Source organism: Elaeis guineensis, chromosome 1, assembly GCF_000442705.2.
Source record: "Elaeis guineensis isolate ETL-2024a chromosome 1, EG11, whole genome shotgun sequence".
In the NCBI taxonomy this organism is placed as follows: Eukaryota; Viridiplantae; Streptophyta; class Magnoliopsida; order Arecales; family Arecaceae; genus Elaeis; species Elaeis guineensis.
The window spans coordinates 116,497,126-116,549,022 of record NC_025993.2 but is presented as its reverse complement, the minus strand read 5'-3'; the positions used below and the strand labels follow the sequence as shown (position 1 = coordinate 116,549,022).

At 36.3% G+C, this 51,897-nt stretch overlaps 1 protein-coding gene across 1 annotated transcript; it reads right to left on the bottom strand.

The window, feature by feature from the left end:
• Positions 1 to 32,087: 32,087 nt before the first annotated feature.
• Positions 32,088 to 33,454, bottom strand: LOC105038761 (sufE-like protein 2, chloroplastic). Its single transcript, XM_010914648.4, has one exon. It carries the CDS (start codon positions 33,032 to 33,034, stop codon positions 32,360 to 32,362), a length of 675 nt encoding a protein of 224 aa, XP_010912950.1. The 5' UTR covers positions 33,035 to 33,454; the 3' UTR covers positions 32,088 to 32,359.
• Between the last annotated feature and the right edge of the window lie 18,443 nt (positions 33,455 to 51,897).

Sequence of the window (51,897 nt, the reverse complement as noted above, 5' to 3'; positions counted from 1 at the left end):
TAGAAACTTTTTTTTGATGAAAATTATTAATGATGAAAATAAAATTTTTATTGCTAATAAATTTATTAATGATAATTTTTTTCATCATCAATAAATTTTTTAGAGAAAAATATTTTAGTAAGAAATTTTTTTAACAAAAATTTTGATGATAAAAATTAAATTTCTGTTTCTAATAGTTTTATTAATGATGAAATTTTATTTTTTCATAGCAAATAATTTTTTTTAGAGAAAAATTTTTTAGTGAAAATTTATTTAATGGAAATTATTAATGATGAAAATAAAATTTTTATTGTTAATAATTTTATTAATGATGAAATTTTTTTTATCATCAATATTTTTTTAGGTGAAATTTTTTTGGAGGAAAAAATTTTTTTAGTGGAGAAAAAAATTTTTTTAGTGAAAATTATTGATGATAAAAATAAAATTTATGTTGCTAATAGCATTATTAATGATGAAATTTTATTTTTTCATCATAAATAATTTTTTTTTAGAAAAAAAATTTAGTGAAGAAATTTTTTTGGCGAAAATTATTGGCGGCGAAAAAAATTTTCATCGCTAATAACTATGTTAGCGACGAAAATTTTCGTCGCTAATAGTTCTACATTCAATGCACGTCAACTTAACGTTCCTTCGTACGAAACCCTCTTCTCTCCCTCTCCCCTTCTCCCTCTCCTCTCTTCCTCTCCCCTCTTCTCTCTCCTTGCTCTCCTGAGCTCTCTCCTGTCCCCTCTCCTCTCTCCCTCTCCCTTCTCCCTCTCCATGCTCTCCCCCCTCTCTTCTCACCGACGAGCCCATCTCCACCATCTTCGCAACCATCTGTCGTCCGCTGTCCGTCGTTGCCGTCGCCGTCCGTCGAAGGTAAGGTATTCCAACCCTTTTTTTTGTGTTGATCAGGCCACTGGAGGGTGGAGGGGATTGGGGGGGGTGTGGTGTGCGTTCGGCAGTGCCACGAGGCTGGGAGGAGGTCGGCCAGCAGAGACGGGGTCGGTTGGTGGAGACGAGGTCGGGGGGTGGTCGGGTGCAAAACGGGGGCAAGAATGGGTTCGGGGGGCGGTCGAGGGCGAGACGGGGGCGGGGAGGGAGCTGTGGGCGGCCGGCGGCACCATGGGGCTGGGGAGGGGGTCGACCGGTGGAGACGGGGTCGGGGGACGACCGGGGGTGAAACAGGAGAGGGGATGGGGTCGAGGGGGGCCAGGGGTGAGACGGAGGTGGGGATGGGGCTGTGGGCTGCCAGTGGCGCGATGAGGCCGAGGAGGGGGTCGGTCGATGGAGACGGGGTTAGGCGGGCGGTCGGGAATGAAACAGGGCAGGGAGGGGGTCGGCTGTGACACGATGATGCCACGGGGCTGCAGAGTGGGTCAGTCGGGGAGGGGGTCCGTCGGGAGGGATGGGTGACGGTGGGGAGGGGGTCGACTATGGAGGGGGTCGGTCGAGGAGGAGTGGGTGACGGCTGGGAGGGGGTCGGTCGGGGAGGGGTGGGTGACGGTGGGGAGGGAGGAAGGAAAGAGAGAAATGAGGAGAAAAAAAGAAAAAAATAATAAAATAATAAAATAATAAAATATTAGTCAAATATTTTATTATTTGATTAATAAAAATAAAATTTGAATCATGATCCGAATTGGATCGAGGTCAGAATTTGGATCAAGATCTCGATTCGGATTAGGATCCAGATCGGGATCTGATCCCAATCCGAATTGAGATTCGGGTCGCGAGGGTTGGAGAGGCGGTGGCACCGTGGGGGGTGGCTCGCGAGGGGTGGGTGATGGCGGTGGCCCTGCGGGAGCGGGGTCGTGGGGGTCGAGTCCGGGCAGCGCTGGGTGTGTGACGGTGCCATGGGAGCAGGGCCGTGGGAGGCCGAGTCCAAAGCTCGTTTAGGAGAAAAAATATTTTTAGATAAAAAATATTTTAAAAAAATAAAAAATTATTTATTATTTTTATATAAATAAATTTTAGAAAAAAATAAAAAACTATCAGGTCCTCAGGATTAGGTTTCATATTATTATTTTATATTAATATTATTTTATATGTTCAATTGCTTATAGTTTATTTTATATTTATTACAAAAAATTTTAACGTTACTGTTAAAATTTATAATTTTTTTTGTTTCACTAGCATAATGCATATTGCTGTTGTTTATTATAATTTAATTATTTTATATACTATTTTATATACTTTTGCTTATTATAATTAAATATAAAAAATATTTTTATTTTAGAGAAAACTCTACTGAAATTTTTGATGAGAAAATTTTAATGCAGAGTTACTTTTTTTGATAAATTAGAAATCCATCTTTGAATATATGTTCATAGATAGTAGTTAAATTGTATTAAGCCGTAGATTTCTGTTCAGGAATCAATCTTGATCGAGATCGACTCTTGGATGTCAAGATCGAGATCGACTCTTGGATGTTCCATATTCAGATTTTTTAAGAAAATAATAATCTTATTATTGTTAATACTTGATATTTTGTTTCATTATATGGTACTCAGTAGTTATTTGTCCGCTATTCTCCAAGTGTATGGTGGATAGAATGCGTAGGCACCATATTCATATCGTATACTTGGAGAACCATGGAAAGATATTGTCAAAATTTTTATAATAATGAAATAAAATATCGACTAATAATAATAGTAAAATTATTATTCTTCTGAAAGGGATAGGACCACACCTGTTAGTAATGATTTGAAATGGATAAGATCATGTATTTTTGCTTTATTAAATTAGTGGAAGGAGATTTTTTGTGTTACTATTCAGTCTGTGTTCTTTAATACGTGCTGTTTTGTATAGAATGATCCATGTTTGGATTCGAATTGGAATTTTGTCTGGAATTTGGATCACGATTCGATCCAAAATCTGGATCGAGATCCGATTCGGATGAATATCTCTGAAAATTTTTTTGTTGTTAATAGTTTTCGTGTTTGTTGTTAGATGGATATCAATAAAAATTAGATGAATACAAAAGATATTTTTTTGCCTGAATATCGAAAAAGAGTTCGAAATTTTATTAAGTTTGCACGGCATAAGACTGACAGTGCTAGTCGGATAAAATATCCATATAAGAGATGTGTCAATATAGTATATCATCATATAATACTTGTTGAGGAGCATCTGCTACATTATGGTATGGATAAGAAGTATACTTATTAGATATGACATGAAGTTGTGCGCGACGATGACGATATTGAAGATGATAGTCACTACAAGAAATAGCTGAAATTACAATAAAAATTAGAAACAAATTTTTTTGTTTCTAATCTGCAACGGATCTAAAATGGAAAAGAAACAAAATATGATAAAAGTATTAGAAATGATTTAGAAATAGATTTGTAACAAAATTTAGAAACGAAAAACTTTCTGTTTCTAAATTAAGCGCCAACATTTGGCAAAAAATTCTGAAACAGATTAGAAATGAAAATGCAAGAAAATTAGAAACAGAAAGTTTCTATTGCTAAATTTAGAAATGGATAATAATTCTGTTTCTAATTCTGAAACGAACAAAGTTTTCATTTTAAATTAAAAAAATGAAGTACCAATTGTTGCTAAATTTAGAAACAAAACCATCAATGGTTGTTAAATTAGGAATGAAAATTTTTTTTATTACTAATTTTAGCAATGGATAGTGTTTCTATTTCTATTTTAGTAAAAGAAAAGCCATCAGTTTCTAAATTTAGAAATGGAATAAAATTCCGTTGCTAATGTTAGCAACAAAAATGTTTCTGTTTCTAATTTCAGAAACAGAATGAGGTTTTATTTCTAATTTATCAACAAATAGTTAATATTCATTTCTAATATTAAGAACAAAAAATTTTTCATTTGTAATGTATTTTATGATTAAAAATTATTTTAATATTATTTTATATTTTATAATAAATTAAAATAAAATCTTTAAGTATTGCATAAATTAACTTAATATATTATTAATTAGTAGATATATAACCAATTCAGTTATTTTAACTATTAAAATATTTGATGACCACCTTTCAATTATTCTCACATCAATAATTTCACCTAGTTAGCTCATGTCTTCCTCTCTTGGTCTCTCCAACTTAAAGAGCAGCCACTGCCCCTAGCACCTTCTTCAACCTTATGATTAGCCACCACATTCGGCTCTAACCCGATCACTTTCTAACTGTTCTATCAAGAAATAACTGCTCTATCAAGAAATATCCTTATATAATTATGCAAGTAAATAACTGCTCAATCAAGAAATTCATCAATGTATCCATCAAAATTAATTTAGCAATTTTTTTATTTACACCCAAATATAAAAATAGAATGAATTTTTTGCTTTTTAAATTAGACACAGAATGATATTTTTGTTTCTATTTTAGCAATAGAATTATTTCTATTTCTAATTTAGAAATAGAATCATAATTTCATTGCTAAATTAGAAATGGAAACATATTTCGTTTCTAAGATTTAAAACAGCACTTTGATTTTATTTATAAAATTTGAAATAAGATTTTTATTTTATTTTTAAAATTTACAATGAATTATATTTTTTGTTGCAAATGTAGAAACAGAATAACTTTTTATTTATAAATTTTGAAACAGAATTTATTTCTATTTCTATTTTTTTTGTAAATATTATGAATACATCCTTATTTCCTCAATTTTCAAATATACACCTAAAAATAAAATGAGGTACAAAAGGTTCATGATTGAGCAAACAGAGAATTTTTATCTAAATTTTATAAAATTTTTATATACATCATGAACAAAAATATCAAAAGCCAAAAATAATTTAATTTTAATTTTTTAGAAATTCTATATTATTGTTCTAAAATATCCTTGCCATCAAAAAATTAATTAATATAACTATTTAGGCTAAGATAATATATAATTTTTTTATGATAAAATTTAGTATAACTAATAATTAAAAATTCTGAATCCAATCCGTATCCATCTCAAGTCGATGTTGGGATAGTGAGCCCGATCCATCCCCCTTGACTTGAGTCTTATATGTGCGCTATGACTGATAGTCGCGGGTCCTGCTTGTTCGAGGGGTTGGGGGTGGAACCCCATCAAAAAAATGATAGAGTATATGCCATGGATGGCTGTGATTTTCTTTTGTTGTCCCATTGGAATAGAAATAAGGTTTGAATAATGATTGAAGTCCTATTAAGTTAAGATGTAGTTAGCTTTTTTTGATCTAGATTTGACTCAGACTCGAATCAAATCCAAAATTTTTAAGTTGGGGCCTAGTTAGATATAGATCGATCCAGCACAAATAATCTATTGAGTCAAAAATTTTGATTATGGATCGAATCTAATCTGATCTAATCTTCTATTAGGTTGGGTTTGAATCCGACATTAGGATCCGATCAAGAAATAGGTTACTCATGACCAGATCTAATCATTGGACTTAAAATCTTCCATCTAAAAACCCTTCTCACTGAGAATTTTTGCATGCACCTGGTTCAAGTGGACCAAGACAAATCCCAGAGCACATGAATGGTGGAGAACGCATAATCAAGAATTGGTGAAACACAAGGGGTGGTGTGGCATGTTATCCACCATGGGATGGACTGATGGGTTCCCATCACCTAAGCAAATAAAACATCCGACCCGCGCCTTCTTGCATACCATGATACGTCTTCTCGCCTTCTTCTTCTCTTCTTCTGGGCGATGGCGTTTAGGGTTAGGGATTGGCCGATTGGGGCGACCACGTCCGGTGAGGTGACTGGCATCCAAGCGATAGAGGAGGAGAGAAATAGTGGCTTCGGAGTCGAGACAACACCAGTGTGTGGTGAGCCAGTGATAGCAAGCTTCAAGGCTTGTGAGTCTCTCCTTCTCGATTTTTTTTTTTGATTTTTCTCTCTAAGACAGAGATAGGGGTTGGAGGGGAGAGGCACAAAGGAGGCAGGATAGTCAGGGGGGAGGAGGAGGGCACGGAGGAGGTGGGACCGCATGGAGGGTTAGGTCGTAGAGGAGGCCATAGTCACAGGAGTGAGGAGTCCTCCTTCACCATTGCATGTCCTGCCATCTTGAGAGTTCTCTGACTCTGAGGGGTCGGAGGGAGGAGGCGCAGAGGAGGTAGGACGGTCGGGGGGAGGGGGAGGGTACGGAGGAGGCAGGACTACGTGGGGGGTTAGGGCGTAGAGGAGGCACGAAGGGGGAGGGCACGGAGGAGGCAGGGAGGAGGTAGGACACAGAGGAGGCAGGGACCGCGTGGGGGGAGGGGAGGGGGAGGCAAGACACGGAGAAGGCAGGGGGGAGAGGGAGGGCACGGAGGATTATTTGATTATATATTTTATCATATATGTTGGTTATTTCATATGCTGGAAAAATAATATTTGAAATTTTTTGATAATGTTTGAAATTTTTATATTAATTTTTAAATTAAATACGGAGGGCACCTGGTTATTTGATAATGTTTGATTTTTATATTAATTTTTTGATGATGTTTGAAATTTTATGGGAAAAATCTATCAGATTTTCGGTAGAGTTTTTCTTAAACTTAGAAACCCGTTCAGTGTCGTACTCATGACTGATGTGAGAGGCATTGAATTGTCCAGTTGGATAGTTTGGAATTACCTACTGTACTTATCAATGGGATGGATTTAAATATTTATTCATATATTTGTATAATTTCAATATCATCTCTCCTTGTTCTCTAGGTGCATATTTCATATCGTGCACTTAGAGAACTAGAGGGAGATGCTGTCGAAATTTATATAAATATATGAACATATATTATCCATCTTTGTTGGAAGTGACGGTGCATTTTTGAATGGGCTAGGTCCTTGCCTTTCAATGTAAGATGGAGCTATAAAGGGTTTAGATATATGTTATATATTTAATAATTACATGAAAAACTAATATTCTCTGATAATAACGCAGATTGACTACATGAGTTTGGATCGGAGGTGGATGTATTTAGGCTTAAGGATGGCCTATTAAATCAAGATTTCTTGCAAGGTTTAGGAGAATTTATTGATTTTGCTAAAAGGCATCCAGAATATATGGATGGGGATAAACTCAAGTGTCCATGTAATTTTCGTAAGTGTCAGAATCGTAGCTTTGTTGACGAGAATACAGTTAGGTATCATTTGATAAAGTATGGCTTTGTACCGAATTATTATCAATGGATTCTACATGGAGAAACCAGAAGAGTGAATGTTGAAGTTAATCAAAACATGCAATTTAGGACAAAAGTGACTGTTCTAGATGTTGAGACTACATCATCCAATGCATACCAACAGATGGTAATAGATGCTGCTGATCCTGATTTCTTTTCGAATGATACGGAGGAACCTCCAAATCCATCAGCTCAGAAATTGTATGACATGTTAAGAGCTGCTGAATAGGAGGTATGGCGGGTTGTGAAAATTTTTCACAGTTATCAGCTGTCACGAGGATGTTGAACATAAAGACAGAATATTTTTTGTCTGAGAGATATTTTGATGACATCTGTCAATTTATGAAAGAGATATTACTGACTAATAATATAATGACAGACAACTTCTACAATACAAAGAAGTTGGTCCAAGCCTTGGGACTACCAGTAGAGAAGATTCATTGCTGTAATAATGGATGTATGATATATTGGAGTGAAGACAGTGAATTAACAAGTTGTAAATTCTGCGAGCATTCTAGGTACAAGCGACGAAGAGGAGGATCTTCTAAGCATAAAATCAATGTTCCATATAAGAACATGTATTACTTTCCTCTCATGTCAAGGTTGCAAAGATTATATGTGTCGAATGTAACGGCAAAGAAAATGAGATGGCACACTGAGCATGAGGCTAAAGAAGGGGTTATGCATCATTGTTCAAACGCGCCTGCGTGAAAGTATTTCAATAAAAAATATCATTATTTTGCATCAAAAATTCAAAATGTAAGATAAGGACTATGCACTGATGGATTTCAACCATTTGGATAGTCAGGTCAACAATATTCTTCTTGGCCTGTCATTGTCACTCCGTACAACTTGCCTTCTTGGTTGTGTATAAAGGAGGAGTATATGTTCCTAACTGTAATTATTCTTGGTCCTTGAAACCCAAAAGATAAGTTGGATGTGTACTTGCAGCCCCTAATTGCAGAGTTGAAACAGTTATGAATGTAGGGTTGAGACATGCGATGCTTCAAAGAAGAATAATTTTCAAATGTGTGTTGCACTTATATTAAGAAGAATAATTTTCAAATGTGTGTTGCACTTATATGGACGATAAGTGATTTTGCTGCATATTCAATGTTGTCAGGATGGAGTACTGCAGGTAGAACCGCTTGTCCATATTGCATGATAGAGTCAGATGCATTTACTCTAACAAACAGTCGTAAACAATCATGTTTTGACAATCACCGTAAGTTCTTACCTCCTGGTCATTCGTTCAAAAGGAAGAAAATAGCTTTTAGAAAGAACAAAACAGTAACAAAAATGGCTCCACCCATTCTATCTAGTGCTGAGATTTTGAAACAAATAGATGATTTGGGATTAATGAAGGTTTCTGATTTGGATGCAGATGAGACTAACTCCCACATTGCTAAGACTAGTGGTTGGAAGAAACCAAGTATTTTTTGGGATTTGTTTTATTGAAGTACGAATCTCATTCGGCACAACCTTGATGTCATGCACATCAAGAAAAATATGTTTGAAAATATTTTCAACACGGTAATGAATGTTGAAGGAACTAAGGACAATGCCAAATCAAGGGAAGATTTGAAGGAATTATGTCGTCAGCCTGAGTTGGAATGGAATGAGATGACAGAGAAATATCAAAAGGCATGTTACACTCTAAATAAACAATCAAAAGCAGTATTGTGCGAGTGGCTTAAAAATGTAAGATTCTTAGATGGATATGTGCCAAACATGAGCAGATGTGTAGACATATGGAAGTTGAAGCTGTTTGGGATTAAAAGTCATGATTGTCATATTTTTATGCAAAGATTACTCTCCATAGCATTTCGTGAACTACTGTCAGTAAATGTTTGGCAGGCATTGATAGAATTGAGCAATTTCTTCAGAGAGCTAACATCGACTGTAATCCAAGAGGGAGACATGTTACAAATAAATGAAGAGATTTCTTTTATCATCTGTAAGCTAGAGCATATATTCTTTTCAAGTTTCTTTGACTCTATGGAGCATCTTCCTGTGCATTTGGCTTATGAAGCATGGATTGCAGGTCCAGTACAATATCAATGAATGTATCCCTTTGAGAGATAAATAGTTTAATTTTTTTTTCTATATCCTCATTATGTAAATAATTATAAAATTTGTAAATATGAATTTTATCATTACAGATACCTTAGAAAGTTAAAAAATAATGTGAAAAATAAAGTCAAAGTTGAAGGTTCAATATGCAATGCTTACTTAGTTGAAGAAGCATCATCGTTCTGTGCTCATTATTTCGAACCACATATGAACACAAGGCATCGAAAGATGCCACGTAACAATAATGGTGGAGAAGTCGTAGAAGAACATGAAGAAAATCTATCAATTTTTACACATTTTGATAGGCCACTTGGTAAAGAAAAAGTTAGATATCTTATAGAAAATGAACATCAGACTGCTCAAATGTATATCCTATTGAATTATCCAGAAGTGAAACCATATATTGAGTAAGTATTTATAATATAAATTTATATCTTTTTATATTGAATTATTTATAACCATTAACAATAGAAGAAGATTATAATGTTTCTAAATATATATTAATTTATTCTTTTTATTGTTTGAAATATTTTTGTTGATGAGTTATGACATATACTTTCACAAATCACTGAGGCAAACATTGATAAGAAACTAGAGTGTGAATTTACGATGTGGTTTTATAAATATGCACATGATCCCTCCAAAAATATCTTGAACCAATTCTTAAAGGCTGTTGCAAAGGGTCTGTTAAAAAGTGTGATGACCTATAGCAGCTATGTAGTGAATGGTTATAAGTTTTACACTAAAAGTTATGGTTCGGATGAATAGTGGTGTGTGCATAAAGAGTGTTAATTACAGTATTGATGAGAGTGACTACTATGGACAGTTGATTGAAGTTATATTCCTGGAGTACTCGAGATTACCAATCAAAGAACTTTCTTATTTAAATGTGATTAGTTTGATCAGATACCAAATGTGGAAACAAAGGTTCATCAACAATATATTCTTGTTGAAGTTAATCATAAGCGATCCTTTAATAAATATGAACCATTTGTTCTTGCTATTCAAGCCGCTCAAGTCAATTATACGACATATCCTAATTTAAGGTGTGTGACAAGATTGATTGATGGGTAGTTTTCAAAATAAAAGCTAGGTCTGTTGTGGAGCTTCTTGAAATAAGGGAGATAACTGTCCTATCACAAGATGCACCTTTTCAACAAAATGAAATGGAAGTTCCATCAATACAAATAGATGTTGATGATGCACAACAGTCTTTGAATGATCCAAATGGGATATTAATTGAAATTGATGATGAGGAAGTTGAGGATGAAGAGGAGCCTCAGCTTGACACAGAAACCGATGATGAAGATTATGAAGAGAGTGAATAACGGTATTTGTGTGAATGAATGTTTAATTTTTTTTTATTTTTGTAAATGAAGTTAGAAAATAATGATGTTAAAAATTATATAATTTTTTTTTGAAGGATGAGAGGGATCAGTCGAAGAGGAGGGTCTAGAGCTGACAGAGGAAGGAGAATCGAGTCTTCTAGGCTAGTCCTTCATACAAAAGGTGATGGTGATATGCATGGAGAGCCATGTACGCCAGCTGAGGTTGATACTTCTTCACCTTCTACAGCATGATTATTGTTACCATATGCTCCTACAGTTGTCTCATCCACTCTCTGCTAGTGGAGCACCCACAGTGGATGCTGAAGGTCCATCTGCTACTCTAACATCATCTTCAGATACATTATCTCATGATCGTCAAAATAAAAAATCAATCATAATGTAATCAATAATAAGTATTAATATTTTTAATTAAATTTTATATGATATTTAATTATTTTTTATTGATGCTAATCATTTGTGCAATCTGTTGTTTTTTCTAACACATTAGAACCTCTGAGATATGTGCTCGAAAGATAACATCAATTTTCAAAAAAAAGCTGGATGAGGATGGACGTTGCTAGAAGATCATCTCTCAAGAAATAAAGAATTTCTATTGGAAGAAATTTCAGGTAATAAATAATTTAATCAAATATAAGATATTATGCTTGTCCGTAATTGGGTTAAAACAAGAGTTGAATTTTTTTAAATAAAAATTATAAATATATTTTATTAATAATTTGTATGAAATATATCTATAGTTTAGTTGATTTGATCTGATAGCATACATGAAATGTGTCAATCTATAACTTAGTTGATTTTATGGTCATTTTTCCATTACTTGTTCACCATTGGTTTATGGACAACCTATCTCTGCACAATAAATATTACTTAATGATTCTAATTGTTCATGTCTGATCTTGAACAATTGGATGAAAAATCAAACTCACTGTGTATAATTCTCTATGGTCGATTATCAACTTAAGCAATAACCCATCAACATGAACATGATGATGGACTTATATAGAAAGTGATCCAAAGCCATCAAATTTCACAGCCAAGCTTCTATTTATTTTATTTTTTTAAAAATTTTTGTGTTGAATATTCTTACATGGGATGTTATTGTTTTTTATTTGTTTGTTTTACTACAGAGACATTTTGAGTGGGATAAGATCATAACCTCAAAGATTTAGATAGACTGGAGATATAAAGCTGGAGAGCGATACAGTGCCCTCATGCATTTCATGAGGAAGTTGAAGGAGAAGCCTATACATGTCTTTGATACTGCATGGCAAAGATGGAAGGAGGAATGGACCAAAAAAGATTTCAAAGCTCGTAGCGATCAATTTAGAGCAAATCGCCTCAATGAGACCGGTGGACCAGGATCTGAGATATCTTGCCATACAAGGGGCTTTATTTCCCATACATGACATGCTCAGAGATTTGTGAGTTAATTTTTTTATGTTTATTCATGAGTCTATTGATTTTAATGCAAGTTATTTAAATTGATGAATTTTTTCAGCGAGAGAAGCATGGTAGAGAACCTCTCCCACATGAGCTATTCACGGTGACCCATACTAGGAAGGCCAATGGTGAACTTATTGATGGATGGACAAAGACTATTTATGTAAGTGAATAAGCATTTGAATTGACTATCTTTTAATATTTGCACTGTGAGATAAATTTTGAAGATAATATTTAATAATTGATATGATGCAGGATCGCTATAATATGCTTAAGGAGCAGATGTCTCAGCCACAAGAGGGATGCAGTGAGCCTCCTATTGTAGATGAGAGACAGCTTTGGTCTGAGGCCGTTGGGGAAGAGAAGAAGTGTAGAGTGTATAGAGTGGGTTCTCAGGATCTGCTTTTTATCTTCAGTCATCTTACAGATCATCCTCAGCTACGTCATCTCGCATGCATTCAGAGGCATTGGAGAATGAGCTTCAACAGCTGAGAGAGAAATTGATAAAGTAGAATCAGCAGCTTCAGGAGATCGTTGTTGCAAATCAGGAGTTTCAACAAACTGTTGCCACGTTGAAGGAGCAGAATGAAGAGCGAAATGAGAGAGAGCAGAGGTTGTAAGATCGGATGCGTCAAATGGAGGAGATAATGCAGCGGATGATTAGCTACTCAAAGTTTATATCCTCATATCCAGATACTCCACCAGATGATGTTGTTGAAGATGATGATGATGATAGTTAGATTTTAGATTTTTCTTTTATCAGACTATTTGATGTATTTAAATTTTAATGCAACATTAATCTATTATTTGTATTAATAAAATATATTTTTTATCATATTTAAATTTTTTAATTGAACATTGGACATAAAATACAGGATTAAGTAAAAAATTATAAATAAAAAATTTTATTTTTTTTATCTCTATAAATTTAGAAATAGAATAGAAATAGAATTTCATTTTTGATTAGAAATGGATTACAGTTCTGCTTCTAAAAAGTAATTTTTTTTTATTTTTATCTGATTTGAAATGAAATAAAAATAAAATTTTTATTTCTAATTAGCAACAAAAGTTATTTCTATTTCTAATTAGCAACAGAAACTACTTTCATTTCTAAATAGAAATCGAAAGATATTTCATTTCAAATTAGCAACAAAAATTATTTTCATTGCTAATTTGAAATAAAAAATATTTTCATTTCCATTTAGAAATAAAATTTTTATTTCTAATTAAAAAATAAAATATTTCATTTCTATTTAGCTACAAAAGTTTTTTTTCATTTGAAATTAGCAACAGAAATATTTTTATTTCAAATTAGCAATAGAAAAATATTTTGTTGCTTATTTAAAATGAAAATATTTCTGTTGCTATTTTAAAATGGATATATTTTAGTTGCTAATTTGAAATAAAAAGAGTTTCATTGCTAATCAATTTATAAATTTAAAAACAGACGCAAAATTTATTTCTGATAGATTTTGCGATGGGATAAATAGAAACATAATTTTTTTATTTCTATTCCATTGCTAAATAATTTAGCATGAAATTCTCTTATTTAGAAATAGATTTTTTTGTTTCTAATGTTGTTTTTTTCTTATAGTGAGTGATGCTGCTGAATCTGTCGAATATGGTGGTATAGGAGAACTATTGGATGATTTACATCAGGATGCTTGTTCAAATATACGTATGAGTACTAGTATATCTAAAGATAATTCTGATCATGAACACAATATCCATCCAGGGGTAGAAGGAACTTCTGAACAGTTTGCTAAGCTTAAAACGGATGCACGAGAGCTACTCTATCCAAATTGTACAAAGTTCTCCAAGTTAGAGTTTTTTATAAAATTACTTCATATTAAAATCATGAACTGATGGAGTCAGAAGTTATTTAACCAAAATTTGATATTGATTAAAGCAGCTCTTCCCGATGGGGAGAGACTTTTGAAATCATATTTTGAAGCAAAAATATACATGCAAAAATTAAACTTGACTATATTCTTATACATGCCTGTAAAAATGACTGTATATTATTTTATAAGGATAACGAATAGACAACTGAATATCCAAAATACGGTGAGCCTAGGTACAAAATCGATAACAAGAAAGAAAAGAAGATATCTTAAAAGATTTTGAGATATTTTTCATTGATTCTAAAACTTCAAAGGTTGTATATATTTACAAAGACAGCAAAAGAAATGAGATGGCATCATGAGCAGCAGATTTTGGAGGAGAACATACTTAGCCATCCGACCGACTTTGTAGTATAGAAAGACTTCAATGCAAAGCATCCATACTTTGTAAGTGACCCACACAATATCCGACTTGGTCTAGAGACAGATGAATTTAATTCTTTTGTAATTTGAGTACTTCCTACAACATATGGCCTGTGATGCTAGTTGTATATAATGTGTCACCTTGAAAGTATATGAAAGAACTATTTATTTTTATGTCACTGTTGATTTCGGATCTGAAAGCACTAGGTAATAAAATTGATGTATTTCTACGATCGTTAATCGATGATCTGAAGGAGCTATGTGAAAATAAAGTACAGGCATATGATTCTGTGAGTCGAAAGAATTTTAAGTTGCATGCTTTAATTTTATGGATCATAAATAATTTTTCTGCATATGAAAATATATCTGGATGGAGCATCAAAGGATATTTGGCATGTCTAATATGCAACAAGGATACATCCTTCTTATATTTAAAGCATTGATGGAAAATATGCTTCATGGGTCATCGATGGTTTGTACCTGGTAATCATTTTTGGAGGATCTGTTACAATCAATACTTTGATGGTAAGTCCGACCGACGTCCGTCGCCTAAGAATTTAAGTGGAGTAAAAATTTTAGAATAATTTGAAATCATTGAAAATGTTTAATTTGAGAAAACATCGGATACTCGCAAACGAAAGCATACTGAAGCTGAGCTGAATTGGACGAAGCGAAGCATCTTTTTCGAACTACTGTATTGGAAGCAGCTACTACTTCGTCATATTCTGGATGTAATACACATTGAGAAGAATATCTGTGATAATATCATCGATACTATATTGAACATTCTAGAAAAAATAAAAGATAGTACAAAAGCTCGTCTTGATTTGTAGAAAATGAGAATCCGACCGGAGTTGCATTTAGTTCGTCAAGGTGATAGATTTTTTATACCACCTGTATGTTATTCGCTGTTTGGTGAGGAAAAGAAGAGTTTCTGTGAATGGTTCAAAATTGTAAAGTTTCCTAACGCATACGCTTCAAACGTATCGCAGTATGTTGCGAAGAACGATGATAATATCTCTGGAATAAAAAGTCACGACTCCCATATGATGATGCAATGCTTGCTTCCTGTGATTATGCATGGCTATTTGGATGGTGATGTTCAAACTGCATTGATTGAGTTGGGAGTGTTCTTTCAAGAACTGTGTTACCAAAAATTGAAGATTAACTTACTTGAGAAGTTTGAGAAGGATATTGTACTCATTCTTTGTAAGTTAGAAAAAAAATTTTTACCATCATTTTTTATTGTTATGGTGCATCTGACTATTCATCTTCCAAAGAAAGTTCTTTTGATCGGATCGGTACATTATCGGAGGATGTATCATATTAAAAGGTAAAAAAATTATACGCACTTTATCATATCAGTTATAAGATGTAAATATATTTTTAAAATTTAAATTTATTTTTATTTATAAATTTTTATATATCCTAAAAATATATGTGTGCAATAAAGCACGGTCTGAAGGATCTATAGCAGAAGTATATGTAGCTACGGAGTGTGTCACGTTCTGCTCGATGTATCTTGACGATATCGAAATAAGATTCAATCATACAGATCGTAATGTAGATCATAAATTGGGTGATAATGAACCATACTGTCTATATTTAAACAAATGGTTCGATCCATTGGTGGAAGGAGATATGAATTTATGGATGTGAACAAGCTATCCAAGGCATATTTTTATATTCTAAATAATTATGAAGAAATTGAAGGTTTCATTGAGTAAGTACTATCTTAGCATACTATTTAATATTCTAAAAAATTTTTATATTGATATAAAATTAAAAATCATGACTTGTTGCAGTGAGCACAAGAGTATACTATACAGAGAGAATAATATAGATGCTAATGATCGATATAGGAGAAAATTTACAAAATGATTTGGTGATCTTGTAAGTTGTACTAGTAATATGTTATTTTTAATAATTATCAAAATAATTATTTGAACCAATATAATTTTTTATGTTATGGTGTAGATGAACTATAAGTATTTCAATAAAGAAGAAGGTGCGATCGATGAGTTGTATGATTTAGCATGTGATTCCGATCGAAAGGTTAACCATTATGCATCCTGTATCATTGGAGAAATGAGATTTCGCACAAGAAAGCTTGAGATGCAACAACAGACTCAGAATAGTGGGATTGCTACGATAGGATATGAAGAAGAAGAAAAGATTGAATATTATGGTGTACTGATAGATATTATAGAATTAAAGTATGGGTCCAGTAATTCTATATTCTTATTTCAGTATGAATAGTGAGATATTAGCAATAAAAATATCAGTATTCATATCTATCCACACTTTATCAGTGTAAATTTTACAATAACATGGTACCAGAATGAGTCATATATATTAGCAACTCAAGCAAAACAAGTAATATATTTGAAGGATCTAAAGTATCAAGGTAATTGGTATGTTGTACAAAAAATAATACCTAGAGATGTATATGACATACAACCCGATTAGAGATGGATGAAATTTTAGATTTATATGAAGAGAAAATTTTTCTGCAGGAAGAACAAATATTAATCGAGCTTCTTGTTGATGAAGAACTTGTAATGACTCCTTTGAATAGGATTGATCTGCCGTCCAACAAAATTGAAGCTAATTTTATATTTAATCTTGATAAGTCAGAGGGCGACGATCAGTTTATAAATGACGATGAGAAAGAAAATGATACATATATCAATTATTATGATTTAGAGGAGAATCTACACATCAAGGAAGATACAAATATTGATGAGTAGATCTATATTCATTGTTCAATCTTCTCTTGCCATAATAGTATGCGATATAATTCTATTCATGAGAATATAATTTATTTTTTATTATTATTGTTCAATATTATATTCATTTATATGTCAAAAATTATAAGTATGGCACCAGGAGACAAACGACGATGTTTGCATTTGTTGTCTAGTCCGAAGGCTGAGGCACCTTCATCGATTTCACTATCGCACCAGCTTCATCGTCAGAGGATCCTGCACTGACAGGTCTCAGTGAGACGGGTTCGAGTGAGGTGGGTCTGAGTGGTATTATTATATTTTTTATATAATAAAATTTAATTTTTTTATTTAGATAGCTATCATACTAATGATTTATTTATTATTGTTTCTGGTCAGTCTCCGCTAGTAGTGAGGCAAGGGCGAGGTCCATCGAAGAACCTCACTCTAGAGCATTGGAGATGCGAGCACATGGGATAGCATCTCTTATCGAAATACCATCCGACTACACCAGGCCTATTAGGGGATGGTGCGAGCCGTGGCAGATCGAGCTGAGCATCATATGCCGCAACTATGCCCGAATGACATTTTTCGATTGGTGTCACGTTGTACCGGCTCAGAGAGATATTTTCTACATCCAGTTATAGATAAAATAAATTATACTGTAAATATTTAATTAACATGATATTCTTCTAATATTTTTATTGGCAGAGTGTATTTGATATTATTGATTTTGAAAAGGATCGTGTGTAATGAGCTTTGGACACTTATTTATCTTTACGTTTCAAGGAGTATCGCCACCACATCCATCAGTACTGGTACCATATGATGCAGGATCATGGGATGGAGGTAGCACGGCAGCGGCTCTATGACAGTATCACTATGGATGATTGGACTATCATATATCGATATTATGAGGATCCGGCATATCAAGTTATATATCCAAACTTTTTTTTTAGAGTTTAATGATTGAATCATTTATTCTTAAATTCAGTTTGTTACCTACTAATTTGACTGCTAACTGTATAGAGAAGATGTGTCCAAAACGTCGCGAGTTGGACTAAACAGATGGTACCGCATTATGGAGATTCGAGGTCATTCGCTCTCACCTGAAGCAGATGGTAAGTAATTTCTAATTAGTATATAATTTTCTAGATATTTAAAAAAATTTTAATTAATTATTCTCAAATTACAGAGAGATACTGAGAGTGGCGAGCTTCCTGGTAGGATCGATATCTACCAGCGGATCCACCAGCGACGATCAAAAAAATGGACAATAAGGAGCCAGGAGCCCTTTGTAAGTTTTTTTAATTATTTTTTTCATTCACAGTTTAATTTTCAGCATGAAATTAAAATAGCTATAATTTTAATTTTTAAGACCGTATGTAGACATCAGATCCCACCTATCTCTGAGGACTCGACCGTACCACAGATGATGAGATCTGTGATCAGATGCTTGGTATGAGATCCTGTTATATTAGGAGTCTAAGGCAGGGATTACTGCTCCCTCATCCTCACGTTCGTCCAGGACTGACATTCATGCTACCTACAATGCTTGACTGATGGAGGTACAGAGACAGACTGAGCAGCGAGCTGATCAGTTAACTACACACATCAATGAGTACCAACAGCTTCAGATCCAGATGATGAAGTGAATGGCGCAGTGGAGTAGATGGTGCAGCTGATGAGACAGCAGTAGGCCGACCTGAGCTCATCCGAGCACTCTTCTTCTCCAACCCATTCTCCTTCTGTAGATACCAATACTTGATGACCTATTTATGTAGTTTCTTATTTTTATTTTAGACCTCTTATAATTTTAATTTAATATAATAAAATAATAAAATTTATTTATAAATTTTTTATATAAATTTTTTATTTTAATTTTTAATTTTTAATTTATAAAATATATTATAAATATAAATTAAATATATATATTCATAAATTATTTTTAAAAAAATATCTATAAATTATTAGCAATAAAATTATTTTTGATGAAATATTAGTCATCAAAAATATATTAACGATGAAAATTTTATCATAAATAATTTTTTTCATAAATTTAAAAATATTAAAATTTTATATTAAATTAATAGCGATAAAAATATATATCAAAATTTGAAATATTTATGACATAAAATTTATGTTGCTAATATTTTTTTAAATTTAATTTTTATAAAAATTTTAATTAAATTAATAGTGATGAAAATTTTTTTATCATAAATAATTATATTTATGATAAAAAATTTATGTTGTTAATATTTTTTTAAATTTAATTTTAATAAAAGTTTTTAATTAAATTAATAGCAATGAAAATATCTTCATCATAAATAACCATATTTATGATAAAAAATTTATGTCACTAATTTTTTTTAAATTTAATTTTTATAAAAATTTTTATTTAAATTAATAGTGATCAAAATATTTTTGTCATTATTAATTTAATATTTATTAGTGATAAAAATTTTTATCAAAAATTACTGTATTTGTGATGAAAAGTTTACATCGCTATACTTTTTTAAATTTAATTTTCATAAAAATTTTTAATTAAATTAATAGTGATAAATAAAATTCATCATAAATAATTAATTTTATCATAAATTATCTTTTTTATGATTAAAATTTTTTATCATAAATAGTTTTAAAAAAAATAATTTTTTAACGATGAAAATTTTTCATCGATAATATTTATTATTTACGATAAAAAATTTTACATCGTAAAAAATATTAACGATGGTATTATTGATGACTAAATATTAGCGATGAAATTTTCATGGCTAATAGCTATTAGCGATAAAAATTGGCTACTAGCGATGAATTTCTTTCATCGCTAATATCCTATTTTCTTGTAGTGAACTCATATACAAAGAGAAACTCAATCATGATTGATTTTAAGATATAATTCTTAATAGTCTTGATCAAATCAAAAATTAATCTTCCATACAATTGGGCTATCTCATAACTCAATCTAGCTGGATCCAATCAAATTCAATCGAAGTCAAACTGAATTCAATTTAATTAAACTTGATCCGAATCTCATTGCTCAATTAAATTGAACCAATTAGCAATCTAATTATTAATCAATCCTGCTATAATTTACTAACTCTTAATGAATTACTTAATTGCAACTCTTGCATAAGATTAATCATCAATCATATTGACGATTATATCTATCAACGATTCATAATCGTTGATCAACCATATGATCAGATAAGAACTTTTTTTGTGTGTGATCTCATAGGTTCTATTCTATCTGATAGTGAGATATAGTGTGATTCTCATTACAATATTATCGAAACTCATTTTGATAGATTGAAATAATATCAACTCTATCCTTCGAGAGTCATCGATCATCAAGATGATGCTCGATGAATCCCACAATCTACCAGTAACACAGCAGTATGTAGTGGTAACCCTACAGAATGGATGTATTAAACCTCTAGGTGCAGTTATCGTGTGATTCATTCTTTCTATTGTGAGTCCCAACTTAATGGAGGTTATGGAGAACTCGTTAAATTCTAACGTCAGTCATACGTCAGATTGGCTCGATTCAAGTTCACTTGTAAATCTTGTGAAAACTCTTTTCTAGTATTCATACTTGCTTTGGTTAAAAATTTTCTAAACTCAGTCTCGCGAATCGCAAAGACTTCTCCTTTTTATCAAGATTGATAGATTCTATCTAAATATATCCTACTCCTAACAGTAAATCTGAACCCACTAAAGTCAACAAACACCGTAAGGACTCAAATGGTTAAGAGTCTAAGTTTAGATGCAATCAAACTTAATGGCCCTACTATGAATATCCAATGCACAATAGGTCAAAGGATTACTCATACCACTGCAGCATCGAAAGATCACTGACGAGTGAGTAGACATCCAAGTAGTTTCTCGTGATGATCACGCTCAGTATAAGTTTTCTCTAACAACCATCTGTACTCTCATCCCAATGTCCCCATGCTACAGACTCGAGACTCATCTATCCAAAAGAGAGGTGATCTATACACCGATCTAACTAAATTGATCACTATCCTCCATCATGATTCTTCGATCGAAAGCATTCAGAAATTAACCACTAATAATTATGTCTCAAATTCTCAACATCTTGAGAATATACAAAATCATCTGATAATTTTAGAACAAGTCATGGACAAATAAAATATGATTGAAAATAAAAATTATCTTTATTCATAATAAATATTTTATAAGTATAAATTTATATTCTGAAATTATAAAATATGTCAGCCAATAATTGACTTTTAGGACACACATCAATATATATGATATTCTGAATAATATATATAACTTTTATAAATATATATGACATCTTAAACAATATATATGACTTTCTGATGTCATATAAGAGTTAGAAAGTCATATATATTATTCAGAAAGTCATATATGATATTAAAAATAATATATATTGTTTAAGATGTCATATATATTCACAGAAAGTCATATATATTATTCAAAAAATTATATATATTTATAGAAAGTCATACAAGGCATCAAAAAATTATATATATTATTCAAGATGTCATAAATATACAAAAAATCATATACATGTTCAGGACATCATATATATTCACAGAAAGTCATACAAGATATTAAAAAACTATTCTTTCTCTGTTCTATGACAGAAAGTGCATCTCGTCACTGAAAATTAGAGAAAGAAAAGCTTGGTGGCATTAAATATATGTCCAATCGTTCAGTTTGCTATGTGCTTTAAGGTAATTGGGCAGTGCGCTCCACGTCAAATTTATTGCACTGCATCGGTGCACAAAAACTTTCTCAAAAAAAAAGGTGATGTGGGCCAAGAAATATATGGGTTCGAGTTGTATCTTTCACGTGAAAATATGATTGCTATTTTTCACCATATATATCATTGGATTGCACGATAGCTACTACGAGATCTATGCTAATAGATGAAAAAGAGAGTTTGAAGTGCTTCAAGATCTACATGAGAAATGATCCAACAGTTGATGTCATGAAAATAGATAAGTTATTCTTTCATGCGAAACATATAATTGAAACCCTTCGCATTTTTGCATAGAGCTGAACTTGACTTGGGTAGGGCTGACTTTGGATCGGGCTTCGGGCTCGGTCCGAAATAATTCAGCCCGATCTTAGGCTTAAATATAGAGTCCATTTATCTTTCGAATTAGGCTCGGTATATCTTTGGCTCAGCCCGACTTGACTCAGGCCCGAGCCTGAATTTCAGTCCAATCAATAGTCTGAATATTCGATTCAAGCCCAATTCCTTTCTCAAATTGGTTTAGTCCGATTAGTTAGCTTGAGTTAGCCCGAGCCTAATTAATTAGCTAGTTAGTGTTTGCTAATTAGTTTAATCAATTAGTCCGAATATTTATATAAGTGTCCAAGAGTCCTTCTGGAGTTCATCTTCCCTACCTCCCCCATTGAAGAGCCCTAGCCCCTACCCCAGTTTGTGTCCATCCACCATTGCTGTCTTCTATCTTTTCCCATCATCGGCGTCAGTCTTTTATCTTCCCCCATCGGCCATCATCAGTCCAAACCGCCTTCCCCTACCACATCGGGTCTTGCCTCAATCCCCTTGAATGCAGGTGAGCCTCCATCCAACCACTAAGAACCACCACTGCCACCACCACATCCATCCAAACCCATCTTGTCAACCTCGATGCCTCCTTCAAAAGTAGTCCCCTTCTCCCATCTTCACCCCCAACCTAGGCAAAGACCCAGACCCCCTCACTCCACCTCAAGCAATGGCGGCAACCTCCTTAGCACCCTTAACCTGCCCTCCCTCTTCCCTTTCTTCTACAAGCAATCGAAGGAGATGTCCCCTTGAACCCCCACCCACCTCCATCACCCCACGGCCCTAACGCCTCCTGCTGGTGCCACTACCATGGCACTGTCGATTGGGCTAGCCTCCTTGACCCCCTCAACGAGAACCTCCACCATGAGCTCATCCATTATGATGACCTCATCTAGGTTGCCTACAATGCTTTCCACTCCCACCACGAAGCCCCACGTAATGCCCCCCCGCCACTTCACCCTCCCCGACCGCTCTTATCACATCATCTGTTCCCCTTTCGCCACCACCTCCATCGAGCTCCCCCACTGTCTTGACAACTTCATCACCCCCTGGATGACCCAGTGCTCCAGCCAGATCGACTACTTCTTCATCTGCGATGGCAACCGTGAAATCCACCACATGGGCAGTCATGACATCATCATCAACCTCCATGGCACCACTACCTACCTCAAGTGGGCTAAAAATTTCTATACCGACCTTGTCCCGGCGGATGACGGCAATGACTGTGAGGAGAGAGAAATAGAGGCAGAAGGAATCGAGCTCGGGATTGGGTTCGGGCTGGGTTAGAGCTTGGACTCGGGCCAGACTCAGACCTTAAATTTTAAAATATTTTTAAACCTAAATCTGGCCGAAGTCTGAAAAAAATTTCAGATCAAGCTCGGGTAGGGGTGTGGCCCAACTCAGCCACCCTGTTTTCGGTCCTATTTTTGCATAGATAAATTAATATGAGAGGATTTGTGTAAAAGAAGTCATTAGAATTTTATATAGAAATATTATTAGTCTTTTGTGCTGTCTTTTGGCTGAGCACGATGCTGTGGGAGCGGGTGATAGGCTTTCTTTTCGGTGACCATTATTTTATCTACCAAGCAGGGAGGATCTTGGATTTCCTTTGACGTTGTTTTAAATTATTGACACAAAAAAGCAAAAAAAAATATTTAAATTAATTTACTCCATTCATGATTGCCAATATAATAATGTTGGGATGATCCTAATTAATACTAAATTGCCCTAATGTATTGACCTTGACTACCATATAAGTTTAGAATCCACTTAACAAATGAAGCAGCGTTGGATTGCAATACTCAGAATATGCTAAGCAGGGAATCTTTAGAAAAATTTAATGGATCAACTAAAAATAATTTGGTTGGTGGAATCATATGCTGGCACCTGGTCTATTAAGAGATTCGGATCTGCAGTGCGACTTTTGCATGGCAGAGACTCGTACCAACCTAGATGGTTGCCACATCATATATTTTAATATCTCATGGTATCCTTCCAAGCTGGTAGCTACTAAATGGAATCTACTCCGTTGCTCCTCACAATGTTTTGATTTCAAAGGAAAGAATAGCTCCATCTACTCTTACAACCCTACCACCATCCTACCTACCTTTCCAATGGGAGGACAACGGAAAATTTATACATGTCATCCTCTACTATCATATCTCATTGCTTTGCCATCGCTGCCGTCACCAAATTTTGGTCTTTAAAGAAGCAAGGTTTTGATTTGGAACATAGCTTTTTAGAATATAGACTTAACCAGTGATGTGCTTGATTATTTGATGGAAAATTTAATTCAGAGAGATGGACCGCAATTTCCTAATGAACAGATTCCCATTGGCAAATAGAGAGTGATGAAGAGGATCTTGATGACAAGTCAAGGAGACATGGGAAGAGTAGAGTCATTTACTTTAGAATACCGAATATATGTTTGTAAGATTGGGAAGAAAAAAAAAAAAAGAAGAAAAAGATTGCAACAAAGTAGATTTAAGAAACTCACCTCGAATTAAAATCAAATCTTCACCAATCTAATTTCTCCACCGTCATCATAGAAGCTGAATTTTCAAAGGAGATTTTTGTTCAACATGATTCCACCCAATCTGAAGAAAATAGATGGATTAATAATATGACACTAGTTATCAAGAGAAGATAAAAAAAATAGAGAAAAATTAATAGAAACATGCTTTCCAAAAATAATGGAGCAATCTCGCCTGTTACCATCATGGAAGTACGAAGAAAAGAAGAGACATGAGATATGAAACTTACAATATGGCAATCATTGGATCGATATAGGACTTTGCGATGCAAAAATTGCACTGCATCCTTATAAGGATTGGTTTGGTTAATTTTTTTTAAAGATTCGCTTTTGTATGCAATTCTTCTCTGCATCCTTACAATTAGCAAGAGATAGACTTTCACATCTAATCTAATATATATAATATAAAATAGAGCAAATGCATTGGTGTGTCTCTGTCCGTCATGTGGCACCAATGCAGGACCTCTGTCATAGCCCAAGCCCAAGCTAGATTAACAGACCCAAGCCCAAAACGAAAGAAAAAAAAAAAAGAAAAACAGAGTAAAACCGGGAAGAAGACTTCCAGTAGAAGTCTTCTTCTCCGACGAAATTCAGGCAAAATCGGACTCCTAAGACCCCTCGGAGTCCTAGGATTTCCTATAAGAATACCCCCTCCCCCTTGAGATCGACCATCGGCCTCTTCTCCCTTTCTTTCTCTCCGATTTTTCCGAAGAAGAGCCGCGGGCACTGTTGGGTTTCTCGCCGTGATTGCCCGCCGACGAGGTCGCGGAGGCCGAGGTGAGTCTCCTTCTTCTTCCCCTCTTTCTTCTCCTTCCTTCCATGCTCCTGTGCGCGGCTGCCGGCGACGAAAGTCGCCGATTTTCCGTCGGGAAAGAGACCCTGTTTTTGGGTCTCTTTTCCTTGAATTTTCCAGTGCCGGCGATCGGAATTGATCGCCGGCCACGCTCCTCCGTGATCGGAGAAGTGGCCCCCGTCTGTCGTCAGCCTCCGCCGTGGCGGCCGCGGCCCGAACGGCCGATCAAGGCCGGAGGACCAAGGGTCCCCTGTTCCGGCACGGGAAGAACCAAGAAAAAGAAGAAAAGAAAAAAAAAAGAAGAAAAAGAAAAGAAAAGAAAAAAAAAAATAATATATATATATATATATTTATATATATATATATAATGTATGAACAAATAAATAAATAAATAAAAATTAAAATTGATGAGAGAGAGAGTTTCTCTCTCTCCTCTCTCTTCGTTCAGTCCGAACCCTGACTTTCTCTCTCTGAAATTGGACTTTCTCTCTCTACTTTCTCTCTCTATAATTTTCTCTCTCTAGATTATTTCTCTCTCTTGATGGATTTCTCTCTCTCTAAAGTTATTCCTCTAGGATTAGCGAAGTGGAAGGCTTCATCTGATAATTCTGATCGAGTTTAGAGACGAGTCTGATTTTAAGCGAGATTTTGATTTTGAGATTTGTTAGATTTAATTTTGAATTAAAATTAATATAAAAAATATAATTTTGGATAATAGGCACGGAAGAATCTCCTAGAAGTTAGTTGATCTGTTCATTCAGTGCTCCGTAAAAGGTAAGTAATGAATCATCTTCTCGAGATTTCCATATTTATTCTGAAAATAAATAATTATTCTCTGAAATTATGTATGATTTATGAAATTATGTTTTGAAAGAAAAGTGCCTTTGAAATATTATGGTATGTCGATTTATGCACATGTTCAGTGAAATATTTATGATATATTATGATACAAAGTGTTTTGATACAGATCGAATTTTTGCTCTCAGCCTAACTATGTTTTAGTGGGCCCTGCCAATGGGGATTATACGTTGGTACTTAGTGGACCCTGCCAGTGGGGGTTGTGCGCTGGTGTTTGTGGACCCTGCCAGTGGGGGTTGTGCGCTGGTATTTGTGGACCCTGCCAGTGGGGGTTGTGCGCTGGTATTCTGTGGACCCCGCCAATGGGGGTTAAACGTTGGTCATAGTCAAGGCTGTTGAGTTACGAGTGTTCTGAATCGAATCGGATTTATAATTATATTATATGTGAATATTTAAAAATATTTGATTTGTATTAAATCAGCATGAAATATACTCTTATGTTTATTTGCAGCATTATTCTTGAAAATTATATAATATCTGAAATATCTAGTAGAGATACTTGTTACTTACTGGGCTGTCTAGCTCATTATCTTTCTTTCTATTTTTCATATTCAGATAATTAATTTCGAGCGTGGGAAGAAATATTGGGACAGAGCTTTTAGAGGCGAGATTTAGCATTGTCAACTTCATTGAACTTAGATCTATTGTTTTTATTTTATTGTTAGTAAAAAATTTATTGGATGTAAGACATTTGATTTAATTACTTGAAGTACAGTTGAATAGTAATTATTTGAATTTATTCCGCTGTGATGCATTGATATCGTGATGAGATGCCTTGCATGCTTATGGAGAGAGTTCTTCATGAGTATGCGGCGGTTGCCGCGACCCTCGATTCACAATCTCGGGTCGGGGGCGTGACAATTAATATGGTATCAGAGCATAAGTGGATAAATTATGACACATAAAATTTGACATAGTATGAGTGTAGGTGGGTAAACATTAAGAATATTGGGACGTTAGAATATGAGCATCATAATAAACCCATCATAACAAATAGATAAATGAATCTAATAAGGTTTTACTACTACAAGGTTATCATGCCTTCCCGTAGAATGACAAGAGCAAGAGTTTATTTTTTTGAAGCAAAAGGGTATGAGTGTGACTGAATATGAAGCAAAATTTACAGAGTTAGCAAAATTTGCTCCGAGATTAGTGGATGGTGAGCAAGAACGTGTTCACAAGTTTGAGATGGGACTGAGAACTGAGATTCGAAAATAAGTGGTTCCATATGAATTGACAACTTATGCCGACGTGGTAAATAAAGCACTAATAATTGAAAGGGAAGTCAATGAAGAACGTATGGAAAGAGAAAGAAAGTAAAGAAAGAAAGCAAAATCAAATGATACACAAGGGCAGAATAATAAAAACATCAAAAGATCAGCTAAGGGAGCAGTAGACAATAAGACTCAACAGATTGATGGTGAGCCATGCTCCAGATGTGACAAAAATCATGCAGACAAGGATTGTTATTGGAATACCGGTGCTTGTTTCAAATGTGGTCAGAAGGATCATAAAATTGCTAGCTGCCCGCTAAATACTGAAAATCAAGTTGGTCAAAGAACTTATGAAGGACAACATAAGGGTGGTGGACAGATTTCTAAAAATCAGGGAAGAATGAATGAGCTTACTCTACAGAATGCACAAGCTTCCAATACAATGGTGACAGGTATGAAAAATTTCGAGGACGAAATTTTTTTTTAGGAGTGAAGAATGTCACAGCCCAAGCCCAAGCTAGATTAACAGACCCAAGCCCAAAACGAAAGAAAAAAAAAGAAAAACAGAGTAAAATCGGGAAGAAGACTCCCGGTAGGAGTCTTCTTCTCCGATGAAATTCAGGCAAAATCGGACTCCTAAGACCCCTCGGAGTCTTAGGATTTCCTATAAGAATACCCCCTCCCCCTTGAGATCGACCATCGGCCTCTTCTCCCTCTCTTTCTCTCCGATTTTCCCGAAGAAGAACCGCGGGCACTGTTGGGTTTCTCGTCGTGATTGCCCGTCGATGAGGTCGCCGGAGGCCGAGGTGAGTCTCCTTCTTCTTCCCCTCTTTCTTCTCCTTCCTCCCATGCTCCTGTGCGCGGCTGCCGGCGACGAGAGTCGCCGATTTTCCATTGGGAAAGAGACCCTGTTTTTGGGTCTCTTTTCCTTGAATTTTCCGGCGCCGGCGATCGGAATTGATCGCCGGCCATGCTCCTCCGTGATCGGGGAAGTGGCCCCCATCTGCCACCGGCCTTCGCCGTGGCGGCCGCGGCCCGAACGGCCAATCAAGGCCGGAGGACCAAGGGTCCCCTGTTCCGGCACGGGAAGAACCAAGAAAAAGAAGAAAAGAAGAAAAAAGAAGAAAAAGAAAAAGAAGAAAAAGAAAAGAGAAAGAAGGAAAAAGAGAAAAAAAAAGGAAAGAAAAAAAAGAAAAAAAAAAGAAGAAAAAGAAAAGAAGAAAAAGAAAAGAAAAGAAAAGAAAATAATAATAATAATAATAATAATATATATATATTTATATATATATATATGTATGAACAAATAAATAAATAAATAAATAAATAATTGAAATTGATGAGAGAGAGAGTTTCTCTCTCTCCTCTCTCTTCGTTCAGTCCGAACCCTGACTTTCTCTCTCTGGAATTGGACTTTCTCTCTCTACTTTCTCTCTCTCTAGAATTTTCTCTCTCTAGATTGTTTCTCTTTCTTGATGAATTTCTCTCTCTAAAGTTATTCCTCTAGGATTAGCGAAGTGGAAGGCTTCATCTGATGATTCTGATCGAGTTTAGAGACGAGTCTGATTTTAAGCGAGATTTTGATTTTGACATTTGTTAGATTTAATTTTGAATTAAAATTAATGTAAAAAATATAATTTTGGATAATAGGCACGGAAGAATCTTCTAGAAGTTAGTTGATCTGTTCATTCAGTGCTCTGTAAAAGGTAAGTAATGAATCATCTTCTCGAGATATTCCATATTTATTCTGAAATAAATAATTATTCTCTGAAATTATGTATGATTTATGAAATTATGTTTGAAAGAAAAGTGCCTTTGAAATATTATAGTACGTCGATTTATGCACATGTTCAGTGAAATATTTATGATATATTATGATACAAAGTGTTTTGATACAGATCGGATTTTTGCTCTCAGCCTAACTATGTTTCAGTGGGCCCTGCCAATGGGGATTATACGTTGGTACTCAGTGGACCCTGCCAGTGGAGATTGTGCGCTGGTGTTTGTGGACCCTGCCAGTGGGGATTGTGTGCTGGTATTTGTGGACCCTGCCAGTGGGGGTTGTGCGCTGGTATTCTGTGGACCCCGCCAATGGGGGTTAAACGTTGGTCATAGTCAAGGCTGTTGAGTTACGAGTATTTTGAATCGAATCAGATTTATTATATTATATGTGAATATTTAAAAATATTTGATTTGTATTAAATCAGCATGAAATATACTCTTATGTTTATTTGCAGCATTATTCTTGAAAATTATATAATATCTGAAATATCTGGTAGAGATACTTGTTACTTACTGGGCTGTCTAGCTCATTACTTTCTTTCTATTTTTCAGATTCAGATAATTAATTTCGAGCGTGGAAGAAATATTGGACAGAGCTTTTAGAGGCGAGATTTAGCATTGTCAACTTCATTGAACTTAGATCTATTATTTTTATTTTATTGTTAGTAAAATTTTATTGGATGTAAGACATTTGATTTAATTACTTGAAGTACAGTTGAATAGTAATTATTTGAATTTATTCCGCTGTGATGCATTGATATCGTGATGAGATGCCTTGCATGCTTATGGAGAGAGTTCTTCATGAGTATGCGGCGGTTGCCGCGACCTCGATTCACAATCTCGGGTCGGGGCGTGACAACCTCCATCTGCCACGTTAAAAAAAAAAAAAAGCGCTTGCTTAGGGAAGTGGATCAAAAGTCTCGTGGAAGTGGATCAGAAAGAAAGAGAGACTGCCATCCGTTTTGAAGCAGCATTGTTTTTTTTTTTTTTGATTCGAACCTTCATTTAGGGTTAGCCCTACTCCCATGAGAGAGATGGAGATGGGCTCGAAATCGGTGCATTTGCGCCGACCGTGGAAGACGTCGATGGCCCAAGGGAGGGGGTGGAGCTCCGGAAAGCCGAGTTTCTGGTATAGTGAGCCGCAGGCAACGGCGGAGGCGGCGGGCCCATCAACATGGACACAGGAGCTGACAAGGGTGCAAAAGTAGAGGAAATCGGAGGCAACAGGGGTGGAGAAGGAGTAGAGCTTGTGGCTGTCGGAGGCGGTGGAGTTTGGTGGGGGGGAGAGGCGGGCTTGAAATAGATGCACTTGCGCTGGCTGCGGAAGATACTGATGGCGTGAGGGAGGAAGGGGGTAAAGCTCTAGAAAGCTAAGTTTCTGGTACAACGAGCCATAGGCAGCGATGGGGGCGGCAGGCCCATCAGCACGGACACGGGAGTTGACGAGGGTACCCAGGTAGAGAAAATCAGAGGCGACAGGGGTGGAGGAGCAGTATAGTTTGCAGCCGTCGGAGGCAGAGTTGAGGTGGGGAAGAGGCGGAGATTTCGGAGCGGACGTCTTTGCCGATGGCATGGCGGCAGTGGCGATGGCAAAAGCGAGCTTGGCAAGAGAGCGGTGGCAGGAAGGGTAAAGTGGGAAGAAGGGGCGTTGATTATTTTGAAAAGAGGAGGAGAAAGAGGGGTATTTTAAGAAGGAAGGGGAAGGAGATTGGGCTAGGGAGGGAGAGGAGGTTAGGGGGAAGAAGGACTGGTGGAGGGCTCTCCTACTGTAGGTGGGAGCATAGGTGGAGGATAAGAGGAGTTGGATGAAGGTTAGGATGAGGAAGGAGATCAAAATGGTCTCCTTATCTTTTTTATCCGAAAAGGATGGATCTGAATAGTTCTATTCTGGAACATGTGAACTTATGCTAAAATCATTTCATTCAGATATTTTCGGTAAATTTTTTACCTGGCCCTTCTATTCCAAGGGATAAATCATCTCTTGGTTGTTCAGCATCGTCTGGAGTAGATGAGCTACCACTATTCATAGTCTCCATGCTAATGGTCCTAACTATATTAGGTTTCTGCAAAAAAGATGTCAATGTCAGTTGAGAGCTGGTACCATATCCATCCTTTTTCTTTAATTTCAGTTTGCAGTGAGATAGAGATCTTGCTGTCTCGGTATTCAGCCTAAGTGATGTATTTTGAGTACCATCAACAGTGATACCTAAATTTTGAGCTAGATTTGAGTTGAAAAAAAAGCTGGCCGGAGAAAGACTGGAGGGATGACATCGGGTAGCCACGTCGGGGACCAACATAGTGCTTTGCTTTCAGTTAGAATTTCTAGAACTAGAAGGGCTGCACCGAACTTTAACTCTGATGATGGTGTGAGATATATGGTAGTGATTGGAACCCATAATCCTCGCAGTTTTGATGATGAGACTGAAAATTCTATAAATTTTATGAATAAAATTATAGAATTATAGATTTAATTAGGTTTATATTCATATGCCTACTTTGCATCGATCCATTCTAAAATTATTTTTAGATATCAAATGATTTTAGATAAGTGAAATTTCTAATTAAAAAAAATAAGTTTGAAAAATCTTATTTTTATATAATTCTAAAAATGATATTTTTTTTCATGATGGATTTGATTTTCTATATATTTTAAAGATTTTTTTTTTGAAAATTTTTTGAAAAGAGTATAGATTTCTCTGTTCTACCTATTCAATAAACATAGGGATTATTATTGAAATTTCAGACATATCTTATGTAAATAAAATTATTTTGAGAATATTCTTGCATAAAGAATTTGGAAAGATTCGAAGTAAAAAAATAAAAAAAACATGTATCGTGTGGATTAATATGCTAGTTCCAATAAATATATATTTATTGACTATAGTCTTAACCATCAAGACTATAAATACTTAAATCCTAAAATTGATCTTATTTATTTATCTAAACATATAATTTTTTTGATCAGCAGCATTTCTCATTTTCTAAAATAGATATTCATGGCCATTCAACTGTGGCACATGATAAACAGGGTCCTTTCACATAAATTTGGACCTTCCAATAATACTTTTCTACATTCGTGACCACCATCTGGAGTCATCGCAATCCAAAGCCTTCCATTGGCTTCAACTAAGCCACCAGGCCTTCTCCTGCCATTCCGCCACCCATCTCTATTGCTCAAACTCTAGCGCGTTGGCCTCCCCTTCCCGCCGACGATCGACGCCTTTGTCCTCTTCTGCATACTGATCAGCACATTGTGCCACGTGTTCACCCTCGAGTTGGCCCTCCCAGGCATTCCGACCACATCCAAGTCCCCGAAATCCTCTGGCGTCACCTCCCGCACCTCCTCCGGCAGCGCGCCGTCGAGCACTGAGATGAGGCAGGAGCAGAACCCCTTGGTGATCTCCGAGTCGGAATCGGCGGCGAACCGCATGCGGCCGAGATCATCCAAGGTGGCCGTGATCCAGACCTGGGCGGTGCAGCCCACGACGCGGTTGGAGGATACCCGGGCGGCCTCGGGGAAGGGCCGGAGGGCGGAGCCGTAGGCGAGGAGGCGCTTCACGCGGTCGATCGGCTCGGGGAGGGAGCGGAACTCGTCGACGAGGCGGCGGAGGCGGAGGCGGGGGAGGTTGGCGGAGGGGGCCTCCTGGGCGGCGGCGGCGACGGCGGAGCAGGGGAGAAGGGAGCCGGGGGTTGGGGGAGGGGCGGGGGCGGGTGTGGGGTTGGGGGTCTGGAGGCAGCGCACGGAGAGGGAGAGCGGCCTCCGGGATGGTCGACACCTCGTGGAGAGGAACGGGGAAGAGGAATTAGGGTTAGGCATCGCGTTGAGAAGCCTTATCGCGAGAGCGGCGTGGTCCATTCTTTCTTTCCCTTTCTTTTCCCCTCTCGCTCTCTCGTACTTCTTTGATCGGCTGGGAGAAAAAAGTGGCGGGTTTGTTGAAAGTGAAAGGGAGGGTTGACGCTCAAAATTTATTATTTAGAATTTTACAGAGAACTGAAGGGTGGAAAGGGCACGTTACAGTGATGGGTAATGAACGATCAGGATCATCTACAGTGTAATCTAGCACAATAGAATACAGTACATCTCTGGATGACCCCCATCAGAAGATGGATGGGTATAATTGCATGATGTATGGCATGGCAAGCAAGATACATGTGGACTGCCTTGATTAATGGTCATTTGTTAATTCTTAGCAGCGTCCATCTACAAGACTACGACTGCATAGAAATCCATGCTCCATGACAAGAGGGCCAATAAAGAGAAGGGTGATTGCTTCTTCTGCTATTATTTTTCAGTTTTTTTACCTTCCAATACACCGGGAGGAAGGCAAATGGAAGTCTCTCTCCGTAGCCAAAAAGATTGACGAAGGAAGAAATATTATTATTTTTCCTTACACTATATTTTATATATTTGGACGAACAATTAAATATGATGGATTTTATGTGTGGGAGAGGTCATTAGAATTTTATACAAGGATATTGTTTGTGATCTTTTGTGGTGTCTCTCGGCTTGGCCAGAGGTCGTGATAGTGGGCGGCTAACTTTATTTTTAAAAAATCATTTGTTGCTGTCAATCTTTCTATCTTAGGTCGATCATCGAGATAGATATGGTCGAAGTAGATCCACCACTGAAACTTCACACGAACATCTACAAAATAAATCCATATTGGAGGATGGCTCTGGTATAGATCCTTTGACGTTCAAGTCAGAAAATGAAGAACGATGAGAGAAAAGAATTAAGAATTGATTGATTGCTTACTTTGGAGGGTCTTGGAGCTTTTAATTGATAGGAGAGGAGTTTGAGATGTATTCGACTTGGAGTCCTGATGATTTTCGAATTTGTTGTATAGATGGATTCGAAGAAGAACTTTTCTTTTACAGGAGATTTGATCATGAAAGAATTCTTCCTCATCTGAACTTTTTCAGTTTGGAGGAAGGACGAACTTGCTAGTAAAGGGACTAGCTCGGATACAGTTGACCTAGTTGGTTGTCTTCATCTATGGCTGATCTAGTAAGTCGTCCAGGCCGGAGAACTGAAGTTGGCGGAGCGGGTGCTTGTCGTCATGCTTGTTGAAGTAGGTTGGTGATATGAAATAGGTCACCCACATCTGCCCTTTAGTCCGATGAGCACCACCTCCAATAGCTCTGGTTGTGACTAGCTCGACGGTGATGAGGATCTTTTGGCCGAGGTCAAAGTACAAGTCTACAACAGATGCCCCCACTCTTGAGGTCGAGCTACTAATAGGTCGATCGAAGAGAGTATCTGATTCGAGGTCAAGGCTGAGATAGTCGAACTGTTCATTGGAACATGTGTCAAGAATCGAACAATTGAGGTGAAACATCTTTAAATCTGGAATGTAGGTTTCTCTGATCCGTGGGAGCCACATCCATCCAATCACCAGGGGGAGGTAAATCGTCAATAGATCGGAGCTATTCCAGACTTCTATAAATAGGGCCATAGTAATTTCCTTTTTACTGCTTCTACTATTCGGAGGGGGAACTTTGGCACTTGGTGATTCTGCATATTTGCTCAGGTAAAGCCGAGCTACCTCTGCACCTCGTTCCTTGTTTGTTCGGTCATTTTATTTTTAAGTCAGTTCTTTTCTTCTCAATTACGAGTGAGTCTAGCACATCCCTCGATACCTAGAGTACAGGTGACGATTTTAGGAGTGTAGATTTTGAGGCATTAAGCTCAGGCGATGATGTTAGAAGTGCTACCCTCGAGACATTGAGCTCGGGGAATGACATTAGGAGTGTAGACCCCGAATCCAATGTTGTTTGTTCCTCGAGAAGACCTGAGGTTCCGGACTTCGGTCCATATAAAGTAAATTTTGTCCTCACCTCTAAGGACTTGAAAATTATCAGATTGAAATTTCAAATTTTGATCAAATTTAGATTGGAGGTCGTCGTTCTGGATGAAAGAATAGCTCTTCCTCATCCAGGCCAAGTTGGCTTATACGAGGAAGCTCTGAAGATCGAAGTTCGGCTGCCTTTCCACTATCTCATAATGAAATTTCTTAAATTATATAGAGTAAGTTTTTGTAGTATCACACCGAATTTATGGTGTCAGATCGTAGATTTTTTTGTTCATTACCTTCTCCTCGAGGTCGAGCCAACCTCCCATCCTCTTCGAGCCTTCTTCACATTAAAGAAGTATCCCACAGAGAAAGGGTGGTGGTATGTTTCTCCTCGGTGGAGATGTCATCTCTTCGAGGTGCTCCTTCTTCAGTTCACAATTGGAAAAAGCATTTTTTTTTCATTTCAGTCGAGCAATCCTGAGACTTCTGCACATCATGGGATAGACCTTATAGGTCGGTGGTCAGGGCTCCAATTTTGTTTGATGCCGAGGAGGAGGTGTTGAAGCGGATCTTCAGTCAGACTCTCCATTCGCTAGCTGAATTTCTTACTGAGGATACTTTGTTCAGACTGGATTAAGTCTAGCCGACCCAAAGAGTGAGTTACTTTTCATACATCTTTTTTAGCTCATCATTTTTTACATATTTTACTAACCTCATATGCCATGTAGAAATGGACTCCCAGGAGGCCGAGGCTCTTCACTGGGTCATGAAGAGGAAAATGATGAGCACGGTCCCAGCTCCAAAACATGGCCGCATCGAAGCCATTCTTGCTCAGTCCGTTGCTGGGGGCTCCTTGAGGCCAAATGTGTTAGAAAATGTTACAATTTCGTACATGTAGTTCAAAATTTTTTCTAGACATCTATACAGTGAAAATAAATAAATAAAAATAATTTTAATTTATTCACAAACCAAATCAGATCTAAAAATCATAGTAAAGATCATAATACGAATATGTACCCACAATTTAATATCTAAAATAGAAAAACAAACTATTAGAAAAATAAAATGAAGATCGAATCTCCATACCTCGGATCCTACGGATGTTTCGGATTCTGATCATAGCTGCACACGCATCCGACCTTTGCTGGTATCCACATGAAACTATCTGATCGAAGCATCAAGATCTTCGGTGTGCTAGCACCTTGCAGGTCTTGCTCCTCATCCATGGATCTTGATCTCTTCTTTCAGATCTTGAAGAAGCAGATCGCTGTGTGAACTCTTTCGCGTAGATCTGACGGGATCTGAACCAGATCATCATGAAGAGAAGAAGAACCTATCTTCTTCTCTTCTTCTCTCTCTTTTTCTCTCTTAGATCTGATCTCTATCAGATCTGGGCATGGATATAAAGTGGAGAAGGAAGGAAGAGGTGTTGGGGAGGAGAGAAAGATGTAAGAAAGAAGCCTCTCGAATCTAACGCACGCCACCTCCCTTCACGCATCCTCTTTTAATTTTTTGTCGCACCACATCTCAAATCCTATGCACAACTCCTTCTTAACGCCCAAGAGATCTCATCTCTTTTAATCCAAGGTGTTCAAAAACAAATCAAAGGATAGATGTGCGTTGAGATAAGGGAAAAAAGAAACAGAGATGTCTCACGTCAATAATTAGCGCACGTCCTCTTTCTCTAATTTTTTTATCACACAAAAAAATACTTTCATATCCCAATCTGAGAGATTTCTATCCTATTTTAAATCAAATTTAAATAAAAAAAATTTGGATGAAAAAGACTTCCAGATAAGGGGGCGCCAACCTCTCTTTTCACGCGCGTGAAGAAAGAAGGATGAAAAAAATAATACCCCATTTCTCCTTTTGGCATAATTTCTGAAGAGAGAGTCACAACAAACTTGGACTCTTTGAGTTATAGTTCATCTGGTTCAAATAGGACCTCAATTGGGTTCAAATCGAGTCTGAAACGAACCTAATTCGAAAAGACTGTCAAGTCTGATCCAATCAGGCTTGAAATCTAAATCTGATTTGGATAATTGAATCTAATTAATATTAAATTAAATTAAATTAAATTAAATTAAATTTAAATTAATTAAAATTTAATTTATAATTTAATCAGCTTCAAAAAAATTACAACACTTGTAATTAAGTCGCTGCGCTAATAATTAGCAGCTGTCAAAACTGTAACGCTTACAAATTAGCAGTTTTTAAAATTTAAATTATCAATCCGATTGATAATTCGAATATGATCTAAATTATTGATCAGATCAAAATCATTGATCAGATCAAGCTCTTTTTGTATGTGACTTCTCAAATTTTATTCTATTTGATAGTGAGACATACCGTGATCTCCATCACAGTATCATCGAAACTCTTTTCGATGGACTGAAATGATTCCAGCTCATCTCAACAAAGATCGTTGATCCAAAAATGATCTTAATGAGTTCTCATGATCCACCAGTAACGTCTAGCAACATGTAGTGGCAACCTAGCAGAATAGAAAAGTGAATCCCTAGGTATAATTTGTTGGGAATAGTGTCCCAAAGCCAATCGTCAGCCTGTTGACGGTTGTGCTCCTTTTGTATTAGTACATGAATTATAAATAAATAAAAGTTATTTTGGTATTTTTTCATCACAAATATTTCATCTTCTAATGAACTCCTGTGTTGTGGTGAAGTCCTTAGGACTATTTAGACTCGACAAAGGAGGATTTGTCGTTTAGTCCTTAAACATGTTCGCGACCAAATGATACGTTGTTACCAAGGACGACAATATTTATCGAGCATAGGTCGTTGTGTGCCATATGGGTTGGTTGTCCTCATAACCAAAGAGTGTGGAGACACTGGTATGGCATACAGGTGAGATGTAATGGTACATCTGCACTGAACGTGACCAACTCCGGAGCTATTTCTGCTGTCAAGATTTGCTCCGATGGGATATGGGTATAAATTCCCTCCGACCTGAGACCGCCACGGTGACTTGCAAGCAACTCACTGCACTTAGGCACTGGACTACCTGAATTTCTAATTCAGTGACGGAAGGTTGCTGGGTGTAGTCAAGTACTTGACTTGTCGGTGCGTGTGTCAAGATGGGATTGACCACTCCAGTTTAGGAGCTGTGTACAGTCGTGTTTCAATTTAGCAAAACCTTGGCCAGGGTAGTCCTAGTGAGGAGTCACAGGACTAATTGAGTTGAGCACGATTCGGATGATATCATCAGGGTTGACAGTTTAACTCTGAGTCATCCTAAACACAGGGGTCAAAAGGGATGAATTATACGGTAACCATATTCACGTAGGTTCTGAATGTTGCGATTGCGATTATTCGACCTATCCGGTTGTCGGGTACCATTGCTAGATGGTCACTTCGATTAGTACAGAAATTGGTTCCTGTGCTACCGGCTTAGGTTCGAACCTGCGGGGTCACACACATTAGAGGTTCCTTTCTGATCTGATGGCTGATTATGAGTCTTATCTATCTGAGACTCTATGATTGAGAATTAGGATTCTCTAATCATGAGTTCCACACATTTTGGGTACCGGGGTCAAAATTTTGAATTTCGAATTTTGAATTTGAAATTTGAACTCTTTGATTAGGGTTTCATATCGATGGTCTCAGATGCCTGATTGCCCATCGGATTTGGACTCAACATTTATGAGAGGTTTAATTAGTGATTTAATCACTAATTAACTCAATTTAATTGAGTAATTATTTTTGGATCAAGTCCAATTGAATTGGATTCAGTTTGGATTGACCCGATTAGGTTAAATGTTGACCTAATCGCTAAGGTGGTTTAGTCCCTGATTTGATCAGGGGTTAGGTTTAGTTAATTTCTGATTTGATTAGGATTTTATTAAGCCTAATTAAGCCTAATTATGTTGGGTTTAATTTGGTCTAATTGTGCTCAACCTATTTTAAACTAGGTTGGCTCAATTTGAATCAAACCACCTTGTTTTAAATTCCCTGCGTCACCCAACTTCCTTGCACCCATTTGAATTCACGAGAAGAAACTTCTCGTGAAATTTTTCTCACGTAAAACCCTTCCCCACGTCCTCATTTGTGTGCCATATGGATGGATAAATTAATTAGTTAGCCATTCAAATTCAAAGCATGTTTGAATTTGAATGGATAACTTATCACTTGCCCTTTCATCCTTATCCATTTTGTGCGCCACATTACTTACACGAGAAAAGGTTTCTCGTGAAACTTTTTCACGCACAAAGAGCCACGCCCCTTCTCTTCTCACGCCCAAAAGGATAGGGATAAGTTAGTTTTCGTTTGAATTCAAATTTGATTTGAATTCAAATGTGTAACCTCTTGTCTTTATCCTCTCACGCGGATAAGACACGTTCGACGTTGTTTTAAAAAGAGGACAAAGGTGGGACGTGCGTAGAAAAATTAAGAGAGAAACTTTGGGGCATGAGGAAGGCTTCTGCGTAAGGTGAAGGTCCAAAACCTTCCAAGAGAAAAAGAAAGAAAAGAGAGAAAATTGGGCGCAGGGTTTTTGGTGTGTACCCTAGGGTTTCTACCTAGGGTTCGGGAAGTGAGATTGGTGTGCCACGAGTGTCGTGAGTCCACCAAATTTCAGAGAGAGATCCATCAGCCTCTTAAATAACTGTGTAGATGATCTGGAGCATCCAAGAAGTCGGCACACATCGATCGAAGGAGTTCGATCAACATCTGCCATCAAAAGGGTGAAATCACGAACTAGCATTCGTGAGGAGCTGATCAGACGGGAGCTTCGTGTGGACGATCCGCAGAGGCCAGACAGTTGGATGGCTGTGACGTGATGATCAGAGCCCTCCGACGGTGATCAGATTGCGGTGATCGACTACCCGCAAAAGGTGATGTGTTCTGAACACAATACTGTAAAACGTTTACTGATTCAAATTTGAATTTCAAATTTAAATGCATGCTGTTGTATCATATTTAGATCCTAGTGTAGGGTTAATTAGTATTAATTAATGAGATTAATTAATAATTCTGCTGTAAAATAGTAATTTTGAAAAAGTTTTAAAATTACCATTTTGCCCCTGCACTAAATTTTCGCTTCATAATTATCATGGAGAACTCGTCAAACCTCATCATCAGTCATATACTAGATTAACTCGACTCGAGTTCATTTGTGAATCTCATAAAAAAAATTTTCAGTATTCACACTTACTCTGGCCAGAGATTTTTTGAACTCAATCTTGTGAATCGCATAAGATTTCTCCTTTTCTACCAAGATCGATAGATTCCATCTAGGTGTATCTTACTCCAAATAACGAACCTGAACCTACATAGCCAACATACACAGCAAGGACCCATATGGTTAAGGATCAAGAAAACGTGCAATCAAACTATGTAGCCTCACTGCGAATAGTCAATACACCGTAGGTCAAAGGATCAGTCACACCACTGCAGTATCGAGAAGACTACTGACGAATGAGTAGACATCCAAGTGATTTTTCGTGTTGGTCACGCTCAGTGCAAGTTGTTCTCTAACAACCACCTGCACTCTCACCTCAGTGTCTCTACACCGCAGACTCGAGACTCATCTATCCTAAAGGGAGATAATCTATGCACCGATCTCGAATGGATTGATCATTGTCCTCCATAACGATCCTTCGATCATGAGCATTTAGAAATTAATCACTAATGATGTATATCTTAAATTCTCAATATCTTGAGAATATACAAAATCATCTTTATTAATTTCTAAGACAAATCATGGACACATAAACATGATTGATTATTAAGACTGCCCAACAAGAACAAAAATATGTCCTAGAAAAAAGTATGTGCCAGTCAAGATTAGCTTCTAGGACACACATCCAACAAACTTTTACTTGCACTAAAGTCAATCTGCCATATACCTAAGCCCCATCTTCTGAATACAGGCTTTAGTGTTTAGCTGGCTAAGTGACTTGGACCTACCATATTCTATGTGGAGTTTAGTCTCCTTACCTCCATGTATTTCTACTTGAGGTAATCACGTATATCCCTGCTCTATGTGCATAGACTTCTGGTGAGATTTTGGCTCCTTAGCAAAGGCTATAGACCATTATCTTTGCAGTACAATGTCATAGCATCTAATGATATGACATATAGTTCCGCAACTATCATAAGAACCAGAACGTATCCTGCATATCTTAGCATATTCAGCTTCCATTGGTCGATTGCCTGGAACCCTTCCATCATATCGAACCAACATAACTTAAGAATATATGCTGATGTAGATATTCCATCATCAGCATCAGTGTATCCTCCCACTCTTAGCTCTAATCTTTCTTCAAATATGAAGAATAATCTCTTAGTGCTTCTCAAGTACTTAGGGACATCTTCACAGTAATCCAATGCTCCTAGCCTAGATTCGATTAATATCTGCTCGTGACTTTCACAGCAAGATATATCAAATCAAGTACATAGCATGGCATATACCTATGCCCAGGAAGATAATGGATCTCTTTTGAAGGTTTCAATGCGGAACCCTTTCAGCATCTCTTCTATGTACTTATCTGTGAAAACCAAACATCTTTTTAGGATCTATCTCTATAAACCTTTTATTTTCAAAATATTTGATCTAGATTTTGAAAAGAAAATTTTATATGTAACCACATCATAACCGATGTCAGCATGGAACCCTTCCACTGATCTTCATGTAACTATATGATTCCTCATATCATATCGTTGTAGATTTTGGGATTATCCCTATGTTCTCAAACTCACTCGAGAAACACTTTCTCTAAATTCTTTATAAGAATACCAAGTATTTTTTTAAAGAATAGGAGATCCTACTAGATTGACGAGGTGGAGAAAGTACTACATATACTGGCTCATCTTAAATAGATTGTATAGGTCTTGTGACTCGTTGTTCTTTGGAGACTTTCTCTTTGAGTTCATCCTCTCACTATTTTCAAGAAAATAGTATAATTGCTCACAATCACATTGTGAACCACTAGGAATATAAAGTGATATCTCAAACACCTTTTGGGATATCTTATAAATGAGTTTTCACAGACCTATCCTCTAACTTGTCCACCATATCATATCTCATATGGTGTGGTGAAACCAACTTTAGAGAAAATCTAATTTAGATTCCAGAAATTAAATCTTGTTCTTAAAGAAACAATAATTGAACTAGTGATATTCATGATGGATTGGACCATATCTCATATAGTGCCATCGCTTCTCACAGATACACCGTTGAGCTGAGGTGTACAAAAAGAATTCCATCATGAAACTATGTCATTCTTTTTAGATAATCAACAAATTTTCTAATTGGTATTGCATCTTCGATCCAATCAAAGTACCTTTAAAAATTTTTTGATTTATCTTTTCTACTTCACATTTGAATTCTTTGAATATTTCAAAGACTTTCACATTTATATCTCACATATATACCTATATCATGACTGTTCATCGGTAAAGGTGATGAAGTAGTGATAATCTCCTAGTCTGGCTCATCAAATGGGCCATGCACATCGTATGTATATTAGGATAAATATTTCAATGATCCTATTCCTTTAACCCATAAAGGATATCTTGATCATTAATCCTCAAAGAGATGATTCACAGACTAGATATGACTTAATAGTCAATGAGCCCAAAGGCCCATTTTCTCCAATCGACAAGTTATTTCTTTTCATACATGACATAACCAAAAGAATCATCTATATACTTCAGGTTATCTGATTCTAAATCTCTTAGACCCAATGGCATTCATTATTTTACTCCAATAATTTTTACAAATGCATCATACCATGCAAATAACAAAAATTAAATCCAAACAGTAATCACCGAGATTAGGTGCTCATAGCCCAGTGCAATTTTTGCATAATTGCCGACTCAAAAGAGTCACTTCATCTTTCCTCAGTCCTCTTCCTTCCTTAGACCTTATATTAAAGTGTGTAATATGCACTAAAGTCTAATAAAAAAGAAAAAACTGTGAGATCAATTTTGAACAATTCGACATACCTTCCGAAGGTATGCAAATATTTCTTTTAGGTTCTTCAGGTATGTACCTTTGAACTTTTCAAGATTTTTTAATTATCAACATATCGACCAATTCAGTTAAGGTGCTATAATATTTATTCATATAATAGTTTCATAAACTATCCATATGAATCAAAAATTATAGGATCAAATCTATTAGCAATTTTTTATGCATAGTTATGTCGAGCTTTTCAAGTTCTTTAATATCTTTGATCATCGATCATGGACAAACTGCCCATCACGCATCTCATGCATTATGCAACTCTGATCATCTACAACTATTACAGATGAGTCAACATGTCATTGACAGTCTACATATCCTTATGCATATATTGGATTTCATCGACTATGGAATCTAATTTATAGTATCTAACTTAATTGTCAATATCCAACTATTTGTCAAGTATAGCTCGTTGACTATGGATTGAACAAGCTGATGACATTAGGTTAACCTGATAAAAAATATGGCTTAATTTCTAAAAGCTAAGAACTATTCTTAGATTTTTGAGCTAGAATATGTAATCGTTTCAGTTAAGTGGTAGATATTTAGGATTCGAGCTAGAGTGTTGGAAGCTGAAAACTTAATCATAGAGAGTAAAGTTTTAATTAGATGATTGTACTTATAATAGTTTATTTTAGAGACCTTAAAAATAAATAAAAAGTTTCACTAATTTTTTAAGTCACTCACACTCCTCGGATGAAGAAACAAAAATCCTAACGTGATAATAGGTTCTAGTAGATGCTGCAGTCCCATCGATATACGGTACCTCATCTAACAGTTATTGATAACACGTATATCAATGCATAGATAATTTTTTATCCAGATGCTTCTCTAAACATGTTGCAGCGACTTGGTCTTTAAGTTCTGTGGCCTCACCTAACAGTTATTGGCACATTCCTTAGTTAAGTCTGACCCACCGTTCACCAGCGAGTGTAAAGCCATCATTGAGTCCCTCACCTAACAGTTATTAGACCCAACTCCATCTTTCCTTTGGGGCATCTAATGCCAATAGAGTAGTTGTGCCTTTTCGATGCAACCGAACCACTATAACCAGTCGAGAACGATCAATGCCAGAAAAGGCACCCGCATCTCTACAACGGTGGAAAATCAGTAGACTTAATATTCAGTGAGGAGATTTGGGTTCATGTCTCTTCTAATTAGTCATATACATCTGATATAATAACTAATCTGATTTAGGTCAGCATATTTCATATCTGACCAACCTAGTCGGCATGGGTGAACTCGAGTCAACAAGTAACCTAATACAAAATATAATCTCCCAAGATGGCTAGATAAGTAAAGATGAGTGGAGGTCCCTCAATTGCTTTCTTTAGACATCAATGAATTGGTCAGATTAGACAATGGAACCAATTAAATAACCACCATCTAATACTTATCTTAGATACCAAATTGGTTGATTAGAATTAATTAGGTTAATCTATAGATCCGGACTCGAACCACTAAGCTAAATTCGGTCTTGACTTAATCAATTCACATCACATGGAATCAATTTAATCAACTACAACTAAATTCAATTTTGAGCTTCTTTGACTTAATCCTAATCAATTCTTGATTAGGTTCGATCAACTGCTCAAAATCAAAATGGATTCTAATCTGATCTAATCAATGACCCTAGTTGTAGTTTAGTCTCTAAGCCTAATTTATTCAACTCATACCCGAAGCCCATATTTTATGTATTAAAATTTAGATCTTAAATTTATAATTTTAGATCTTATAATTTCAAATCTTAATTCTTAATTAAGTGCATTATGTATATGGATTTGGGTTTAGATCTCAAAATATTTTCTAATCTAAATTATTTATATTGTATCCCATATAATATGATTGTTCACATAGTCGAATCGATCCATCCTAGTACACGAATCGATTTGTCATAGTGAGTCGGCACATACTGAGACAAATAAAAATCTATAGACCTAAAATGCACAATTGAGTCGGTTCATCAACAAATGAGCCGACCTACCAAGGTCTTGAGTCGACTCCAATAAAAATAAGTCAACCCACCAAGCACTCGAGTCGATCCAATTAAAAATCGAGTCAACTCCAAAGGCATACTAGTCACAGTTTCATGCTCTCATGCAAACAAAGCCTAGGGTTTTGGATCTAAGATTTTACAGAAATTAAGTTTTAGATCGTGTGTCAAACAATATATCAAATATAATATTTTAACGATCTAAAATATATAAAAATACATACATAATATGATTTAAATTAAAAAATATAATAATTATAATTTTTTATTCACTGTTCATGTATATAGTAAACATCACAGTCGGCATCCCTACACGTCATAAGAGAGACCCATTGAATGGACAAGAGAGGGACTTTAATCCCTTTATCATCTTATGACCAGACGGCCATGGTGACTATCCCAATTTGATTACTAAGCTACTAAAAATTTAATCTAACATATTACATATGTAATCAATTTAAAATCAGATCAATATATCTTTCACATGTCCAACATATGAATCATAACTTTGATTCTATGCATATAAGAAAAATTTCAGCAAACCATACTAGATCCAAACTATATCCTAATTAATATATTCAGATCTAAAACTAATTTTAGATCTGAATAACACATAATTTATTTCAGATCTAAAATAATTTTATATCTAAAATAATCCTGTAATCATATAACAGCATGCATAAAAATAGATCTAACTTTAATCGATGTTCTACATCGTTTTAAGACAACCGTTCAGCATAACAGGGGTTATGCCAGGGCAATCTTATTTTAGTATGATGTGATCATCTACTAATCTTTCGATCTGATTTTTACAAACTAGATATCAGATCTGAGGAGGTTTCATATTCGTATCAGAACCTATGCTCTGATACCACTATTAGAAAATACTACAGTTTCGTACGTGTAGTTCAAAATTTTTTTAGATATCTATACAGTAAAAATAAATAAATTAAAATAATTTTAATTTATTTACATATCAGATCAAAAAATTATAGTAAAGAACTTTATATGAACATATACCCACGATATGATATCTGAAATAGAAAATAAATTGTTAGAAAAATAAAATGGAGATCGAATCTCCATATCTCGGATCCTGCGGATGTCTCGGGTTCTGATCGTAGCCACGCACATGCCTGACCTCTGTTGGTATCCACACAGAGCTGTCTGATTGGAGCATCGAGATCACCAATGTGCTAGCACCTTGCAGATCTCACTCCTTATCCATAGATCTTGATCTCTTCTTCTAAATCTTGAAGAAGTAAATCATTGCACGAACTCTTTCACATAGATCCTATGGGATCTAAACCAGATCACCATGAAGAGAAAAAAAACTCTTCTTCTTCTCTTCTTCTCTTTCTTTTTCTTCTTAGATCTGATCTTTATCATATCTGGGCATGGACATGAAGTAGAGAAGGAAGGAAGAGGTATTGGGGAGGAGAGAAAGATGTAAGAAAGAAGCCTCTCGCATCTAACGCATGCCACCTCCCTTCATGCATCCTCTTTTAATTTTTTATCACACCACATCTCAAATCCCACGCATAACTCCTTCTTAATGCCCAAGAGATCTCATCTCTTTTAATCCAAGGCGTTCAAAAATAAATCAAAGGATAGATGTGCGTTGAGATAAGGGAAGAAAGAAGGAGAGATGTCTCACGCCAACAATTAGCGCACGTTCTCTTTCTCTAATTTTTTTATCATACAAAAAAATATTTTTATGTCCCAATCTAAAATATTTCTATCTTATTTTAAATCAAATTTAAATAAAAAAAAATTAAATAAAAAAGACTTCCAGATAAGATGGGGCGCCAACTATTAGCACCCCCTCTCCTTTCACGCACGTGAAGAAAGAAGGATGAAAAAAATAATACCTCACTTCTCTTTTTAGTATGATTTTTAGAGAGAGAGTCTCAGAGAACTTGGATTCTTCGAGTCATAGCTCATCTGGTTCAAATAGAATCTCAATCAGATTCAAATCGAGTCCAAAACGAGCCGAATTCGAAAAGACTATCAAGTCTGATCCAATCAGGCTTGAAATCCAAATCTGATTTGGATAATTAAACTTAATTAATATTAAATTAAATTAAATTAAATTAATTTAATTTAATTTAAATTAATTAAAACTTAATTTATAATTTAATCAGCTCCAAAAAAATTACAACACTTGCAATTAAGTCCCTGCACTAATAATTAGTAACTGCCAAAACTATAATGCTTACAAATTAGCAGTTTCTAAAATTTAAATTATCAATCCGATTGATAATTTGAATATGATCCAAACCATTGATTAGGTCAAGCTCTTTTTGTGTGTGACCTCTTAGATTCTATTCTGTCTGATAGTGAGACATATCGTGATCTCCATCATAATATCATCGAAATTCTTTTTGATAGACTGAAACGATTCCAACTTATCTCAACAAAGATCGTTGATCCGAAAATAATCTTAGTGAGTTCTCACGATCCATCAATGATATCTAGCAACATGTAGTGACAACCCAGTAGAACAAACAAGTGAACTCTAAGTGCAGTTATCGTGTGATACAATTCTTCTATCGAGAGTCCCGACTTGACGGAGGTCATGGAGAACTCTTCAAACTCCATCGTCAGTCATATACTAGATTGGCTCGATTTGAATTCATTTATGAATTTCGTAAAAACTCTTTTTCAGTATTCACACTTATTCTGATCAGAGATTTTCTGAACTCAGTCTTACGAATCGCATAGGACTTCTTTTTTTCTCTCAAGATCGATAAATTCTATCTAGGTGTATCCTACTCCAAACAGTGAATCCGAACCTACATAGCCAACATACACAGCAAGAATCCATATGGCTAGGGATCAAGAGAATGTACAGTCAAATTATGTAGCCTCACTACGAATAGCCAATACATCGTAGGTCAAAAGATCAGTCACACCACTGCAGCATCGAAAGACCACTGACGAGTGAGTAGATATCCAAGTGATTTTTTGTGTTGGTCATACTCAGTGCAAGTTATTCTCTAACAACCATTTGTACTCTTACCTCAGTGTCTCTACACCGCAGACTCAAGACTCATCTGCCCTAAAAGAAAGGTGATCTATGCATCGATTTCAAATGGATTGATCACTGTCCTCTGTGACGATCCTTCGATTGGAAGCATTTAAAAATTAACCACTAATGATGTATGTCTCAAATTTTCAATACCTTGAAAATATACAAAATCATCTTTGTTAATTTTTAGGATAAATTATGGACACATAAACATGATTGGTTATTAAGACTGCCCAATAAGTATAAAAATATACCCTAAAGAAAAGTATATGTCAGTTAAGATTGACTTCTATGACACACATCCAATAGAGCGAAACCCCGAGGAAGGAGTCTTTGATACCTGCAAGGGCGGTGGTGCTATTATAGTCTGCCATTTTGGGGGAACCTACCCCCAACCTCTGCATCTTCATCGTAGAGAAGCTCGAGCAGGCTCAAAAATTTTGTGAAGATGTCCTCGCATCCGATCGAAGTACAAGATGGGTCTTCTACTCCAGTGGAAGCTTCTTCAGGCACTGAGGCCCAGGACACCAGGATGGGTATCAACAATTTTTGAGTTGCCTAGTCCTTGATGCAGTCGATCCTCCTACCGACCGATGTCGAAGCCTTCAATGCTGAAGGCGATGCATTTCGGATGCACGATGCATATGACTCCATGCTTCGAGTAAGTGACGATCATCATTTAAAGTTGTAAAGAAGGCCAAGTCACTGGAAGAAGAAGTGAAGCAACTGAAATTCAAGCTTTCTAAAGCTCGGGTAGAATCTGAAGCTCGACTTTCAGTCGAGATGAAAAAATACGAAGATGAGCCGAAGGTCACTGTGGTTGAGGCCTTCAAATCTTCGATCGAGTCTGCGACATCAAAGTGGACTTCGGTGTGGCCTCATATGCGTAGGGTATCTCTGACCTCAAAGAGAAGGTCAAGAAGATAGCTCTGGATTTTGATCTCAGTCTGTTGGAGTCAGATGATGAGGAGGAGGTCGGTGAGGGTGGAGATGAAGGTTTGCAAGTTGAGAATCTCTTCAACCCAAAGCAGGAAGATAGGATAGTCGAGGAAGCAGTTCCAGCCCCTCCTTCGGCTGTTATCGTTCTTTCCGACCAAGCTGAAGTTGAAGATCTGCCTACCCCCAGGCCTAAAGCTTTTTGCTTTTATTTTTTGTATCCCAACTCGAGCATGTCTGAGCTTCTTTGATCGGTCCCATTTTGCAATCTCGATTGTTATCGAGGTATTTTGTAACAGACCAATCTTTACTTGTAAAAACTTTTCCTTTCAATGAAAATAGTTTCTTTACCTGATTAATTGTCAAGATCGATTATCGACCTTCATTGAGTTCTTTGAGATAGCACTTGTTGGTCGTAGGCTATTTTCCCAATGATGAGAAAAAAAAATTGATGAGAATCAAGACAGTTGGTCCCAAGTCATGGCTGCAGACTATGTGGAGAGTTATATAGATCCATTCCACTTCTTCAACCGTATCCGAGGATTATATATTTAAGAATTTATATGCGCACTCCAGTCCTCGATCATAGCCGAAGACCGCATATTTGAGTTGATGGAGAATACATTCCATTCGTGGGTCGTAACTGAGGACCGCGTGTTTGAGTTGATGGAGAACATATTCTATTCGTGGGCCATAGCTAAGGACCACATGTTTGAGTTGATGGAGAATATATTTCGTTCCTCGATCGTAGCCGAAGATCGCATGTTTGAGTTGATGAAGAATGCATTCTATTCCTCGACCGTAGTCGAGGATCACGTGTTTCAAAGATCTGCATGGTGAACATTCCATATTTCGTTTATAGGCGAAGAGCATATATTTTTCAAAAGAACACATAGTTCAATAAAATAAAGAAGTAATTTATTATTCGCTTCAATAATAACGAATATTACAGTTCAAGGATAGTAGATATGTAAATTATTGATGTTCCAAGTTCTAGAGATCGAAGTTCCATCTAGCTGTCTGAGTCGATAAACTCCTGATCGGACGATGCAGCAATACGGTAAGGATCTTCCTAGTTCAACGCAAGCTTTGATTGCTTTGTTGGATGAAAAATCTCAGCTCAGTGAAGAATTAGCTACCCTATCAAGAAAAATTTTTCTTTAACTCAGGAGTTGTAATATCGAGCTATCCTCTATTAATAGTTAGCCATCCGGATTCATGTCCGCTCCCAAGTTTTTTTCAGTAAGTCTAAATTTGCTCTCAGTTCAATCTGTATCAAATTCTTCTATCTGTAGCATTGGCAGGCCGATCTCAAGTGGTATGACAGCTTCAGTGCTGAAGACCAGTCTAAAAAGGGTTTCTCCTGTTGAAAGTCACTGAGTCATTTGATACGTCCATAGCACATGGTATAGCTCTTCAACCCACAATCCCTTTGTCTGATCGAGCCAAGCTTTCAATCCTTACAGCAAGATTCTGTTCGTCACCTCAGCTTCGTCATTACTCTGAGAATGAGCTATAGAAGTCAGCTTGTGGTTGATGCCCAATCCATTGCAGAATCTTTTGAACTTTGGATTATCAAACTATTGTCCATTATCGGTGATAATCACTTATGATAGATCAAATCAACAGATGATTGATTTTCACATGAAGTCATATACCTTTATCGAAGTGATAGTCGCTAGTGCTTTCACTTCGATCCACTTGATGAAGTAGTTGATTGCGACGAGCAGGAATTTCTTCTGTGTTGTTACCATTGGGATGGATCCAAGGATGTCCTTTCCTTATTGAGTGAAAGGCCATGGGATTATAATTGGAGCCAAAGAGGTAGAACGTCGGTGCTGAATGTTTGAAGTCCTCTGGCATTGGTCATACCTGTTCACCAGGTCAGCAGCATCTTTTTACATGATTGGTCAAAAGTACCCTTATTGCAGCACTTTATGAGCAAGAGTCTTACCCCCCAAGTGACTACCGTAGATCTCCTCATGAACTTCTCATAGAGTGTACTCAGCTTGAAGGATGGAGACACTGAAGCAAAGGTAGGGTAAATGACCTCTTATACAACTTTCGATCATAGACAAGGTACTGGACGGTAAGATATTTCAACTTTTTAGCTTCATCTCGATCAGCAGATAATGTTCCATCTTGTAAATAATGTAAAATGGGATCTATCTAGCTCGGCTCAAGGTCAGTTTGCATTACTTTAGGCTCCTCAATGCTCGATTTTTCAAGAGTTTTGAGATATGAGGTTCTTTTTAGGTCGGCCGCACCCACTGTTGTTAGCTTCGAAAGTAGGTCGGCTTGAATATTTTCTATCCTAAGTATCTGTAGGATATTCATTGTATTGAAGCTGGAGGTAAGATCTTTGACTTTCTGTAAGTACTTCATCATGTTCAGCTCTCAAGCTTCATATTCTCTCTGCTCTTGATCGATAATGAGTAATGAGTCACTATGAACTCTGAGGTGCTTCACTCCTAGATCCTTTGCCATCCTCAGTCCGATCACCAGCACTTCATATTTAACTTGATTATTGGAGGTGAAAAACTCGAAGCGCAAGACGTATTCTATGACCACTCCATCTAAACTGGTTAGGATCAATCCTACTCCCACGCTTGTGGTGTTCGAGGATCCATCTATATAGAGAATCCAACATTCGTAGGTCGATGAGATGATTTCTTCAGCATTCTGTTCCTCATCCAGGATAGTACATTCTAGGACAAAATCAGCCAATGCCTGAGCTTTGATGGACAGTCGAGATAGGTACTTAATATCAAATTCACCCAGCTCAATGGCCCATTTGACTAATCGCCTGAGGTCTCTGTCCAATGGAGTATTGATCTTATGCGTTAATTAGTGAGGACGGTGATAGTATAAGCTTGAAGTACGGTCGCAACTTTTTGGATGATATCACCAGAGTATAAGCCATCTTCTCAAGCTTCGTGTACCTTGTCTCAGTATTATGGAGTATCCGATTGACGAAGTAG

Bases quoted from the DNA above. Each gene is read 5' to 3' on its own strand.
- LOC105038761 (XM_010914648.4), bottom strand. From the start codon at position 33,034: ATGGACCACGCCGCTCTCGCGATAAGGCTTCTCAACGCGATGCCTAAC.